The following is a 71,868-nucleotide window of genomic DNA, read 5'->3' on the forward strand; positions in this document are numbered from 1 at the left end:
GTTAAAAAAGTTTGAAATATCCAATAAATGTCGTTCCACTTCATGATTGTGTCCCACTTGTTGTTGATTCTTCACAAAAAAATACAGTTTTATATCTTTATGTTTGAAGCCTGAAATGTGGCAAAAGGTCGCAAAGTTCAAGGGGCCGAATACTTTCGCAAGGCACTGTAGGTATGGTTCCCAATCAGAGACAAAGATAGACAGGTGTCCCTGATTGAGAACCATTCCCGGCCAAAACATAGAGATAGAAATTCATAGAAACACAACACATAGAAATGCCCACCCCAACTCACGCCCTGACCAAACAAAAATAGAGACATAAAAAGGATCTCCAAGGTGAGGGCGTGACAGGTGTCTTGTTATAAGGATTCCAGAATACTCTTTAATGTTGCAGCAGTGCCATAATGTGCCTTAATTACTTTTGTTTTCCCGATCTGGAATACATCACCATCAAAAGTCGACCACATTAGCTGCCGAGAAAACTTTCTTTGGTTATTTTCCCCCCAAGCCGAACCAGCGACGGCTCACAAGGAACTACACTGGGCTTTGTGCAAACTGGAAATGGCATATCCTATTACGGCATTTATTGTTGCTAGGGACTTTAATAAAGGAAATCTGAGGATAATGCTCTTAAAATTCTACCAACACATCTCCTGTGCTACACACGGAGAGAACAAACTTGACCGTTGTTACTCTCCCTTCCGGGACAGCTATAAGGCCCTCCCCACCCTGCTTTCGGCAAATCAGATCATGCCACCATCTTGCTCCTACGCATGGATAGATGGCAGGATTCACAGCAAATAAAATGTGCAAACCACTGTATTTAACCACGGCAAGTTGACAGGGAACATGGACGGAAACAAACAGACTAGATTTGACCTCTGACCTCTGGCCAAGTCTGGCTGGAGGGTTTATGAACATACTCAATCTCCCCCTATCCCAGTCTGTTGTCCACACTTGCTTCAAGACGTCCACCATTGTTCTAGTACCAAAGATAGTGAAACTAAGTGATCTAAACTACTATCGCCTGGTAGAATTCACTTCTGACATCATGAAATGCTTTGAGAGGCTAGTTAAGGATCATATCACCTGCACCTTACCCGACACCCTAGACTCACAACAATGTGCATACCGCCCCAACAGATCCACAGACGTCGCAATGGCCATTCCACTGCACACTGCCCTATCCCACCTGGACAAGAGGAATACCTATGTAATACCTATGTAAGAATGCTGTTCATAGACTACAGCTCAGCCTTCAAAACCATAGTGCCGAAAGTCAGAAAAGCAATAAAATGAATCGCTTACTTTTGATGATCTTCGGATGTTTGCACTCACGAGACTCCCAGTTACACAATACATTTTCCTTTTGTTCCATAAAGATTATTTTTATATCCAAAATACCTCCATTTGTTTGGCGCGTTATGTTCAGAAATCCACAGGCTCGAGCGGTCACGACGGGGCAGACGAAAATTCCAAATAGTATCCGTAAAGTTCGTAGAAACATGTCAAACGTTTTTTATAATCAATCCTCAGGTTGTTTTTAAAATAAATAATCGATAATATTTAAACTGGACTGTAGCTTTTTCAATAGGAGAGAGAGAGAAAATGTCTGCTCCAAGCTGCTCGAGCATGCAAACCTCTGCTGGCACCCAGCCATCCACTGACCCAGCCTGCAATATCAGTTTTCGCCTGCAATATATTGACAGTTTTGGAAATGTTTGAGTGTTTTCTATCCTAATCTGACAATTATATGTATGTTCTAGTTTCTGGGCCTGAGAAATAGGCAGTTTCATTTGGGTACGTTTTTCATCCAAACATCAAAATACTGCCCCCTAGTATCAACAGGTTAACTGACTTGCCAGGTTAAACAAAAATATACTATATTGTAGTCATGGCTAATCCTATATAACTACTGCTGTACACACATGTTCTATTCACATACTGTTCATACTGTCTATACACACCGTTCACGTGAATATATATTTATATTCCGGACTCTGGTCTGGAAGCTGATTTCCTACAATTCTATCCATTTTGTCATGGGTTTTGTACTGTGAAATTAAATCAATTATTCTCAACATAGCTCGTTTTAATCTTTCTACTGCTGTACATAGCATTTTAGTTAGTGTTTATACTGTCGTGTCTTTACTATCATTAACTGAAGACTGATAGTTTTTATCAAAGATTCTCTGTAATTAGGATTACGTGATTAGACTGATTAATCATGTAACCGTAATTACTAGGAAGTCGGGGCACCAAGGAAAAATATTCTGATTACAAAGTTATCATTTCCTAAAATAACTTTTCAGATATTTTGTCTGATCAATTAGTCTTCAAATTAATGAATTATTTACTTTAGCTGACGTTAGTCTCATTCCAGATGTTGTAAATTGTTGGTTATCTGCACAAACCCAGTCTTCACTATGAGTCATCCATACATCAATTGTCTTAAATAATTTATTTATTACTAACTAAGTAATTCACAGAAATGCATAAACAAACAAACAAGGTAAATGTGGTTACATGAAATGATAGGAGAATGTGCCCTAGTGGGCTAAACCGGCATGGCGGCTTGTTAGACAAAAGGGGAAGTGGGGGTCGACTAAGAAGTCACTACGGAGTGATAATTACAACAATTGAAATGCTAATCCTTTTCACATGAACGCTCACTCATTCGGGAACAATTGCAATCAATATACTATATATATATTTACGCTCAGTGTGTCATCTTGATCGCTGGTGAAAAGGTTGTTTCTTTTGTAGAATTGTCCATCTCTCTCCCTCTCTCTCTCTGTCGTGATTATAGTGGCTGGTTCAGAGTGACATTCATTTGTTTCATTATAGAATGGATGTTTTGGCGGTTGTCGTTCTTCGCGTTCAATGATACCGAATTCCTAGCTGCAGACTAGTAATTAATATCAAAGACTTGTTCTTATTCTGTCAGTATCGATAGTCTAAGAGTTTAACCACGTGGTATGGTTAAAAGATTCAGCAATGGCCTACAACCTAGAGAAAAACATGATCTGCAACCTTTAGCCATCTCGTAATTGAGGTAAGCTCGGTCTGCTGATCGAAAACCCGAGTGGGGGTTTTATTCGGAATGGCAGAAAAGGGCTGTCCCAGGATGTCTGACCCTAACTGGGCTCAGGTGCGTCCTCTGATTTAGTTCAAATCCAATTCCCTTTTTGAGTTTTCCTTCATTAAACAGTCCAACATCATATTGTAAAATTGTGTAAACAGTATCATACTCACTCATTCATCTTATACAACAATTAGATGTAATATATATCTGGGGCTATTATAAAAACCACGTTATGGTAATGTGGCCACACAGCCTCCCATGACCTTCCCCAAGTTGTGACAAACGGACCAGTTGGTAGCTGGATTCTTCACCGATCTTTTATACTTTCTCTGGAACATGAAATTTGTTCATACCTCAAGTTCTGTGAGGTGAAAGGATTTCCTTTGTCCTCTATGAAAATCTACTATCTCTATACTGTGTGTCCATGATGAGATCCTCAGGAATTTATGAAGTCTCTCTGACCACAGCAACCTAGTTGAAGGAGGAAAAAGGGAGGCAGGGAGAGGGGGATGGGGCTTGCTATACCCAAAGAGGCCAACGTCAGGACAATACCAATGTGTACGCGACCAATAAACTTTTATTTGATGGTATTTAACACTCCCAGTAGTTATTAGCCCCCTGTTTTTAATTCCTTGGGGGGAGTAAATGAAAGTACACGTCATGAAGCAGGGTGAGACACAGAACTGGGCTCAGATTCTACCTCATGTCTATTTTATGTAGTGTAAAAAGACAAAAACCTCAAAGGAAAGTGTAATATGTCAAAGGTAGTCTAAAGTTATGGTAAAACCACTATTTTAGACAACAAGCTATGAGACATTCAGCAGACAAAGTTAAATTAAAGGCAAAGATGTCATCGCCATCTTGATGGTCTCCCATAGCAGCTAGCCAGATTTACAAACCAGATTAACATATTAAGAGGGCCAAATACCTATCTTTTTTTGTTGATAAGTTTAATGAAATAAAAACGTGTGTCTTTGAATACTTTGTGTTTTGTGTAGACATTTTGCATCATTACATAATGATTTAAGTAAATAAACGACAAAGAACAAGAGAAAACACTCATAAACCCTGTGGGGATCATTTACTTAGGGAGTAAGGTCAGGTGTATAATTATGTCACATGGGTATCAACAGTTATTATAAATTGGACACTGCAAGTGTCCATGTCAGACATCAGATTTGGTAAGCCCTGATTTACTTCCATGCAGATCTGGAGTTACATTGCATGTCTTAATCGCTCATGTTATGCATCTTCTTGATGTGTTTTCTGAATATATTTTGAATCTGAATGTGATGGAATATGTTCTCTAATCTTTAGATGACAACATTGGATATGTTTAGTCCATTATACAAGACTCCATTGAAAGGCTTACTGTGAGGTGCAGCTTTTGTATTGACATGCCCCACTATGGGGCGAAAATAGATTGTTCTCTGTGCGATTGCTGAATAACAGTCATTCATTATTTTTTTTATTATTCATTAAATGTCTTTATATCTTGAAATGAATATGTAGTGGGACATATAATGTGATCAATAATTTGGTATCATGTGTAATATCAATAAGATAATGTGATGTTAAAACATACCGGTGCGTTAGGAGAGATATGTACATTAACCTATATGATACATATTGCACTGATGTCCTGATACTTTCCCATGTAAAACGTTTAGTCTCAACAAGAGAAATGTATGAAGTTGTATGAATTGGTACAACCAATTGTTTTACTTAGTTTTTACCTAGTATTGTTAACCCAACTTGATTTTTTGAGCTGTGTTTTAAAAATGCAAGGCAACAGAGTAATTTAAGCTAACTAAAATCAAATTGAGATGACAAAACTTAACTTCTAGGTTTTCAGCTAACATATTCATTTGGATTTAAACAAAGTATTCAATAATTATTCTAATCTGTTACTTTCACAGGTTGCTGTCTCTACTAGACCATCATCATGTCAGTGAGGAATCACAGCTTTGTGACAGAGTTTGTCATCGTTGGTTTCCCTGGACTTCAGCCAGAGTTCTACGGTCTTGCCTCAGCTGTATTATTGATTGTTTATTGTTGCACTTTAATAGGAAATTTTGCTGTTCTTATCTTGTTTGCAACTCCTAACATTCTCCAGAAACCGATGTATATTATCATTTTGAATCTGGTCGTGTCAGACGTGCTATTCAGCACCACCACTTTACCAAAGATTATTGCCAGGTATTGGTTTCAGGCAGGGGCAATTTCTTTCATTGGTTGTTTTTTGCAAATGTACTTAGTTCACTATTTTGGATCCGTAACTAGCTTTCTCCTATTGATAATGGCTTTAGACAGATATGTAGCAATATGTTTCCCACTCAGATACCCAATGATTATCAAAAACTCCACTATTCATATACTCAATGCTACTGCATGGATTGTTGCAAAAGCCTGCCCATTGATGTTGGTAATTAGGGCCTATCCTCTTCCTTACTGTGACTCAAACACAATCTCGCAGTGCTTCTGTGATCATATTTCTATAACAAAGCTTGCATGCACTGATAGGGCCCCTTATAGTTTTCCTGCTTTTGTTACAGCAATGGTGGTATTACTGGGACCGCTAGTCTTTATTATATTCTCATATTGCTCTATTATTGTGGCAGTTCTTCAGATTGCGAGCCCCCAAGGCCGCCTCAAAACCCTTTCTACCTGCAGTGGTCAGCTGATCATCATTGCCCTGTATTATCTCCCCAGGTGTTTTATTTATCTGTCCAGTAATATCGGCATTAGATTCAGCACTGATTTACATATTGTTATTATCATGTCGTATAGCCTGCTCCCTCCTATGATCAATCCACTGATATACTGTTTCAAGACAAAAGATATGAAACAGACCTTGATGAAAAAATTCAAGAAGTCAACTGCTCCATAAAAAGAGAATGTCTTTGCTGTTCTGTTATTATGTTTAGAAATACTTGTCCCTACAAGAATACCAACTGAGTACCATATCCTAAATTGACATCCAAAATGGACATGTAAAGGGAAAGGAAAAGGGGGATACCTAGTCAGTTGCACAACTGAATGCCTTCAATTGAAATGTGTCTTCTGCATTTAACCCAACCCCTCTGAATCAGAGAGGTGCGGAGGGCTGCCTATATAAGGCCCTGCCTCTGTGTAGCAGTAGATAACTTCCTTGTTAGATTGGCACAGATATAGCATTTAGTGTTTATTGTTGGACAAAGATTATTATGTATTTAGTTATTTCAAATATAGTTGTTTCTGATATTGTCTTTAGTACAACCACATTACTCAAGATTATTGCCAGTTATAGCCAATGATTACATTTGTTTTGAATCAGTTTCTTTTATTCATTTCAGAAGTTCCTACAACAATATGAACTGATTACCAAATCTTACCTTGAAATTGAAAACTTACATTCAGTACCTTTAGAAAGTCTACACACCCCTTTACGTTTCCCACACTTTGTTGTGTTACAACCAGGGGGGGGGGGGGGTCACCGGCCTACACCATACCCCATAATGTCAAAGTGGACTTATGTTTTTTGAAATATGTACAATAAAAGCTGTAATGTCTTGAGTCAATAAGTATTCAAACCCTTTGTTATGTCAAGGCTAAAACAAGTTCAGGAGTGAACATGTGCTTAACGAGTCACTTAATAAGTCACATGGATTCACTCTGTGTGCAATAATAGTGTTGAGCATGATTTTTGATTGACTACCTCATCTCTGTACCCCACACATACAATTATCTGTAAGGTCCCTCTGTCAACACACAGATTCAACCCGAAAGTGCAGGGAGGTTTTCCAATGTGTTGCAAAGAAGTGCACCTATTGGTAGATGGGTAAAGAAAAGCTGACATTAAATATCCATTTGAGCATGGTGAAGTTATTAACTACACTTTGGATGGTTTATCAATACACCCAGTCACTACAAAGATACAGGCAACCTTCATAACTCAGTTGCCGGAGAGGAAGGAAATCGCTCAGGGATTTCACCATGAGGCCAATGGTGACTAAAACAGTTACAGGGTTTAGTGGTTGTGATAGGAGAAAACTGAGGATCGATCAACAGCATTGTAGTTACTCAACAATACTAGCCTAATTGACAGAGTGAAAAGAAGGAGGCATGTACATAATACAAATATTCCAAAACATGCATCCTGTTTGAAACAAGGCACTAAAGTAATACTGCAAAAAATGTGGCAAAGCAAATAACCTTTTGTCCTGAATACAAAGTGTTATGTTTGGGGCAAATCCACTAAGTACTACTCTCCCTATTTTCAAGCATAATGGTGGCTGCATCATGTTTTGGGCATGCTTGTTATCGTTAAGGACTGGAGAGTTTTTCAGGATAAAATAAATGTAATGGAACTAAGCACAGGCAAAATCCTAGAGGATAACTTGGTTCAGAATGCTTTCCACCAGACACTGGGAGATGAATTCACCATTCAGCAGGACAATAACCTAAAATACCAAGCTAAATTTACACTGGAGTTGCTTACCAAGAAAACAGAGAATGTTCCTGAATGGCCGAGTTACAGTTTTGGCTTAAAATTGATTGAGAATCTATGGCAAGACCTGAAAATGTTTGTCTCGCACTTGCTAGGTTTCCAATTGGTGAAAGAGTTGCATGTGAATACTCTTAAATCCGCATGAAAACGATCTGCACATTTTCCCACCAGAGATGTTTCTATGGCATAGTGCACATGAAAACGATCTGCACATTTTCCCACCAGAGATGTTTCTATGGCATAGTGCACATGAAAACGATCTGCACATTTTCCCACCAGAGATGTTTCAATGGCATAGTGCACATGAAAACGATCTGCACATTTTCCCACCAGAGATGTTTCTATGGCATAGTGCACATGAAAACGATCTGCACATTTTCCCACCAGAGATGTTTCTATGGCATAGTGCACATGAAAACGATCTGCACATTTTCCCACCAGAGATGTTTCTATGGCATAGTGCACATGAAAACGATCTGCACATTTTCCCACCAGAGATGTTTCTATGGCATAGTGCACATGAAAACGATATGCACATTTTCCCACCAGAGATGTTTCTATGACATAGTGCACATGAAAACGATCTGCACATTTTCCCACCAGAGATGTTTCTATGGCATAGTGCACATGAAAACGATCTGCACATTTTCCCACCAGAGATGTTTCTATGGCATAGTGCACATGAAAACGATCTGCACATTTTCCCACCAGAGATGTTTCTATGGCATAGTGCACATGAAAACGATCTGCACATTTTCCCACCAGAGATGTTTCTATGGCATAGTGCACATGAAAACGATCTGCACATTTTCCCACCAGAGATGTTTCTATGGCATAGTGCACATGAAAACGATCTGCACATTTTCCCACCAGAGATGTTTCTATGGCATAGTGCACATGAAAACGATCTGCACATTTTCCCACCAGAGATGTTTCTATGGCATAGTGCACATGAAAACGATCTGCACATTTTCCCACCAGAGATGTTTCTATGGCATAGTGCACATGAAAACGATCTGCACATTTTCCCACCAGAGATGTTTCTATGGCATAGTGCACATGAAAACGATCTGCACATTTTCCCACCAGAGATGTTTCTATGACATAGTGCACATGAAAACGATCTGCACATTTTCCCACCAGAGATGTTTCTATGACATAGTGCACATGAAAACGATCTGCACATTTTCCCACCAGAGATGTTTCTATGGCATAGTGCACATGAAAACGATCTGCACATTTTCCCACCAGAGATGTTTCTATGGCATAGTGCACATGAAAACGATCTGCACATTTTCCCACCAGAGATGTTTCTATGGCATAGTGCACATACAATACCCTTTGAGGTTAAATTCCCATCTACCAATCAAATAAATACAAGTTAAATGGGTTTCCATGGCATTTTCAACTCTTCAGATGATTTTGTTATATAGTGAGTGTGCTATACCAATCTGTGCACTTTTGGCTAGAGTGCACATACAGCCTACATGATGAGATTATTATTATGGACAAAAGAGCAAGATCATTTTTACTTGTCAAATGCCAGCTAAGCATCAATTATCATGTCACCAGAATAAGACCCTCAATATTTTTGGGAAAGGAGAATCAAGCTCCTCATCTTGCACTTTCACCTCCTTGTGAAGTTCATCATCATTTATTTAATCTGTAGCCTAATTGTCACGTTCGTCATAACGAGGAGACCAAGGCACAGCGTGATAAGAATACATACTTTTAATAAAGAAAGAACACAAAATAAACAACACAAAATGAGCCGCTATATAAACCAAGTGCTGACAGGCAACTACACACAGACAATAACCCACAAACCAAAATGGAAAATGACAACCTAATTAGGATCCCCAATCAGAGACAACGATAAACAGCTGCCTCTGATTGGGAACCAATTCAGGCCACCATAGACCTACATATACCTAGACATACAAACCCCTATAGATATACAAAAACCCTAGACAGGACAAAAACACCATGACAATACAAAAAATAAACCAACCACCCTTGTCACACCCTGACCTAACCAAAATATTAAAGAAAACAAAGATAACTAAGGTCAGGGTGACACTAATAAACTGCATGCTTTCCCGACTAGTCGCAGTGTGAGGTCCACACAACAAGTCATCATGTGACTCCAAGTTTACTTCGATATGATGGTTATTATAACAATATTTACGCATAAAAGCGTTTCCACAGACATTTCTCGCATAATTCATTTTACTGACTCAAAAGAATCTGACAAAAAATCCCACCCGTCTAGAGTACTTTGTTTTGTTGCATTTTGGAAAGTTTACCGAAAATTATTCCAGGCCTGTCATGTGTCAATATATTACTTATCTGACATGTACTTTACTTGCATAAGAATTTTGGATGGAAACATGGTTGAAGAATGAAGAATTTTGGATGGAAACATGGTTGAAGAATGAAGAATTTTGAATAGAACAATGGGCAAATGTTGCACAATCCAGGTGTGGAAAGCTCTTAGAGGTTTACCCAGAAGACTCACAGCTGTATTATCTGCCAAAGGTGCTTCTACAAAGTATTGACTCAGAGGTGTGAATAATAATGTAAATTAGATATATTTCTTTATTCCATTTTCAATATATATATATTTTTAAAAAGCTTTGTCATTATGGGGTGTTGTGTGTAGATGGCTGAGAAAAAAAAACTAAAATCAATTTTTAATTCAGGATGTAACACAAATAAATGTGGAATAAATCAAGTGGTATGAATCATTTCTGAAGGAACTGGACAGGGCCCTGATTCTGTGTAACCTGCTCACTTGGGAATACATGTAGTTATATTGAAACCGATACAGCATCTACAGTTTATTGTTGTAGAAAGAGTACTGTGTTAACTCAATAGGTAGTTTTTCCCCTTGTTGCTTTGCCCTCTACAGAACTTGTCAATGTTATCATAAATGATTCGGTCACTAAATAGATCAATTGTAAGCATACAGATCATTGGTATACGTCAAGTTAGGATTCGACACTACAGTACATGAACAATACTAGGTTTGATTTGGTATGACAAAAACCTGATAAAAATACTTCTGCTGCTGTAGGTTGTAATGATGGATCATTTAATGTTCATTTCTTCCAGTGTGTTGGTTCTAAGAGAACTCCACATCACCATTGTCTGAGGGAAATCACAGCTTTGTGAGAGAGTTTGTCATCGTTGGTTTCCCAGGACTTCAGCCAGAGTTCCACGGTCTTCCCTCTGCTGCATTATTCCTTGTTGATTGTTGAACTTTAATAGGAAATGTTCAAATCAAATCAAATTGTATTAGTCACATGTGCCGAATACAACAGTTGAAATGCTTACTTACGAGCCCCTAACCAACAATGCAGTTTCAAAAAATGCAGATAAGAATAAGACATAAAAGTAACAAGTAATTAAAGAGCAGCAGTGAAATAACAATAGCGAGACTATATACAGGGGGGTACCGATACAGAGTCAATGTGCAGGGGCACCAGTTAGTTAAGGTAGTATGTACTGGTGGTAGAGTTATTCAAGTGACTATGCATAGATGACAACAGTGAGTGGCAGTGGTGTAAAGGGAGGGGTGGGGGGGCATGGCAAATAGTCTGGGTAGCCATTTGACTAGATGTTCAGGAGTCTTATGGCTTGGAAGTAGAAGCTGTTTAGAAGAATCTTGGACCTAGACTTGGCACTCCGGTACAGTTTGCCGTGCTGTAGCAGAGAGAACAGTCTATGACTAGGGTAACAATTTTTAGGGCCTTCCTCTGACACCTCCAGGTATAGAGAAGCTTGGCAGGAAGCTTGGCCCAAGTGATGTACTGGGCCGTTCTCACTACCCTCTGTAGTGCCTTGCGGTCGGAGGCCGAGCAGTTGCCATACCAGGCAATGATGCAACCAGTCAGGGTGTTCTCGATGGTGCAGCTGTAGAATCTGTAGGATATGAGGACCCATGCCAAATATTTTCAGTCTCCTGAGGGGGAAAATGTTTAGTCGTGCCATCTTCACGACTGTCTTGGTGTGCTTGGACCATGTTAGTTTGTTGGTGATGTGTACACCAAGGAACTTGAAGCTCTCAACCTGCTCCACTACAGCCCCGTTGATGAGAATGGGGTATGCTCGGTCCTCTTTTTCCTGTGGTCCACAATCATCTCCTTTGTCTTGATCAAGTTGAGGGAGAGATTGTTGTCCTGGCACCACACGGCCAGGTCTCTGACCTCCTCCCAAAAGGCTGTCTCGTCGTTGTCGGTGATCATGGGCGAACAGGGAGACCAGGAGGGGACTGAGCACGCACCCCTGAGGGGCCCCCGTGTTGAGGATCAGCGTGGCGGATGTGTTGTTACCTACCCTTACCAACTGGAGGTGGCCTGTCAGGAAGTCCAGGATCCAGTTGCAGAGGGAGGTGTTTAGTCCCAGGGTCCTTAGCTTATTGATGAGCTTTGAGGGCACTATGGTGTTGAACGCTGAGCTGTAATCAATGAATCACATTCTCACATAGGTGTTCCTTTTGTCCAGGTGTGAAAGGGCAGTATGGAGTGCAATAGATATTGCATCATCTGTGGATCTGTTGGGGCAGTATGCAAATTGGAGTGGGTCTAGGGTTTCTGGGATGATGGTGTTAATGTGAGCCATGACCAGCCTTTCAAGGCAGGTTACCTTAGTGTTCTTCGGCACAGGGACTGTGGTGGTCTGCTTGAAACATGTTGGTGTGTGTGTCCATCCTAGTAGCACATATTAACTCCATCCTAGTAGCACATATTAACTCCATCCTAGTAGCACAGTGGACCAATTCTAATTCTACTCTCACTGATGCCGTGTCACAAGAAAATAAAAAATATTTTTCCATGATTAATGCCTAAGGAAATTAATTTCCATGTGTCCTATCTGTGACTTTTTAAAAAGTTAACCCACACAAAGCTAGAAGTGTTATTGAAAGTCATTAGAGCAGCCGAGGCACCAACACCACGGACAATCGGACAAGTTTTATTCAACATTTCAGCTTGTAGAGGACCATTTCCAGAATCGAACACTGTCACACGGCAGGTACTGGTAGCCTAGCAGTTAAGACCAGGAACCGACAGGTCGCTGGTTGGAGTCCCCGAGCCGACTAGGTGACGTGCCCTTGAGCATGGCATTTAACACTAAATGTTCATGTAAATTGCTTTCGATAAGAACATCTGCTGAATTACACAAAGTGTTCCAGGTGGTGTATTAGAAATTCACCGTCTGGTCCCCAGGCAACCAATCAACCAACTGTCAGTGGCTGTGCAGGTATGAGTCACTGGCTGATGGCTGTTGTTTAACTTGCTTGTCTTTCATTGCAGAAAGCCCTGAGGCACAGGAGAGTGAAGCATTATGGTTACTAGTTTCGCTACAACAAAACAACATTGTGGACAAAAACAAACCGTTACCTGGAGGTGTTTGTGTCTCTCAGTCCCTATGACCATGATTGCAGTGTTGGAATATACTCTCAGTGAATATACTCTCAATGTTTGTGGTCCTGTTCCCAGGTCTTCTCCAGGTGTGTGTCCCTGTGCTGGAGAAGTGTGTGAGGCACAGACACACAGACGTCATGCCAGACCAGCTGACTGTGAACCAGTACCATTCTGGACAAGTTGAGTGTAATCTCATCTCATCCAGCAGCTGTAGTACTCTCCTTAACCACACAGAGGCAGCAGAGCTCTGCATTCAGAAAGTAGAGGGCAGTAAAAGGCAGTATCAATGCTGTTGTGGAATCAAACTAGTGTGTTGAACTGGAAATGAACAGTTATTCAGAGGTCATTTACAAACCATTATACTTGTTGGTGTTTGGATAACTAATGTTAGTAGTGCTGATGTTTTAAGGTATACCATTAAGGCAATGGTTTATTTGTGTTCTTGTTGTCAGGTATTCCTCCTCATGTGGACATTCACACTGCCTTTGAAGACCTCTCCCTCAGCCTGGGGGCTATGGTACATCTACATTGTGTGTGTGTGTGTGTGTGTGTGTGTGTGTGTGTGTGTGTGTGTGTGTGTGTGTGTGTGTGTGTGTGTGTGTGTGTGTGTGTGTGTGTGTGTGTGTGTGTGTTGAGTGGACCGGGGGACAGGGACAGTGAGGGTAGAGTTGGTGATGGGGGATGGGGACTGTGAGTGTAGGGTAGATGATGGAGACGGGGGACAGGGGCAGTGAGGGTAGGGTAGATAATGGGGATAGTGGAAGGGGACAGTGAGGGTAGGGTAGATGATGAGGGTAGGTAGATGATGGGGACGGGAGGACGGGGACTGTGAGGGTAGAATAGATGATGGGGACGGGGGGGACAGGGGCTGTGAGGGCAGAGTAGATGATGGGGACGGGGGGACAGGGGCTGTGAGGGCAGAGTAGATGATGGGGACGGGGGGACAGGGGCTGTGAGGGCAGAGTAGATGATGGGGACGGGGGATGGGGGACGGGGACTGTGAGGGTAGGGTAGATAATGGGGAAGTGGAAGGGGACAGTGAGGGTATGGTAGATGATGGGGATGGGCGGACAGGGACAGTGAGGGTAGAGTAGATGATGGGGACAGGGGGACAGGGGCTGTGAGGGCAGAGTAGCTGATGGGGACGGGGGATGGGGGACGGGGACTGTGAGGGTAGGGTAGATAATGGGGATGGGGACTGTGAGGGTAGGGTACATGATGAGGATAGGGGGACGGAGACAGTGAGGGAGGGTAGATGATGAGGGTAGGGTCGATGATTGGGGCGGGGGTACGGGGACTGCGAGGGTAGGGTAGATGATGAGGACAGGGGAACTGGGACTGAGGGTAGGGTGGATGATGGGGACGGGGGACGGGGACTGTGAGGGTAGGTTGGATGATGGAAATGGGGGACGGGGACTCTGAGGGTAGGGTAGATGATGGGGACGGGGGACAGGGACAGTGAGTGTAGGGTATATGATGGGGATGGGGGACTGCAACAGTGAGGTAGGGTAGATGATGGGGATGGGGGACTGGGACATTGAGGGTAGGGTAGATGATGGGTATAGTGGAATGGGACAGTGAGGGTAGGGTAGATGATGGGGATGGGGGATGGGAACAGTGAGGGTAGGGTAGATGATGGGGACGGGGGGGACAGTGAGGGTAGGGTAGATGACGGGGACGGGGGGGACAGTGAGGGTAGGGAAGGGAGAGATGGGGGAAGGAGTGAGAGTGACGGTGGATGGAGAGAATGAGAGAGAGAAAGTTGGGGAGGGAAAGAGGGAGAGAGAGAGAGAGAGAGAGAGAGAGAGATGGGGCAGTAGCAAGATGAGGGATGGAGAGAGAGATCGGTGAAAGAGAGAGATGGGAAGGAAGGGAGAGAGAGAGATGGGGAGGGAGAGAGATGGGGAGGGAGAGAGAGAGAGAGAGAGAGCGAGAGAGAGAGAGAGAGAGAGATGGTGAGGGAAAGAGCAATGGGAAAGGGAGCGAGAGAGAGAGATGGGGAGGTAGAGAGATGGGGGGAGAGAGAGAGAGAGAGAGAGAGAGAGAGAGATGGTGAGGGAAAGAGCAATGGGAAAGGAAGCGAGAGAGAGAGGTGTGAGGGGGAGAGAAAGAGAGGTGGGGGGATAGAGAGATGAGGGATGGAGAGTGATGGGGACAGACAGCTGGGTGTGGGAGAGATGGGGAGGGAGAGAGAGTGATGAGGGATGGAGAGAGGGAGAGATGGGGGATGGAGAGAGAGCGATGGGATGAAGAACCCCTGGGAACCAGCCGCCATTCAATCGTACTCCCTGGAGAGCGCCAGACGCAGAGCACCGGATCCGGATGCTGGAGGAGGGGTAGGTGATGCTGGCAGAAGGGGAGCTGGGGGTGAGGTAGGGAGGCCACTCCTCTCCCATCGGTCCATCCTCTCCATCATCTGGTCCATTGCCGACCCAATACGGTGGAGAATGGCCGTATGGTGGAGGACTCACTCCTCCATAGATGGGAGAGGAGGTGCAGCTGCTCCTGCTGACTCCATTTGAATGGTGCAGGATTCTGTCACAATCGCCTGGAGTGGTGGGTGCAGAGTCAATTGCAGAGAGCAGAGGATACTGGGAAAAACCGTCTTTACTGGGATTCCCACACGAACGCCCAAAATCATAGGCGATAAACAGACTAACAGAAAATAATACCGCACGGACATAGGCGGGCCTAACATAAATCAAGAAAGGGACAGGTGCAACCAATAAGACCAAACGGACAGAAAAGGAAAAAGAGATCGTTGGCGGCTAGTAGACCGGCGACGACGACCGCCGAGCGCCGCCCGAACAGGCAGGGGAGACACCTTCGTCGTGACAATACATCTTGTGTCTGAGCCGTTGAATTGCGACTCCACTTTGTCCCTGTACCGGCATTTCACTTGGTTGATTGCCTTGCGGAGGGAATATCTACAATGTTTATATTCAGCCAATTCCCAGACCTCTTTCCATGGTTAAATGCAGTGGTTCCTGCTTTCAGTTTTGCGCAAATTCTGCCATCCATCCACAGTTTCTGGTTAGGGTAGGATTTAATAGTCACAGTGGGGTACAGCATCTCCAATGCACTTCTTTACAAACTCACTCACCGAGTCAGCGTATAGGTCGATGTTGTTCTCTGAGGCTGACTGGAACATATTCCGGTCCGTGTGATCAGAACATTCTTGAAGTGTGGATTCCGATTGGCCAGACCAGCATTAAATGGTACCACTGGTACATCTTGTTTGAGTTTCTGCCTATTAGACAGTAGGAGCAAGATGGCGTCGTGGTCGGATTTGCATTACGAAAGTTAGAGTAGCAGTGATCGAGTGTATTACCCCTGTGCATAGTGCAATCAATATGCTGATAGAAATTCCTTGTCCATAGACTGCTTACAGGGTAATGAAACCAATGGAATTTTGTAATTTCTGTGAACTATCCCTTAAAATGTGTGTTTTCTGTGGTTTTTACATTTGAGTAATTTAGCAGACACTCTTATGCAGAACGACTTCCAGTAGTAAGTGCATACATTTTCATATGTGTTAGTACTGTTCCCCCGTGGGAATTGAACCCACAACACTGGTGTTGCAAATGCCATGCTCTACCAACTAATAATGTCTCTGTGTGTACTGACTGACGCCTGCCATATGGAGGCGGAAATTGGTCACATGTACAAGGGGATCGCTGGTCCCTTCAGCATCACTCGACACTCCCCTTAGCCATGCGTGTGTCACTTCCTGTCTTCCATTGAACCAGAAACCATTCTCGCTGATGTGGGCTCTGGGAACGGAAACTACCTGGGCATCAACCCTGAAGTGATTGCGGTAAGGTGGTCTGTGAGGGTAGTTTATAAATACTAGCATCTTTAAACACTATCAATGGAGGAGAGTGAGTTCTGTTTATTGACCATGCGGCTCTCTCTCTTCTCTCAACTCAATTAGCCTACCATACAAGCTTTTCACAGACTCTCTTTTTTGCTAAATGTTCTCAGCTTTGCGAACCCTGATGAAGGCAATTTACAGTAATAAACGCTACACTATTTTTGTGAAAATGGATTAGGATACCTGCAGATACTCTTCTCCCCCTCAGCCACTCTTATAGTGATAACTTCACTACTTTGAATTGAATGTGAATGTTGACCTTTGTGTGTCTGTCTCTGTGTATAAGCAAGAGTGAATGTACATTTTTGGTGTGTGTGTGTGTGTGTGTGTGTGTGTGTGTGTGTGTGTGTGTGTGTGTGTGTATGTGTTTGTGTGTGTTTGTGTGTTTGCACTTGCGCATGATGAAAGAGACTATATGAAATTCTCCTCCAGCCCTGCCCCAGATCCCTCCTTATAGGCTAGAGCGAATTACTCATAGAGCTTAATTACATTTCTCCCCTGAACAAGAGTTTTATTGAAAAAATTATTACTGCTATCAATTTCCCCACTCTCTCCTCTCCTACTCTGCTGTGAGTTATTGTGGCTCGCTAATCTGACTGTAATTTGTCCACTGCTGGTTTTCATTATGTGGAGTAAATTGGATGGCTTTGATAAGGATGAAAATGTCTTCATGAATCTCTCGATGAGGCTTGTGTACAGGCAGGCCAGTAATGGGGAGCTTTATAATCAGTAGTTGTGTCCTTTCCTTTCATTATTTAATCTGAAAACTGTGTAAAAGGAGTAATTACTCCCAGCCCTACCCCCAGCCCCAGCCTTATTCCCAGCCCTACTAACAGCTCTACCCCAAGCTCTACCCTCAGCCCTGCTCCCAGCCCTAACCCAGCCCTACCCCAGCCCTTCTCCCAGCCCCAGCCCTACCCCCAATCTTGCTCCCCAGTTCCAGCCCACCCCCAGCCCCGCTCCCAGCCCTAACCCAGCCCTACCCCAGCCCTTCTCCCAGCCCCAGCCCTACCCCCAATCTTGCTCCCCAGTTCCAGCCCACCCCCAGCCCCGCTCCCAGCCCTAACCCAGCCCTACCCCAGCCCTTCTCCCAGCCCCAGCCCTACCCCCAATCTTGCTCCCCAGTTCCAGCCCACCCCCAGCCCCGCTCCCAGCCCTAACCCAGCCCACCCCCAGCCCTTCTCCCAGCCCCAGCCCTACCCCCAATCTTGCTCCCCAGTTCCAGCCCACCCCCAGCCCCGCTCCCAGCCCTAACCCAGCCCACCCCCAGCCCTTCTCCCAGCCCCAGCCCTACCCCCAATCTTGCTCCCCAGTTCCAGCCCACCCCCAGCCCCGCTCCCAGCCCTAACCCAGCCCACCCCCAGCCTTTCTCCCAGCCCCAGCCCTACCCCCAATCTTGCTCCCCAGTTCCAGCCATGCGCCCAGCCCTAACCCAGCCCTACCCCCAGCCCTACCCCAGCCCCAGCCCTGCTCCCAGCCTTACCCCCAGCCCTGCTCCCAGCCTTACCCCCAGCCCTGCTCCCAGCCCTACCCCAGCCCCGCTCCCAGCCTTACCCCCAGCCCTGCTCCCAGCCCTAACCCAGCCCACCCCCAGCCCTGCTCCCAGCCCTAACCCAGCCCACCCCCAGCCCTGCTCCCAGCCCCGTGTTTCACTGCTACTACCATGTGTTCCAGAAGGGGGAGCTAGAGCTGTTGTATTCGGCACATGTGACATATCAAAATGTGATTTGATTAGAGGAGCTCTGTGTCAGGTTTAGAAGGGTGACCATACAGAGCAGCTACCATGACCAGGTGTGTCATATTGGGGAAAACTGGAGACAGATAAACAAACAGTATCAAGGTTTGAATGAATTAGTTCCCTAAACTGAAAAACATTGAATTCAGAAATAAATTCGCTTTTCACCTCATCAGATAAAGGCAAGACAATTATACGAGGCAATGATGCGTTTTATTGTCTCTGATTATTGTAAATAATAAAGATTGAAAAACATAATGGCCTTCAAATTAATGAGGAAAGTGTCTGTTTGATTTCCTTCACTCCAAATGTATGTATTTAGTTTTAAGTGTTAGAAAAAGCCCCAGGATGTTGAAAGGGAATGGTAACCTTGAAATACACTACATGACCAAAAGTATGTGGACATCTTATTCCAAAATCATTGTCATTAATATGGAGTTGGTCCCCCTTTGCTGCTTGGGAAGGCTTTCCACTAGATGCTGGAACAGACTTGCTTCCATTCAGCCACAAGAGCATTAGTTCAGGCACTGATGTTGGTGGATTAGGCCTGGCTCGCAGTCGGCGTTCCAATTCATCCCACAGATGTTGGATGGGGTTGAGGTCACGGCTCTGTGCAGGCCAGTCAAGTTCTTCCACACCAATCTCGACAAACTATTTCTGTATGGACCTCACTTTGTGCATGGGGGCATTGTCATGCTGAAACAGGAAAGGTCCTTCCCCAAACTGTTGCCACAAAGTTGGAAGCACAGAATTGTCTAGAATGTCATTGTATACCTTCGCATTAAGATTTCCCTTCACTGGTACTAAGGGGCTTAGCCCGAACCATGAAAAACAGCCCCAGAACATTATTCCTCCTCCACCAAACTTTACAGTTGGCACTATACATTCGGGCAGGTAGCGTTCTCCTGGCATCTGCAAAACCCAGATTTGTTCGTCGGACTGACAGATGGTGAAGCGGGATTCATCACTCCAGAGAACGCGTTTCCACTGCTCCAGAGTCCAATGTCAGCAAGCTTGACACCTCTCCAGCCGACGCTTGGCGTGGGGCATTAAATATCTTAGGCTTGTGTGCTGCAGCTCAGCCATGGAAACGCATTTTATGAAGCCCTCGACGAACAGTTCTTATCCTGAGGTTGATTCTAGAGGCAGTTTGGAACTCGGTAGTGAGTGTTGCAACAGAGGACAGACGATTTTTACGCACTACACGCTTCAGCACTCGGCGGTCCCGTTCTGTGTGCTTGTGAGGCCTATCACTTCGCGACTGAGCCGTTGTTGCTCCTAGATGTTCCCACTTCACAATATCAGCTGTTACAGTTGACAGCTCTAGCAAGGCAGACTTTTGGTGAACTGACTGGTTGTAAAGGTGGTATCCTATGACGGTGCCACGTTGAAAGTCACTGAACACTTCAGTAAGGCCATTTTACTACCAATGTTTGTCTTTGGAGATTGCATGGCTGTGTGCTCGATTTTATACACCTGTCAGCAACGGTTGTGGCTGAAATAGCAGAATCCACTAATTTAAAGGGGTATAGTGTATTTGTGTCTTTGTAACATCTGAATAGTTCACTTTACAAAGGTTTCATACCTCCCTTAGACTGAAGAATTTGGTGTTATAGAAACTTTCGTTTTGGGGTAAACTATTCCTTAAGTACCCTTCATTGCCAAGCTGAGTCACTGTAAGTTCTGGTATTTTTAGTGCAGTGTGTTGGTCTGCTGCTGCTGCCATTGCTTCCCAATGCCAGACTAATTCATCTCAATGAGGGCGGTACCAGACAATCACAGAGAGAGGGGCCCCAAATGTCCAGCTCATCAAAAACTGTATGCTCCTCTCTCTCCTCTCTGTCTCTGTCTCTCTCTTGCTCGCTGTCTCCATCTCTCCTCTCCGTCCCTCCCCTTTCTGCTGTTTACTGGGATTGTCGTGGTCACTACACTGCCTCTCTATCACTTTTCTGTTCACTGTTCTATCACTGTTTACTGGGATCGTCGTGGTCACTACACTGCCTCTCTATCACTTTTCTTCCCTCTCCCATCCTCCTCTGTCTTGCTCCTTACTTCCCTCTCCCTCTCATTCCCCTATCACTCCCCTCCATATCTGCTACTGCATGGTCCCTGAGCAGCCTGAGTATCAGTATCAGGAACACATTTGTGCTGTCAGGGAGTCTGGCTCTCTGTAGACAGCACCTGAAATGGACATACGCACCCAACACACTCACACACCCCAATCATAATGAGATAAGGTCCAACAGACAAGTTAAATAGCTGAATGGATCTCGGGGTAATGGGCTCTTGTTCGTGGCAGTGACGGTATCTCAAAGCAGCCCCGTGATAATTGAGAAATGGCTCCCGGTAAATTACCTCTGGGACTGTCTGAGTCCACCGGGACTGAAAAAACAGTTATGTAGTTAAAAGGAGGCTGGAGTCTACCATACCTAGTGTTTTATCTGGCTATTGATTGTTGTGCTGCTGCTGTTGTCTGCCTCAGATAGGCACTTGACATTTTCAGAAAATTAAAGGTGGTTAGATGTCTGCCTGCCCACAGTGTATTGATCAAATAGATAGTGACATCAAGACAACATCATTGCAATACATTCCTATTCATTATAGGCCATTTTGCATTCCTTATTATGGTAAACATCTTGGCCTTGTCATAGGCAGGCCAATACTGTATAGTCCCTTTTCCTTTAGCCTACCCAGCATAACACACTGGAGCCACCACAGAACGAGAATTACATTTTAATTATATGAGAGCTACACTATATCCCATCTCTCAAGTAGTGCTCTGCAGACACAGTGAGATTGAGAACAGAGAAAACGTTAAATGAAGGCCTAAAAGAGGGGGGATTGAACCTTGCAGTTATTCGATGAGTGCACTGCCCTACTACCTGTCCAGGTAATCCAGGTTGGTTTTTATATCAGTTTGTTCACACGTTCACAAAATACAACTGTATTTCTATCTATTTAAAAAAACGTTTTATTTGTTTGTACGATCCAATGCAGTGGACTACATTAACCAGAAACAATGTATTTTCAGGTCTCGTAAATATTTTTGCGACAGTTGATGGAAGCACATTTAACGGCAGTGTTATGGCGACGCACGGAGGTAGTTTTGAAAGTGTTAACAGCATCGAAGTCCGAAAAGAATACAAACGTAAAGCCAGGGAGGAGGTTATTCAGAAGGTACATATGTGTGCTTTATAATTAGATACTAGTCTACATGCGCAATGTAAGATACGTTGATATAACGCCAGTACAAAAGCCAAGTGCATTGCTGCAACGACTAGTTGAATGCTAACAAATAGCTAGCCTGAAGGTCTGCCATACGACTTAGTTAGCTAGGTTTGTGATGCATTTTCTACAATATTTGCAATTGGTACATATACGTATGTTCAATATTATACAGTGATAATAAGTCGTTTGAATAATGCTATTACATACTAGCTAGTACAGCATATATGTGTAGCTAGCTATCTTAGCCAGTTCGCTAGCAAACATCAAAACAGTGAGAGGAAGTCACATGGTCCTTGCTAGTAGGGATCATTGGGACGTCTCCCCACCCCACTCACTGAAGTTGAACATTAAAATGGGTTAGGGACTTCCGAAGGAATCCGGATAGCACGAACCAGAGTCACATGGCTGGCTGGCTAGCTACTGTACCTATTTCGTCTTAGCTAAGCTAACTACCTTTAAACGTGTGTTAGAACTATACAGTCGAACACTGCTGACTTAAGTATTTGTAGAAACTAGTTAACATTACTTGCTTTCATTTTCAATTCCTTCCCAAGTACATTAACTTGTCCCCTTTCCCCCCCATGGTGGCTTTGCTACAGTACAATGCTGTTATTCTCTCTCTGGTGGTCAGTCAGGTGTGATGTGAATATGGCAAACACTAGGTGGCGAGGTTGTACATAACAGAGCTGGTGCATGCCTCTTTCTGCCTCTATCTACCCACCTCAGGTGATCAAATCAAATGTTATTGGTCACATATGTAACCGATGTGAAATGGCTAGCGTTTCAATCGGTGACGTCACTCGCTCTGAGACCTTGAAGTAATTGTTCCCCTTGCTCTGCTTCGAATGTGGCTGTTGTCGATGTGTGCAGAGGGTCCCTGGTAAGAGACCAGGAAGGGTGAGGAGAGGGACGGAAGCTATACTGTTACACATACACATATTTAGCAGATGTTATTGCTGGTGTAGTGAAATGCTTGTTCCTAGCTCCAACAGTGCAGTAATATCTAACAATTCACAACACTACACACAAATCTAAAAGTAAAGTAATGGAATTAAGAAATATATAAATATTAGGACGAGCAATGTTGGAGTGACATTGACTAAAATATAGTAGATTAGAATACATTATATACATATAAGATGAGTAAAGCAGTATGTTAACTTTATTAAAGTGTATAGTGTTACATTTTTAAAGTGGCCAGTGATTCAAAGACTATGTATATAGGGTAGCAGCCTCTAAGGTGCAGGATTGGGTAACCGGGTGGTAGTCGGCTAGTGATGGCTATTTAACAGTCTGGTGGCCTTGAGATAGAAGCTGTTTTTCAGTCTCTCAGTCCCAGCTTTGATGCACCTGTACTGACCTCATCTTCTGGATGGTAGTGGGGTGAACAGGTCATGGCTTGGGTGGTTGTTGTCCTTCATGAGCTTTTTGGCCTTCCTGTGACATCGGGTGCTGTAGGTGTCCTGGAGGGCAGGCAGTGTGCCCCTGGTGATGCGTTTGGCAGACCGCACCACCCTCTGGAGAGCCCTGTGGTTGCGGGCGGTGCAGTTGCCGTACCAGGCTGTGATCCAGCCCAACAGGATGCTCTCAATTGTGCGTAAAGGTTTGTGAGGGTCTTAGAGCCAAGCCACATTTCTTCAGCCTCCTGAGGTTGAAGAGGTGCTGTTGTGCCTTCTTCACCACACTGTATTTGTTACTTTTATTTCCTATATTTCTTAAAACTGCATTGTTGGTTAAGGGCTTGAAAGCAACTATTTCACTGTTGTATTTAGCGCATGTGACAAGTACAATTTGATTTGGTTTGTCTGTGTGGGTGGATCATTTCAGATCGTCAGTGATGTGTAGGCCGAGGAACATCAAGCTTTCCACCTTCTCCACTGCGGTCCCAGCAAAGTGGATAGGGGCGTGCTCACTCTGCTATTTCCTGAAGTCCACGATCAGCTCCTTCATTTTGTATGGTGTAAGGTGTTAAGATCACTTTTACAATAGATTACTAGGGAAAAATACAGAGCAAATGACGCTGTGCTCTCTGAGGACAGGAAGGAAATGACAAGGCGGGTGGAGGCTTGCATCAATGGAAGCAGATTGTTATTGTTTACAGTGGTGTGATTGATCGAGGCACACCATAGTGTGTGTGAATATGAGGTGTCGTCAGTCAGGTAATGGCGTCTGAAGGGGATGGCAGGACAAACACTGCTGCAGGGAGATAAGGGCTGTGACGCAACCACTCCGGATTCATTTTAACATGGTTAAATTCCTCTTTCAGAACACACATACAACCACTTAATAACACCTTACACCATACATATGCATGTCATGCACACAAAAACATCAACACAGAGTAGTGGGGTCCATGTTATCTCCTGAGCAGCTGTGTTGACTATATAAACACAGTGTGAGGTGTTTGAAATGGTGACACACCTGAACTCTCTCCATTTATTTCTCTTTCTCACCTCATCTCTCCCTTCTTCCTCCCCCTCTCTCACTTAATCTCCCCCTCCCTCCCTCAGGCTAAGCAGCAGTATGAGAAGGAGGAGAAAAGGAAGGAGCTGAAGAGACAGCGAGGAGAGGACACATGGATGCTCCCTGAAGTTGACCTCCGACTGCAGCAGCTAGAACAGGTCAGCAGGTCGTTGCGTTGGTAACCCCATGACCTTTTAAGGAGGTAGTTCGTGTGACCTCCCTATCCTCTGCATGGCCTAGTAGTATGGTTGACCCCGAAGTCAATATGTGGTTGTCATCCAGTAACAGTAGACCTAGAGCTGAGCTGTTTTTCATACTGTCATCTTTTTTGTAGCTCTAGCTTATTGATGTTTCCAAACCCTTTATCCTATCTATCACGTCTTCATACTGATCACTTCGTTTTGCATATTTTAATCAGGCCCACTCATTTCTGTCACCTTCAGGAGGTTTCAGGCAAGAAGAAGAAAGAGAAAAAGGCCAAGAAGATTAAGAAGAAGAGGAAGAAGGAGAAGAAGGAGAAGAAGAGAGCTGAAGGAGGAGATGGGTCCAGCTCAGAGGTAAGTGTCATTGGACTGGCATATCTTTGTATTGCACCCCCTACTGGCATATCTTTGTATTGCACCCCCTACTGGCATATCTTTGTATTGCACCCCCTACTGGCATATCTTTGTATTGCACCCCCTCCTTTCCTTTCACCTTTCTTTTCCTCTCACATTCCCTTTCATTCTGATTCCCTCTCTTGGGCTTCCTGTCCTCTGTCCTGAACATACAGTGCCTTCAGCAAGTATTCACACCCCTTGACTTTTTCCACATTTTGTTACAGCCTGAATTTAAAATGGATTAAATAGCGATTTAAAAAAACAACAATAATAATAATACTTTTTATCACTGGCCTGTACACAATACCCCGTAATGTCAAAGCTGAATAATGTTTACAAATTAATACAAAATTGAGAAGCTGAAATGTCTCAAGTCAATAAATATTCAACCCTTTTCTTATGGCAAGTCTAAATAAGTTCATTTGCTTAATAATTTGCATGGATTCACTTTGTGTGCAATAATAGTGTTTAATGTGATTTTTGTTTAATGACTACCTCTTTTCTATACCTCACACATACAATTATCTATAAGGTCTCTCAGTCAAGCAGTGAATTTCAAACACAAAGACCGGGGAGGTTTCCAATGCCTCACAAAGAAGGGCACCTATTGGTAGATGGGTAAAACAAAACAAAAGCAGACATTGAAAATCCCTTTGAACATGGTGAAGTTATTAATTACACTTTGGATGGTGTATTGATACACTCGGCCACTACAGAGATACAGGCGTCTTTCCTAACTCAGTTGCCGTAGAGGAAGGAAAACGTTCAAGGATTTCACCATAAGGCCAATGGTTACTTTAAAACAGTTACAGAGTTTAATGTCTGTGATAGGATAAAACTGAGGATGGATCAACAATATTGTAGTTACTCCTCAATACTAACCCAATTGACAGAGTGTAAAGGAAGCCTGTGCAGAATACAACTATTCCAAAACAATTCACTTTTTGTCCTGAATTCAAAGTTCTATTTGGGGAAAATCCAATACAGCGCTTTACTGAGTACCACTCTCCATATTTTCAAGCGTAGTGGTGGCTGCATCATGTTATGGGTATGCTTGTAGTTGTTAAGGACTGGGAAGTTTTCAGGATAAAATTAAACTGAATGGCACTAAGCACAGGCAACATTATAGAGGAAAACCTGGTTGTCTGCTTACCACCAGATACTGGGAGATGAATTCCCTTTTCAGCAGGACAGTAACTTAAAACACAATACCAAATCTATACTGGATGGCTTACCAAGAAGACAGTGAATGTTCCTGATTGGCCAAGTTAGTTTGGACTCAAATCTACTTGAAAATCAATGACAAGATCTGAAAATGATTAACAACCATTTGACAGAGCTTGAAGAATAATGGGCAAACATTTTACAATCCAGGTGTGTTAAGCTCTTAGACTTACCCAGAAAGACTCACAGCTGTAATCACTGCCAAAGGTGCTGCTTTTTATTCTTTTTATTTTATCCAATTGTCCCATCGCTGCAACTCCCTTATGGGCTCGGGAGAGGCGAAGGTCGAGAGCCGTGCCTCCTCCGAAACACAACCCAACCAAGCTGCACTGCTTCTTGACACAATGCCCACTTAACCCGGAAGCCAGCCACACCAATGTGTCGGAGGGAACACCGGTACACCTGGCGATCGTGTCAGCGTGCTTTGCGCCACAGGAGTCGCTAGGGTGTGACGGGACAAGAACATCCCTGCCACCCTCTCCTAACCCGGACAATTGTGCGCCGCCCCATGCGTCGTCCTGGTTTGCGGCCAGGCTGAGACAGAGCCTGGAGTCAAATCACTCGGGAGGCTGACAACGGTGCTTCTACAAAGTATTGATTATAGGGTGTGAATACTATGCAAATGACATTTTTTCTTTATTTAATTTTCAATGTTTTTGTAAACATTTTCAATTTGTCATTATGGGTTTTTGTAAGGCTTGATCCTAGGCCCCACGCTCAATTTACATCAACAACCAAGCTCAGGCAGTAGGAAGCTCTCCTATCCATGTATATGCAGATGATACAGTCTCGTACTCAGCTGGCCCCTCCCTGGATTTTGTGTTAAATGCTCTAGAACAAAGCTTTCTTAGTGTCCAACAAGCTTTCTCTACCCTTAACCTTGTTCTGAACACATCCAAAACAAAGGTCATGTGGTTTGGTAAGAAGAATGCCCCTCTCCCCACAGGTGTGATTACTACCTCTGAGGGTTTAGAGCTTGAGGTAGTCCCCTCATACAAGTACTTGGGAGTATGGCTAGACGGTATACTGTCCTTCTCTCAGCACATATCAAAGCTGCAGACTAAAGCTAAATCTAGACTTGGTTTCCTCTATTGTAATCACTCCTCTTTCACACCAGCTGCCAAACTAACCCTGATTCAGATGACCATTCTACCCATGCTAGATTACGGAGACATAATTTATAGATTGGCGGGTAAGGGTTCTCTAGAGTGGCTAGATGTTCTTTACCATTCGTCCATCAGCTTTACCTCCAATGCTCCTTATAAGACACATCATTGCACTCTATTCTCCTCTGTTAACTGGTCATCTCTGTATACCCGTCACAAGACCCACTGGTTGATGCTTATTTATAAAACCCTCTTAGGTCTCACTCCCCACTATCTGAGATACCTACTGCAGCCCTCATCTTCCACATACAACACCCATTCTGCCAGTCACATTCTGTTAAAGGTCCCCAAAGCACACACATCCTTGGGTCTCTCGTCTTTTCATTTCGCTGCAGCTAGTGACCGGAACGAGCTGCAACAAATACTCAAACTGGACAGTTTTATCTCAATGTCTTCATTCAAAGACTCAATCATGGACACTCTTACTGACAGTTGTGGCTGCTTTGTGTGATGTATTGTTGTCTCTACCATCAAAAAATCTAATCAAAGTTTGTCACGTGTGCCGAATATAATACTTACAGTGAAATGCTTACTTACAGGCTCTAACCAATAGTGCAAAAAAGGTATTATGTGAACAATAGGTAAGTAAAGAAATAAAACAGTAAAAATACATTTTCAGTGGAGGGGCTATATACAGTGGAGGGGCTATATACAGTGGAGGGGCTATATACAGTGTAGGGGCTATATACAGTGGAGGGGCTATATACAGACATCGGTTAGTCAGGCTGATTGAGGTAGTATGTACATGTAGATATGGTTAAAGTGACTATGCATATATGATAAACAGAGAGTAGCAGCAGTGTAAAAGAGGGGTTGAGGGGGCACACAATGCAGATAGTCTGGGTAGCCATTTGATTACCTGTTCAAATGTCTTATGGCTTGGGGGTAAAAACTGTTGAGAAGCCTTTTTGTCAGAGACTTGGCACTCCGGTACCGCTTGCTATGCGGTAGTAGAGAGAACAGTCTATGACTGGGGTGGCTGGGGTCTTTGACAATTTTTAGGGCCTTCCTCTGACACCGCCTGGTGTAGAGGTCCTCTGGTGTAGAGGTCCTGGATGGCAGGCAGCTTAGCCCCAGTGATGTACTGGCCCGTACGCATACCCTCTGTAGTGCCTTGCGGTTAGAGGCCGAGCAATTGCCATACCAGGCAGTGATTCAACCAGTCAGCATGCTCTCGATGTCGATTCTTGCCCTTTGTGCTGTTGTTTGTGTTATGTTTTGTGCTGCTACCATGTTGCTGTGTTGTCACCATGCTGTGTTATGTGTTGCTGCCTTGCTATGTTGTTATGTAGTGTTGTCTCGTTGTGATGAGTGTTTTGTCCTGTATTTATTTTTAATCCCCTTCCCCGCAGGAGGCCTTATGCCTTTTAGTAGGCCGTCATTGTAATTAAGAACAAATTCTTAACTGACTTTCCCAGTTAAAAAAAGGTTCAATTAATTAAAAACAAATATATATTGTGTGTAGATGGGTGAGGGGGAAAAAACCATTTGAATCCATGTTGAATTCATGCTCTAACACAACTAAATGTGGAATAAGTCGGTGTATGAATACTTGCTGTAAGCACTGTATTCATTTTTGCCCTCTTTTCTGGCTCTCCAGGGGACAGGAAATGAGTGGGTTGAGGCCCAGCCCCAGACAGAGAGCTCGGCTAAAGCCTGGAAGATTCCTGCCAAGTCCGAGGCCAAGCCCACAGACAACAGCCCTACCCCACCCGAGAACAACCAGGTAGCACCCCCATCTTTCCCCCCTCCACAGCACCGGTAAACCCTAAGACAGGGATCATCAACTGCATAGATTCAGCCGTGGGTAAAAACAATTCTTGAGCAGATGGTCAGTGGGTCAGAACATAAATCAAAAATGATTTGTGGACTGATATAATATTTAATTAAAGCATAATAATGTCAAACCTTGCTTACATTTGTAAACCGTTACCCATATACATGTCATTGTGCTAACACTAGTTAGCATTTGCTTGTAAAAGTACCTCCTAACTTCCTTCATACTGGACACAGAGAAATAAAATGGTATCCAGAAGTTCATCTGACTCTGGGGAAGTAAATAAAGGGCATCATTGTCAGAATCCCACAGTATCCCTTTAACCATTCCTGGGTGCTTTTTGATGCGTGTTTTGGGGTCATTGTCCTGCTGGAAGACCCAAGAACTTCAACAGAGACACAGTTTTTGGACACTGTGTTGAATATTGGACGACAAAACACCTGATAATCTTCTGATTTCACTAAGCCTCCCCCGCGGCATGATCAAACCTCCCCCGCGGCATGGTCAAACCTCCCCCGCGGCATGATCATACCTTCCCCGCGGCATGATCAAACCTCCCCCGCGGCATGATCAAACCTCCCGATCTTTCATTGATGCCCAAAGAGAACAAGTAGCTAGGCAAGTAGTCAAGATGGGGTTTGAGTTGGAGGGTTCTACGCTGCTCTTGGTTTGTATAGTGGTGTGGCTTTATTGAGCTCTATGGTCTAGGAAGTTTGTATGTATTTGTATTAAAGGTGCGGTGAAATGCTTGTGTGTGTGTTTCTAGGAGAAGGGTTCAATAGAGCCCCACTCTTAATGAAGTCTGATCGATGCACAGCCTGTGTCAACAACAAATAATAGCCAGGCTTTTCTAACAAGGTGATGTTGATGGGTAAGGCGGGATGGTCCGGAATGTTTTACTAATGCTGTCACACATCTTCCCTCATTAGATTTACCCCCACTGTGTGTGTGTGTGTGTGTGTGTGTGTGTGTGTGTGTGTGTATAACGGCCTGCTCAGTGAGAGATTTCCCAGGTTGTTTTTTTGGGGGGAGATACTTTTAGGATCCTATATTAGGGTTGTATTAGCGCTGAGGGTTGTATTAGCGCTGAGGGTTGTATTAGCGCTGAGGGTTGTATTAGCGCTGAGGGTTGTATTAGCGCTGAGGGTTGTATTAGCGCTGAGGGTTGTATTAGCGCTGAGGGTTGTATTAGCGCTGAGGGTTGTATTAGCGCTGAGGGTTGTATTAGCGCTGAGGGTTGTATTAGCGCTGAGGGTTGTATTAGCGCTGAGGGTTGTATTAGCGCTGAGGGTTGTATTAGCGCTGAGGGTCGTATTAGCGCTGAGGGTTATGAACCCATGTACCGTTTACATTAACCGACATGTACATAATGATTTTATGTTCTATATTGTCAAGTTTCATAACATGATTCATGTGTGTTGTCCGTTCCTCTCTCTCTATCCCTGTCGCCATCTGCTAGAGAGATGAGTGGATGACCTTTGACTTCTTGACAATGAGAACAACGTCAACAGCAGAGAAGAGGGCTGAGAAAGAAAGGTTGAAAGGGGAAGAGAAACAGAAGGCCTGGGTCATCGAGCAGGTGTGTACTCGCTATGTTTAAATGAAGGTTGATGGAAGTCCATTGCCTTATCTGTTGGTTACCTGGGCAACCAAAAGTGCCAAACTGAGCAGGGACAAGGGACTTGACAATTGTGTGTGTGTGTGTGTGTGTGTGGGGGGGTGCCGTAGGCTGGTCTGCACAAGCTGGAGTTGAATCCGTTCTGGAAGGACGGGGGGAGTGGCCTGCCCCCAGAAGAGAAGGCCAGGAATGTGCTTGTAAAAGGTAACTGAAACCCTTTACACAACTTCACTCTTATCAACCTTTTCTACTCTCATACTTATACCTAAAGTTTAATCATCAAACCCATGTATACAACTCTCTATATCAGCCCAGTCTTTGGTCAACCCCCTCCCCTCCCTCTGTCTGTGTTAGGACTCTCCCCTCCCTCTCTGGGCTAGGACTCTCCCCTCGCCGACCCTCTCTGGGCTAGGACTCTCCCCTCCCCTCCTTCTCTGGGCTAGGACTCTCCCCTTCTTCTCTGGGCTAGAATCCTCCCCTCCCTCTCTGGGCTAGGACTCTCCCCTCCCCTCCCTCTCTGGGCTAGGACCCTCCCCTCCCCTCCCTCTCTGGGCTAGGACCCTCCCCTCCCTCTCTGGGCTAGGACTCTCCCCTCCCCTCCCTCTCTGGGCTAGGACCCTCCCCTCCCCTCCCTCTCTGGGCTAGGACCCTCCCCTCCCTCTCTGGGCTAGGACCCTCCCCTCCCTCTCTGGGCTAGGACCCTCCCCTCCCCTCCCTCTCTGGGCTAGGACCCTCCCCTCCCCTCCCTCTCTGGGCTAGGACCCTCCCCTCCCTCTCTGGGCTAGGACCCTCCCCTCCCTCTCTGGGCTAGGACCCTCCCCTCCCTCTCTGGGCTAGGACTCTCCCCTCCCTCTCTGGGCTAGGACTCTCCCCTCCCTCTCTGGGCTAGGACTCTCCCCTCCCTCTCTGGGCTAGGACCCTCCCCTCCCCTCCCTCTCTGGGCTAGGACCCTCCCCTCCCTCTCTGGGCTAGGACTCTCCCCTCCCCTCCTTCTCTGGGCTAGGACTCTCCCCTCCTCTCCCTCTCTGGGCTAGGACCCTCCCCTCCCTCTCTGGGCTAGGACTCTCCCCTCCCCTCCCTCTCTGGGCTAGGACTCTCCCCTCCCCTCCCTCTCTGGGCTAGGACCCTCCCCTCCCTCTCTGGGCTAGGACCCTCCCCTCCCTCTCTGGGCTAGGACCATCCCCTCCCTCTCTGGGCTAGGACCCTCCCCTCCCTCTCTGGGCTAGGACCCTCCCCTCCCTCTCTGGGCTAGGACCCTCCCCTCCCTCTCTGGGCTAGGACCCTCCCCTCCCTCTCTGGGCTAGGACCCTCCCCTCCCTCTCTGGGCTAGGACCCTCCCCTCCCTCTCTGGGCTAGGACCCTCCCCTCCCTCTCTGGGCTAGGACCCTCCCCTCCCTCTCTGGGCTAGGACCCTCCCCTCCCTCTCTGGGCTAGGACTCTCCCCTCCCTCTCTGGGCTAGGACTCTCCCCTCCCTCTCTGGGCTAGGACTCTCCCCTCCCTCTCTGGGCTAGGACTCTCCCCTCCCTCTCTGGGCTAGGACCCTCCCCTCCCCTCCCTCTCTGGGCTAGGACCCTCCCCTCCCCTCCTTCTCTGGGCTAGGACACTCCCCTCCTCTCCCTCTCTGGGCTAGGACCCTCCCCTCCCCTCCCTCTCTGGGCTAGGACTCTCCCCTCCCCTCCCTCTCTGGGCTAGGACCCTCCCCTCCCCTCCCTCTCTGGGCTAGGACCCTCCCCTCCCCTCCCTCTCTGGGCTAGGACTCTCCCCTCCCCTCCTTCTCTGGGCTAGGACCCTCCCCTCCCCTCCCTCTCTGGGCTAGGACCCTCCCCTCCCCTCCCTCTCTGGGCTAGGACTCTCCCCTCCCCTCCTTCTCTGGGCTAGGACTCTCCCCTCCCCTCCCTCTCTGGGCTAGGACCCTCCCCTCCCCTCCCTCTCTGGGCTAGGACTCTCCCCTCCCCTCCCTCTCTGGGCTAGGACCCTCCCCTCCCCTCCCTCTCTGGGCTAGGACCCTCCCCTCCCCTCCCTCTCTGGGCTAGGACCCTCCCCTCCCCTCCCTCTCTGGGCTAGGACCCTCCCCTCCCTCTCTGGGCTAGGACCCTCCCCTCCCTCTCTGGGCTAGGACTCTCCCCTCCCTCTCCCTCTCTGGGCTAGGACCCTCCCCTCCCCTCCCTCTCTGGGCTAGGACCCTCCACTCCCCTCCCTCTCTGGGCTAGGACCCTCCCCTCCCTCTCTGGGCTAGGACCCTCCCCTCCCTCTCTGGGCTAGGACCCTCCCCTCCCTCTCTGGGCTAGGACTCTCCCCTCCCTCTCCGGGCTAGGACCCTCCCCTCCCTCTCTGGGCTAGGACTCTCCCCTCCCCTCCCTCTCTGGGCTAGGACCCTCCCCTCCCCTCCCTCTCTGGGCTAGGACCCTCCCCTCCCCTCCCTCTCTGGGCTAGGACCCTCCCCTCCCTCTCTGGGCTAGGACCCTCCCCTCCCTCTCTGGGCTAGGACTCTCCCCTCCCTCTCTGGGCTAGGACCCTCCCCTCCCTCTCTGGGCTAGGACTCTCCCCTCCCTCTCTGGGCTAGGACCCTCCCCTCCCCTCCCTCTCTGGGCTAGGACTCTCCCCTCCCCTCCCTCTCTGGGCTAGGACTCTCCCCTCCCCTCCCTCTCTGGGCTAGGACTCTCCCCTCCCCTCCCTCTCTGGGCTAGGACTCTCCCCTCCCCTCCCTCTCTGGGCTAGGACCCTCCCCTCCCCTCCCTCTCTGGGCTAGGACCCTCCCCTCCCCTCCCTCTCTGGGCTAGGACCCTCCCCTCCCCTCCCTCTCTGGGCTAGGACTCTCCCCTCCCCTCCCTCTCTGGGCTAGGACTTTCCCCTCCCTCTCTGTCTTGGCCTGGACCACTGCCCTGTCTTTCTCTGAGAGGAGAGGAATGAGTTGAGTTCACTGTATGTACAGTCACTGAGGGCCCAGACACCACTTAAATCACAGACAGACAGACAGAATGTGGGAGAAGGAGACACTGTCATGGCAAATCAGGTAAAGCATTTCTGGCACATGGAATGAGAATGACAAGAGGGTGGAGGCAGGCAGAGGGTGGAGGCAGGCAGAGGGTGGAGGCAGGCAGAGGGTGGAGGCAGGCAGAAAGGATTTGCTGGAGGCAGGGAGTATAGAGAGAGATGAGAGAAGAACATTTTTTAAAAGGAAGAGGTACAGAGAGAGGCGCTTGGTTCTGTTAAGCTGACTGTGTCATCTCCGCTCAGAAGGGTGCACTCTGCCATCTCCTAAGCTTCACTTTAACAGAGTGGCAGAATAAGCAGATTTAAAACACTCGTACAGACAGTGACGCACACTGTCACTTATGTATGCATACCAAACTCCTATATACAGACATTGACAGTACACACACACACACTCTTTTCTCTCTCTGAGCTGTGTGTGTCAGAAGGGAATGTTGTTTTCCTCATCCTTGGTTTGACTAAGAGGGTAATGAAGAGGTGTGTGTGTGAGAGGGAATGGGGGGAGGCTGTTAAACCTCACTTAACTTGGGCTTTTGACACATGTGCGCGCACATGGTGTGAGAGGAAAGAGATTGAGGGAGAGAAGGGGGTGACTTCTCTGGGGAAGGCAGATGTGAAATGTTCCCATTCTCTGTGCTGTGTTCCGGAGAAGAGGGTGAGGCCTAGCTGTTCTCTTGGGAAGTTGAATATGATGTTCTGATTTCCCACAGGTAAAAAGTTAACTCTAGTTATTCCCCTCCTACCTCTGGTCTTTGTCCACCTCTTGCTCACTCTCTCTCTCTCTCCTTTGCCATCTCCTCCTTTCCTCCCTTCTTACTGCCTTACACTGTCTCTCCTCACCATCTCTCCCTGTCTGTCTGTAGCTGCAACTGTAGATGATGGAGGACTAGGTTGGCTCAGGAAGTCTTACCAGAGGATGAGAGAGCAGGCGGAGCGAGAGCAACGCAGTCTGGAGGTCATAGTGGCAGAGCGATATGGGGTGAGAGTACATGCACACACAGGCCGGCAGACATAATCCACACAAAAACACCTGTATAAACAGTATTAACAGATCACTATGTAAACATTCTCACATGTACACAAATTCTCCAACGTGCATCCTTCCATACGCGTTCCTAATGCTGCCGCGTTCCTGCTGCTGCCGCGTTCCTGCTGCTGCCGCGCTCCTGCTGCTGCCGCGCTCCTGCTGCTGCCGTGCTCCTGCTGCTGACGCGTTCCTGCTGCTGAATCGTTCCTACTGTCAGACTCTTTCCCTATCTCCCTGGTTAATTCCTTCTATGCAGTGTCGGCGCTCCGTCTGTCAAAAGTTAGAAAACTCATGAACTGCACCTTGGGTACATTGAAATGCACCATGGGAACATCATATCACACCGCTCACCTGTGTGTATGTTTATTATTTGTGTTTGTTTCACATGCAGTCCATGGAGAAGTTTCAGAAGAGGATGTATGAGGCTGAGATTGCTGTGTATGGCTACAAGAGAGGAGAGGGGGAAGGGAGAGGAGAGGAAGAGGGGAGAGACCGACAAAGATGGAGGAGAGGACAGGAAGATGGAATGTGGAGGAAAGGAGAAGTGGGGATGGATAGAGAGAGGTGGAGACCAGACAAGGGTAGGGATTTACCTGGAGAGAAAGAGAGGGATGGAGAAAGAGGTAGTGAAAGAGATGGAGAGAGGGAAAGAGATCGTCACCGAGACAGAGATCGGGATAGGAACAGAGCTAGAGATGGAGACAGCGAACGGGATGGCGGTAGACCTAGTGACAGGGATAGAGAGAGGGATGGAGGTAGACCTAGTGACAAGGAAAGAGAGAGAGCTGGAGGCAGAGAGAGGGATGGAGGTAGACCTAGTGACCAGGAAAGAGAGAGGGCTGGAGGCAGAGAGAGGGATGGAGGTAGACCTAGTGACCAGGAAAGAGAGAGAGCTGGAGGCAGAGAGAGAGCTGGAGGTAGACCTAGTGACCAGGAAAGAGAGAGGGCTGGAGGCAGAGAGAGGGATGGAGGTAGACCTAGTGACCGGGATAGAGAGAGGGCTGGAGGCAGAGAGAGGGACAGACCCAGAGAGAGAGGTGGGGATGAGAGCCTTGGCCAGATTCAGCCTCCCCTGTCCCTCGGAGCTCTGAAAAGTCGCTTCCTCAAGCCTGCTGACGATGATGATGATGATGGTGAGTTGAGTGTAGTACCTCGTTCCACACACACATTCCGCGCGCACACACTCACTCTACTGATGAGTTTCTTTTCTAGGAGTGTCAGCCTCTGCTCCGGCCCGAGCTTCCATGGGTTTCCTGAAACCTGGGTCTGACATTGAGGAGTTGGATCGGAAGAGCAGCGGTCCGGCCTGGAGCAAGAGCAGCTCCGGACAGAGATCTGCTTCAGGAAATTTGGCGCAGGATAAAGAGAGGGAGTCTGGGAAAACCATGTCTACTCCTGACCAGGGTCATAGCAGCAACAGGCTTGCAGTGACATCATCCAGGTCAGAGGTCAAATACACAGTCGCCACAGCACTGTTCCAACTGTTTAGCAATTAATGTTGTCTTCCTCTCTCCCCTATACCAATCACTCATCTAACATGCTTGGATATTTAAGCAAGCGTTCCCCCCATTCATCAGACAGTCTGCACTGTCTGCACTCCATTCAGCAGTTATCACGTCACTCACCATAGAACTCACTGAATTAACCAGACCTTCTCTCCTTCATATTTACTCTCGCTCTTTTTCTCGCCCTCGCTCCCTCTATTCCCACCTCAACTCCCATCTCTCCCCATTCCTCTTACTCTTTCTTTCCTTTCTCTTTCTCTCTGTCCTTTTTGCTCTAATGCTCCCCCTTCTCTCTCTATCATTAGCTAAGTCATTAAGTTAAACCAGCACCCAGAAGCCCTTTAAACCTCTGCAGCGTGAAATGAAGGTGCCGTTTTAGAAGGGTAGGTAATCTGTGAGAGAGAAACAGTCTGGAGGGAACGAGACAGAAGAAGACTGTTTCTGAGACAAGACGGCCATCAGAAAGAACGTGGTAGAAAGAGAGGGGGGAGGGAGAGGTGGTTAGAGATGGATGGAGGGAGGGAGGGAGGGAGAGGTGGTTAGAGATGGATGGAGGGAGGGAGGGAGAGGTGGTTAGAGATGGATGGAGGGAGAGAGAGGTGGTTAGAGATGGAGGGAGAGAGAGGTGGTTAGAGATGGATGGAGGGAGGGAGGGATGGAGGGAGGGAGAGGTGGTTAGAGATGGATGGAGGGATGGAGGGAGGGAGAGGTGGTTAGAGATGGATGGAGGGTGAGGTCGTTAGAGATGGATGGAGGGAGAGGTGGTTAGAGATGGATGGAAGGAGAGAGGTGGTTAGAGATGGATGGCGGGAGAGAGAGGTGGTTAGAGATGGATGGCGGGAGAGAGAGGTGGTTAGAGATGGATGGCGGGAGAGAGAGGTGGTTAGAGATGGATGGAGGGAGGGAGTGAGGGAGAGGTGGTTAGAGATGGATGGAGGGTGAGGTGGTTAGAGATGGATGGAGGGAGAGAGAGGTGGTTAGAGATGGATGGAGGGAGAGAGAGGTGGTTAGAGATGGATGGAGGGAGAGAGAGTTGGTTAGAGATGGAGGGAGAGGTGGTTAGAGATGGAGGGAGGGAGGGAGAGGTGGTTAGAGATGGAGGGAGGGAGGGAGAGGTGGTTAGAGATGGATGGAGGGTGAAAGAGAGCAGGGAAATGGACCGGAAAGAGCGACGGGTGGAGATGGAGGGAGGGAGAGAGAGGTGGTTAGAGATGGCTGGAGGGAGAGAGAGGTGGTTAGAGATGGAGGGAGGGAGGGAGGGAGAGGTGGTTAGAGATGGATGGAGGGTGAAAGAGAGCAGGGAAATGGACCGGAAAGAGCGACGGGTGGAGATGGAGGGAGGGAGAGAGAGGTGGTTAGAGATGGATGGAGGGAGAGAGAGAGAGGTGGTTAGAGATGGAGGGAGGGAGGGAGAGGTGGTTAGAGATGGAGGGAGAGGTGGTTAGAGATGGATAGAGGGAGGGAAAGGTGGTTAGAGATGGATGGATGGAGGGAGGGAGGGAGGGATGGAGGGAGAGGTGGTTAGAGATGGATGGAGGGTGAGAGAGGTGGTTAGAGATGGATGGAGGGTGAGAGAGGTGGTTAGAGATGGATGGATGGAGGGAGAGAGAGGTGGTTAGAGATGGATGGAGGGAGAGAGAGGTGGTTAGAGATGGAGGGAGGGAGGGAGAGAGGTGGTTAGAGATGGAGGGAGGGAGAGAGAGGTGGTTAGAGATGGATGGAGGGTGAAAGAGAGCAGGGAAATGGACCGGAAAGAGCGACGGGTGGAGATGGAGGGAGGGAGAGAGCGAGCCATCGGTGGAGAAGAGAGCAGAACAAGCTGTTTATTTGTACGCAGTTGAGTGCTGGGACAGCTATAATGTCCTGATGGATCGGTGTGTCTATTCCCATGCTGCCAAGACTACATTTAGTAGAACCTCTTGGACATCCCTCTAACACACGCAGGTCTCTGATGTTTACAATGTGTTTGTCCTTGTTGTCTTTGCTTCATTTAACTTCTTCCCTGTGTCTTCAGATCTGACAGCAGTAGTGACAGTTTGAGTGAGGAGGAGGAAGAAGAGGTACCGATCCTCACAGATGAAGAGATGAACAAATTGGGGGCCAGACTGGTTAAGGCAGAGATTATGGGTAACACGGTGAGGTCATCCACATGATCACTGTGTTGCATCTCCTCATCCTACCTAGTCACACACAAAAAATACACCGATAATTACCCATTCTAAACGCGTTCCATACACCCCTGCCCATAGGCCATTCCCCTAGCATATCAGGTCCCTCGGCTCTCTCTCTCTCCTTGATAAAAGCAAACAATTCATTTTATACACTGCTCAACAAAATAAAGGGAACACTAAAATAACACATCCTGGATCTGAATTAATGAAATATTCTTATTAAATATTTTTTTCTTTACATAGTTGAATGTGCTGACAACAAAATCACACAAACATTATCAATGGAAATCAAATTTATCAACCCAACCAACCACATCAGCATATGGTCTCACAAGGGGTCTGAGGATCTCATCTCGGTACCTAATGGCAGTCAGGCTACCTCTGGCGAGCACATGGAGGGCTGTGCGGCCCCCCCCAAAGAAATGCCACCCCACACCATGACTGACCCACCGCCAAACCGGTCATGCTGGAGGATGTTGCAGGCAGCAGAACGTTCTCCACGGCGTCTCCAGACTCTGTCACATCTGTCACATGCTCAGTGTGAACCTGCATTCATCTGTGAAGAGCACAGGGCTCCAGTGGCGAATTTGCCAATCTTGGTGTTCTCTGGCAAATGCCAAATGTTGGGCTGTAAGCACAACCCCCATCTGTGGACGTCGGGCCCTCATACCACCCTCATGGAGTCTGTTTCTGACCGTTTGAGCAGACACATGCCCATTTGTGGCCTGCTGGAGGTCATTTTGCAGGGCTCTGGCAGTGCTCCTCATGCTCCTCCTTGCACAAAGGCGGAGGTAGCGGTCCTGCTGCTGGGTTGTTGCCCTCCTACGGCCTCCTCCACGTCTCCCGATGTACTGGCCTGTCTCCTGGTAGTGCCTCCATGCTCTGGACACTACGCTGACAGACACAGCAAACCTTCTTGCCACAGCTCGCATTGATGTGCCATCCTGGATGAAGTAGACTCCGTCTCATGCTACCACTAGAGTGAAAGCACCGCCAGCATTCAAAAGTGACCAAAACATCAGCCAGGAAATATAGGAACTGAGAAGTGGTCTGTGGTTATCACCAGCAGAACCACTCCTTTATTGGGGGTGTCTTGCTAATTGCCTAATTTCCACCTGTTGTCCATTCCATTTGCACAACAGCATGTGAAATTTATTGTCAATCAGTGTTGCTTCCTAAGTGGACAGTTTGATTTCACAGAAGTGTGATTGACTTGTAGTTACATTGTCTGTTTAAGTGTTCCCTTTATACTTTTGAGCAGTGTAGAAGTCACTCTGTCCACTCAACCCCCATCCATCTCTGTCAATCGATAAGGTTTTACTGGCCTCAGTACTATATACTACAGTTTAGCTGGCCTCATTACTACCGTATATACGACAGTTTGGCTGGCCTCAGTACTCTGTACGACAGTTTGGCTGGCTTCAGTACTCTGTACGACAGTTTGGCTGGCCTCGGTAATCTGTACGACAGTTTGGCTGGCCTCAGTACCCTGTATGACAGTTTGGCTGGCCTCATTACTACCGTATATACGACAGTTTGGCTGGCCTCGGTACTCTGTACGACAGTTTGGCTGGCCTCGGTACTCTGTACGACAGTTTGGCTGGCCTCGGTACTCTGTACGACAGTTTGGCTGGCCTCGGTACTCTGTACGACAGTTTGGCTGGCCTCGGTACTCTGTACGACAGTTTGGCTGGCCTCGGTACTCTGTACGACAGTTTGGCTGGCCTCGGTACTCTGTACGACAGCTTGGCTGGCCTCGGTACTCTGTACGACAGTTTGGCTGGCCTCGGTACTCTGTACGACAGTTTGGCGTACTGAGGCCAGCCAATCTGTAGTATATACAGTGCCTTGCGAAAGTATTCGGCCCCCTTGAACTTTGCGACCTTTTGCCACATTTCAGGCTTCAAACATAAAGATATAAAACTGTATTTTTTTGTGAAGAATCAACAACAAGTGGGACACGATCATGAAGTGGAACGACATTTATTGGATATTTCAAACTTTTTTAACAAATCAAAAACTGAGAAATTGGGCGTGCAAAATTATTCAGCCCCTTTACTTTCAGTGCAGCAAACTCTCTCCAGAAGTTCAGTGAGGATCTCTGAATGATCCAATGTTGACCTAAATGACTAATGATGATAAATACAATCCACCTGTGTGTAATCAAGTCTCCGTATAAATGCACCTGCACTGTGATAGTCTCAGAGGTCCGTTAAAAGCGCAGAGAGCATCATGAAGAACAAGGAACACACCAGGCAGGTCCGAGATACTGTTGTGAAGAAGTTTAAAGCCGGATTTGGATACAAAAAGATTTCCCAAGCTTTAAACATCCCAAGGAGCACTGTGCAAGCGATAATATTGAAATGGAAGGAGTATCAGACCACTGCAAATCTACCAAGACCTGGCCGTCCCTCTAAACTTTCAGCTCATACAAGGAGAAGACTGATCAGAGATGCAGCCAAGAGGCCCATGATCACTCTGGATGAACTGCAGAGATCTACAGCTGAGGTGGGAAACTCTGTCCATAGGACAACAATCAGTCGTATATTGCACAAATCTGGCCTTTATGGAAGAGTGGCAAGAAGAAAGCCATTTCTTAAAGATATCCATAAAAAGTGTTGTTTAAAGTTTGCCACAAGCCACCTGGGAGACACACCAAACATGTGGAAGAAGGTGCTCTGGTCAGATGAAACCAAAATGGAACTTTTTGGCAACAATGCAAAACGTTATGTTTGGCGTAAAAGCAACACAGCTGAACACACCATCCCCACTGTCAAACATGGTGGTGGCAGCATCATGGTTTGGGCCTGCTTTTCTTCAGCAGGGACAGGGAAGATGGTTAAAATTGATGGGAAGATGGATGGAGCCAAATACAGGACCATTCTGGAAGAAAACCTGATGGAGTCTGCAAAAGACCTGAGACTGGGACGGAGATTTGTCTTCCAACAAGACAATGATCCAAAACATAAATCAAAATCTACAATGGAATGGTTCAAAAATAAACATATCCAGGTGTTAGAATGGCCAAGTCAAAGTCCAGACCTGAATACAATCGAGAATCTGTGGAAAGAACTGAAAACTGCTGTTCACAAATGCTCTCCATCCAACCTCACTGAGCTCGAGCTGTTTTGCAAGGAGGAATGGGAAAAAATGTCAGTCTCTCGATGTGCAAAACTGAAAGAGACATACCCCAAGCGACTTACAGCTGTAATCGCAGCAAAAGGTGGCGCTACAAAATATTAACTTAAGGGCGCTGAATAATTTTGCACGACCAATTTTTCAGTTTTTGATTTGTTAAAAAAGTTTGAAATATCCAATAAATGTCGTTCCACTTCATGATTGTGTCCCAATTGTTGTTGATTCTTCAGAAAAAAATACAGTTTTATATCTTTATGTTTGAAGCCTGAAATGTGGCAAAAGGTCGCAAAGTTCAAGGGGGCCGAATACTTTCGCAAGGCACTGTAGTACTACAGCTTGCATGGGCATCTGTCACTATAGACAGGCTTCAGAGGACTGAGTGTGGATGTGACCACTACTTACCTGTATCCCCATCAGAGGACTGAGTGTGAATGTGTCCACTACTTATCTAGATCCCCATCAGAGGACTGAGTGTGGATGTGGCCACTACTTATCTAGATCCCCATCAGAGGACTGAGTGTGGATGTGGCCACTACTTATCTAGATCCCCATCACAATGTCTGCTCTGACAGTGTCCAGTCACAGCCAGCTCCTGTTAGTTGACAAGGGCCTGGTAGAGATGGGCCAGGCACATACTACTACTACTACTACACACACTCTTTGGCTTCCTCTGCTACTTTTCCACATTGTCCACATCCCTGTCATGAGACAGCGGGTTAGAAGGTGGGGAGAACCTCTGTTATTCAGTAGGCTGTAATATTTAGACTCATGGGAAGGGCAGCTGCGGTGAAGGACACCAGACTACTATGTTGTGTTCAATCAGTGATTCTACTATCAGCCTCTTGTAATGGTGGAACACAATCAGGAGAGGTTGTTAAATGTTATTATGTGTGACATAGATGGAGAAACAGCACTCTGTGTACGAGAAATCCACACATGCAACATCTGACATCATTAGTGTGGGTGGGGTGGGGTGCAGTCAAGGAACATGTGAAGTTTTTAAATGTGTGTCACCTTTAGGCTCTGATGGAGAAACTGAAGACCCAGCTGGAATCAGCCCGTAATGCCAAGGAGAATCGTGCCGCACAGCAACCTGGGAAATCGGACAGGGTGAGTGGAGGTGTATAGGGAGGGACAGGCATTACCCGTCAGGGAGCCAAGAGGATAAGGTAGTAGTAGCCTACTGTATGTATGTGCTACTCTTGTGGAGATGACCACTAGCACATTAGAACAGACTAAATCACTGTCAGCTGACTGACTGAGTGCTCAGTAGGTACAAGCCTGCAGGCTGATTGACTGCTTTAGCCCTGTTTGCCTGCCTGCCTTTCTCTCTGAATACCTGCTGTCTGAATGCCTGTATAGAAGTTTATATTCTCTCTGGTGTGCAGTAAGAGTTGTCTTTGACAATAACCCATTTTCTCACTCCTTCAGATTTATATACTCTAGTATTCTAGAGTATCTCCACTCCCAACACATCTACCTCCATCAGATTACATCCACCTTAGTCAAATACATTTAAACTCAGTTTTTCACAATTCCTGACATTTAATCAGAGTAAAAATCTAATGTTTTTGGTCAGTTAGGATCACCACTTTATTTTAAGAATGTAAAATGTCAGAATAATGGTGTTGAGAATGATTTATGTCAGCTTTTATTTCATCACATTCCCAGTGGGTCAGAAGTTTACATACACTCAATTAGTATTTGGTAGCATTGCCTTTTAAATAGTTTAACTTGGGTCAAATGTTTTGGGTAGCCTTCAACAAGCTTTCCACAATAAATTGGGTGAATTTTGGCCCATTTCTCCTGACAGAGCTGGTGTAACTGAGTCAGGTTTGTAGGCCTCCTTGCTCACACTCTCTTTTTCAGTTCTGCCCACACATTTTCTATAGGATTGAGGTCAGGGCTTTGTGATGGCCACTCCAGTACCATGACTTTGTTGTCCTTAAATGTCTTGACGCACCCATCCCGTTAGCGGGATCATTGTCATCAACATCCACTGAATTACTAAAAATATTTAATTTTCATGAAATCACAAGTGCAATATAGCAAAACACAGCTTAGCTTGTTGTTAATCCACCTGGCGTGTCAGATTTCAATAAAGCTTTTCGGCGAAAGCATACCAAGCGTTAATGTAAGAACATCTCTCTCAGTAGACAAAATATTACAAACAGCTAGCAGCCAAGTAGATTGGTCACAAAAGTCAGAAAAGCAATAAATTAAATTGCTTAGCTTTGATCTTCGGATGTTTGCACTCACGAGACTCCCAGTTACACAATAAATGTTCCTTTTGTTCCATAAAGATATTTTTTTTAGATACAAAATACCTCCATTTGTTTGGCGCGTTTATATTCAGAAATCCACAGGCTCGGTCAGGTCAGGACATCGCAGACGGAAATTCCAAATAGTGTCCGTAAAAGTCGTAGAAACATGTCAAACGTTTTTTCTAATCAATCGTCAGGTTGTTTTTACAATATATAATCGATAATATGTCAACCGGAATGTAGCTTCTTCCATAGGAGAGAGAGAGGAAATGGCTGTTGCGCATTTAAAAACTCTGCTGCACCCAGCCATCCACTGCCGCGATGGGTTCTTTCTCGCTCATTTTTCTAAATAAAAGTGTGAAACTATGTCTAAAGACTGTTCACACCTTGAGGAAGCCAAAGGAATAGGAATCTGGTTGATATCTCTTTAAATGGAGGCAAGGCATCCAATGGAACAGAGAGCTTTCAGGAAAAACAGCACTTCCAGGTTTTTGCCTGCAATATTAGTTCTGTTATACTCACAGACAATATTTTGACAGTTTTGAAACGTTATAGTGTTATCTATCATAATCTGACAATTATATGCAAATTCTAGTTTCTGGGCATGAGAAATAGGCAGTTTCAAATGGGTACTTTTTTTAGCCAAAAACTAATATACTGCCCCCTACACTCAACAAGTCATTTTGCCGCAACTTTGGAAGTATGCTTGGAGTCATTGTCCATTTGGAAGACCCATTTGCGACCAAGCTTTAACTTCCTGACTGATGTCTTGAGATGTTGCTTCAATATATCCAAATAACTGTCCTTCCTCATGACGCCATCTATTTTGTGAAGTTCACCAGTCCCTCCTGCAGCAAAGCACCCCCACAACATGATGCTGCCACCCCCTTGCTTCACGGTTGGGATGGTGTTCTTCGGCTTGCAAGCCTCCCCCTTTTCCACCAAACATAACGATGGTCATTACAGCCAAACAGTTCTATTTTTGTTTCATCAGACCAGAGGACATTTCTCCAAAAAGTACGATCTTTGTCCCCATGTGCAGTTGCAAACCGTAGTCTGACATTTTTATGGCGGTTTTGGAGCAGTGGCTTCTTCCTTGCTGAGCGGCCTTTCAGGTTATGTTGATATAGGACTCGTTTTACTGTGGATATAGATACTTTTGTACCTGTTTCCTCCAGCATCTTCACAAGGTCCTTTGCTGTTGTTCTGGGATTGATTTGCACTTTTTGCACCAAAGTACGTGCATCTCTAGGAGACAGAACGCGTCTCCTTCCTGAGCAGTATGACGGCTGCGTGGTCCCATGATGTTTATACCTGCGTACTATTGTTTGCACAGATGAACGTGGTACATTCAGGCGTTTGGAAATTGCTCCCAAGGATGAACCAGATTTGTGGATGTCTACAATTTCTTTTCTGAGGTCGACTGATTTCTTTTGATTTTCCCATGATGTCAAGCAAAGAGGCGCTGAGTTTGAGGTAGGCCTTCAAATATATCCACAGGTACACCTCCAATTGACTCAAATGATATCAATTAGCCTGCACACACCTATCAGAAGCTTCTAAAGCCATAACATTTTCTGGATTTTTCCAAGCTGTTTAAAGGCACAGTCAACTTCTGACCCACTGGAATTGTGATACAGATTATTTCACTTATAATTCACTGTATGTAAACAATTGGTGGGAAAATGACTCGTGTCATGCATAAAGTAGATGTCCTATCCGACCTGTTAACAAACTATAGTTTTGGGTAGAAATTTGTGGATTGGTATTTGTGGATTAGTATTCTGGAGTATCTCCACTTCTAACACATCTACCCCCATCAGATGTATATACTCTAGTGGTCTCTTCTGCCCAGGTATGGGTTTATCCTAACAGAGAGCTCATATCTCCACTAATAATACAGTGGCTAAAATTTACCACTGTTATTGCATCATCCATCTTCCACCAGGTGTGAGGAATCTTACACACTCAAAGCTGAGGAACCTTCAAAACAACCATCTTGGCAGCCTAACGCTGCACTGCACACGCCGTCTTTGCAGCCTAACGCTGCACTGCACACGTTGTCTTGGCAGCCTAACGCTGCACTGCACACGCCGTCTTGGCAGCCTAACGCTGCACTGCACACGCCGTCTTGGCAGCCTAACGCTGCACTGCACACGCCGTCTTGGCAGCCTAACGCTGAACTGCACACGCCGTCTTGGCAGCCTAACGCTGCACTGCACACGCCGTCTTGGCAGCCTAACGCTGCACTGCACACGCCGTCTTGGCAGCCTAACGCTGCACTGCACACGCCGTCTTGGCAGCCTAACGCTGCACTGCACACGCCCTCTTGGCAGCCTAACGCTGAACTGCACACGCCGTCTTGGCAGCCTAACGCTGCACTGCACACGCCGTCTTGGCAGGCTAGTGCTCACTACATGGTCATAATGTCCCACAACCACTTATAAACACAACCACATGTTTATTCAGCTGCTGGGTGAAGTATTACACACCTAATTTGTGGTTTGTTTACAACTCTGTGAATTTATTGTAGGAGTTGTTTTTAGTTTGTAATGACAGAGGGGTTATGGGTGGTTTTCAATGATCAGACCTTCAGTGAAACGCTTGACTTGCCTATGTGTTTTTTTTGGAAAGGTCATGGCCCATGTCTGTTGTTAGCGGTGTCAATCAAAGCTGTCGATCTCTCTTTAGCTTCTCTCGCTCGCCTTGAATGTCCTCTCCTATTCCCCCCTCTCTCTTTCCTCGCTCCCCTTTCTGTCATATCAGCTTTGAATGAAACCCTTTAGTGCAGGGATCACAAACTGGATTCAGCTGGGCCCGCTGGGAACCCTACTCTAGTGAGCTGTCTGATTTTGAACCCTCCCCTCCACCTCCCCTCAGTTTAGGTTTTTCTGTGTTGCTTCTATTTTCGCAAGTGAGGAATACGTATATGGATAAGTAGGCTAATGTATTACTGTTCCTCTCTTGGTGAGATCTGCTATAATCTCTTAAGACTCCTCAGTGAGAGCGGTGCTGTTGGTGTTTTTTCCACACTCTTCATTGTCTCCCACGATGAAATCAGGGAGGGGAATGTGGATCGGTCACCATCTGTACGTTAGTCACACGCACTGGCCTGATTTTGACACAACTTGGGTGAATGATGCATCTTGCCATAGAGATCTGACATTTACAAAATGACACCGATTGGCTAGATGGTGGCGCTAAAATGCAGACTTTGAAAGGTGCGTAACCTTTCACCCTTTGCAATTTCAATGTCATATAGCTTATTCCCTTATATACTTATACACTTCCCTTATATACTTATTCCCCTCACCCCGTTTGACCTAAAGTCATGAAATTCAGTACATAAGTCCATCTCCTCACACATGCCTCAGGAGACCCATAGTCTGACATGACGGATTTCCCCAAAAAGTTCACCTTCTGGCACCTAATGACCGATCTGCACAAAATTTGAAATGTGGCATCGATGGACAAAGGTCTCTCAATGCAATATTTTCAGACTAGTACCTAAAAAAACATGGCCACTATTGACCAATAAACATTCACGTGGGCGTGGTCTGGCACAAATGCATATACATTAGTCAAGGATTTTCGTATTGGAACACAATTTGGTACACATGTTGCAAACACTGCCAAGACGCAAAATATGAAAGAACATTCATATACCACGCGGTGGTATATAAACAGGCACATGTTTATCTCTTGATCTGTTTGACTCAGTGCTGAAATTTGGCACATGCGTCTTGCCATAGAGATAGGATATTTACAAAATGTCACTGATTATCCCAAGGGGGGCACAGCATCATTCATGGGGGACTGCATGTTTACTGTTGACTTTTTTTGTGATCATGGTTAGTGATACACCCAGCAGTCATACGAGACAATTTACTTACCGCGCTCTCTCTCTTTCAAGACTGATTGGAGAGGTCGTGTGGAGGGCTCTGTCCTTTTTCTTCTGCTTATTTATACTTTCACCATGGAGGGCTTAAACAACATTATTGTTCCCCACGATGAAATCGGAGGGGGAACTATGCATCTGTCGCCATCTTTTAGTACGTTAGTCACATTCAATATCTCACACTACTGGCCTGATTTTGACGAAACTTGGGTGAATGATGCATCTTGCCGTATAGATCTGGCATTTACAAAATGACACTGCTAGGCCCTAGGGGGCACTGTAGTATTCAACTGAAATTCCCAACTTTGAACAAGCATATCCCTGTCCTGTTTGAGCTCGAATTGTTGTCAATAATTGGCCCGGGTGGGCTGCGTCATTCGTGGGGGACAACATGTATATTGTTTTCTTGTTTGTGTAAGTTAGGGTATTATCAGTGTGCCGTTATTCTGTGTGTAAGGTCAGTGTTCCTCTAGGCCTACCCAGCTATGAAATAACTGCCTTGTCCTCTGTCGTGTTCCCCTTACAAATAATACTGGATTCTTTATTTTACTGTAGAATATGAATGCACTGCTTCTATAATGTCTGCTATGTGATGAATCGTGTTTGCATATGTTTTTCTGTTCTATGTTCGTCTCCATAACCCTCTCCCTCTATTTGTTCAGGCTCCAGGTCAAACAGAGGAGGACCAGGAAGTACTTCTCTTCAGAACAGACCAATCGGGTCGTGCCTGGCCGGTTAATGCCTCTTCGGAACCCCAGGAGCCCAGAGGAAGACGTAGGAAAAAGAAGGCGGTGAGCAGTGTGTGTTATGATAGGTTGTGAGAGATGAGGTTACGGTGTCTAGACTTGCCTAGGAGTAAAGAGGGGGCAAAATCAATTTGGGATACACATCAACAATGCAAACACAGTCTCCTTCTCAGATGAACTGTGCTTATGTAAACAGTTCTGAAGTATATTCTCTATTGGTTACACAAGGTGGATGGGGAAAGAGTGATATTTTCAGTGTTCTAATGGTGTCTCTCTCCCCTGGTCAGATTGAGACCCACAGGGATGGGGAGCGTATGAGATACTTCCAGGATGATGACAGTGTGGGTCTTCATGAGATGGTCCGCAGGGAGAAGATGAGCTCTGCAGAGGACCAGAACTCCCTCTACGCACGCATGGCTGGCAAGGTACGCTGCATTCGCTACAAACAACCTGTCCTGTCTGTAAAATGTAAATGTGCTCATCCAATACACCAATATGGCAACCTAGAACACCATAGAGTTTTGGACCACTTAATTTTTTTGGTCTTAATCTGCGGTTTATTTGAGGTCATTTAGAGTCCATACTGCAGAACCACTAGCAGGGTAGAGTTTGTTTCCCTATCAAGACTGGCATTGCTTTGTCAGTGACCATTTCCAGGTTTTCTGGATTAAGTAATCATCGGTTACAGCAGAACACCATAGTAGGTGGGACGAGGAGGGAACTACTCGTTATCCTCGCATCTGTAAAAGAATTACACAGTTTTATACATTTCTTGTATATATTGTTTTTAAACCTTCCCCCTCTCTCTGGAATTTAAACAATAAGATGTAGAATTCCAGTTAGGCAGCAGTGAGCTCCCTTCTCCTACGTTGTAGGGCAGCCTCAGTGTCCATCTGCAGGGTGAGGAAACGTTGTCAGGAGGATGTCAGGACTGGGTGCAGGGATCACTGAGGTCCAGCTGTTGTCAAGTTAAACGTCGTCCTCAAGCAGTGTCCTCCTATGTGATAGAACTGGATGACATCAAGTCTTCTGAGTACTGACCAGCACCGAGACCTCTATCCAGGCCACAGGATGTTGGTGACAGCTTAATTGGGGAGGATGTATTCGTTGTAATGGCTAGAGCTGAAAAAGTGCAATGGTATCAAATACATCAAACGCATGGTTTCCAGGTGTTTAATTCCATTAGCTCCATTCCGGCATTATTATGAGCCTTCCTCCAGTCAGCAGCCTCCTGTGATTCAGGCACTGTGTTGTTGGCCTCCTGACTACCCACGTAGAACGATTTGAACTGTCAGCAATAGACACCCACTTCCCCAGATACTCATTGAGGTTGCGCAGCTTCAGTGGTCTCAGGAGATCCTCACAGGTTAAAGGGACTGCCTGGGAGCCCCCCCCACTGAGAGACCGCCAGCATCACTATAACTCCTCAATATGTCCTCCCTGTGTTTCTGTACAGTAAGTCTCACAGTAAGTCAATGTGCAGGGGCACCGGTTACTCGAGGTAATTGAGGTAATATATACATGTGGGTGGAGTTATTAAAGTGACTTATGCATATATAATAAGAGTAGCAGCAGTGTAAAAAATAGGGGGTGGGGGCAGGGTAGTCTGGGTAGCCATTTGATTAGATATTCAGTAGTCTTATGGCTTGGGGGTAGAAGCTGTTCAGAAGCCTCTTGGACTTAGACATGGCACTCCGGTACCACTTGCCGTGCGTTATCAGAGAAAACAGTCAGACTAGGGTGGCTGGAGTCTTTGACAATTTTTTTGGGGCCTTCCTCTGACACCGCCTGGTATAGAGGTCTTGGATTGCAGGAAGCTTGGCCTCAGTGATGTACTGGGCTGTACACACTACCCTCTGTAGTGCCTTGCGGTCAGAGGCCGAGCAGTTGCCATACCAGGCAGTGATGCAACCAGTCACAATGCTCTCGATGGTGCAGCTGTAGAACCTTTTGAGGATCTGAGGACCCATGACAAATCTTTTCAGTCTCCTGAGGGGGAACAGGTTTTGTTGTGCCCACTTCACAGCTGTCTTGGTGTGCTTGTACCATGTTAGTTTGTTGGAGATATGGTCACAGAGGCACTTGAAGCCCCTATTAACCTGCTCCACTACAGCCCCGGCGATGACAATGGAGGCGTGCTCGATCCTCCATTTCCTGTAGTCCACAATCATCTCCTTGGTCATGTTGAGGGAGAGGTTGTTGTCATGGCACCACACTGACAGGTTTCTGACCTCCCTATAGGCTGTCTTGTCATTGTTGGTGATCAGGCCTACCACTGTTGTGTCATCGGCAAACTAAATGATGGTGTTGGAGTCGTGCCTGGCCGTGCAGTCTTGAGTGAATATGGACTACAGGAGAGGACTGAGCACGCAACCCTGAGGGGCCCCCGTGTTAAGGATCAGCATGGCGGATGTATTGTTACCTACCCTCACCACCTGGGGGCGGCCCATCAGGAAGTCCAGGATCCAGTTGCAGAGGGTGGTGTTTAGTCCCAGGGACCTTAACTTAGTGATGAGCTTTGAGGGCACTATGGTGTTGAACGCTGAGCTGTTGTCAATGAATAGCAGTCTCACATAGGTGTTCCTTTTGTCCAGGTGGGAAACGGCCGTGTGGAGTGCAATTGTGAATGCATCATCTGTGGATCTGTTAAGGAGGTATGCAAGTTGGAGTGGGTCTATGGTTTCTGGGATGATGGTGTTGATGTGAGCCATGACCAGCCTTTCAAAGCACTTACAGAGACATAAGTGCTACTGCTCGGTAGTCATTTAGGTATGCTACCTTAGTGTTTTTGGGCACAGGCACTATGGTTGTCTGCTTGAAACATGTTGGTATTACAGACTCGGACAGGGAGAGGTTGAAACTGTTGAAACTGTCAGTGAAGAAACTTGCCAGTTGGTCAGCGCATGCTCGTAGTACATGTCCTGGTAATCCGTCTGGCCCAGCGGCGTTGTGAATGTTGACCTGTTTTCAAGGCCTTACTCACATCGGCTTCGGAGAGCGTGATCAGAAAGTCATCCTGGAACAGCTGGTGCTCTCATGCATGTTTCGGTGTTACTTTCTTCGGAGCGAGTATAGTTCGCTCATCTGGTAGGCTCGTGTCACTGGGCAAATCTCGGCTGTGCTTCCCTTTCGTGGTCTAATAGTTTGCCACATCAGATGAGCATCGGAGCCGGTGTAGTACGATCGATCTGAGTCCTCTAGTGACGCTTTGCCTGTTTGATTGTTCGTCCGAGGGCATGGCGGAATTTCTTATAAGCTCCTTGAAAGTGGCAGCTCTACCCTTCAGCTCAGTGCGGATGTTGCCTGTAATCCATGGCTTCTGGTTGGGCTATGTACGTTTGGTCACCGTGGGGATGAAGTCATCAATGCACTTATTGATGAAGCCCAGTGACTGTGGTGTACTCAATGCCATCGGAAGAATCCCAGAACATATTCCAGTCTGTGATAGCAAAACAGTCCTGTAGCTTAGCATCTGTTTCATCTGACTATTTCTTTATTGACAGAGTCACTGGTGCTACCTACCTTAGTTTTTGCTTCTAAGCAGGAATCAGGAGGATGGAATTATGGTCAGTTTTGCCAAATGGAGGGTGAGGGAGAGTTTTGTATGCGTTTCTGTGTGTGGCATAAAGGTCCTCTGGAGTTTTTTTCTATCAGCATTTAACCACTGAATCTAAACAAGGCAGACCCATTCAGAGCAGGGTACCATTTGGATTTACTAAAATCCCCTCCTTTATCGTGATAAAGTGAACATGTGTCTGTTAGTTTTGGACTATTAGGACAGTCAAGGCCATTGTAAAACCGTATCCCAGTAGTTGTATCTTACTCATACCAGATTTCGTATTCCAATTAACAGATGGAGCGGGTGGAAGGGATAGAGGGATGGAGAGAGGCGAGATGTGGATGGAGAGGGGGAGGCGGGGATGGGGAGAGGTGGGATGTGGATGGAGAGAGGTGAGATGTGGATGGAGGGGGAGATGGAGGATGGGGGAGATGGAGGATGGGGAGGTGAAAAGGGGGAAGGAGAGATGGAGGATGGTGGGGGGAAAAGGGGGAAGATTGATGGATGGAGAGAGGCAATGTGGATGGATGGAGGGAGGGAGGGATGGATGGAGGGGGAGAGATGAGAGGGGGATGGGGAGAGATGGAGGGGGGATGGGGAGAGATGGATAGGGAGAGATGGAGGGGGATGGAGAAAGGGGGAGATGGAGGGGGATGGAGAGAGGGGGAGATGGAGAGGGGGATGGGTAGAGGGAGAGATTGATGGGGATGGGGAGGGAGAGAGGGGGATATGGATGGGGATGGAGATTGGGGGATGGAGAGAGATGAGGTTGGGATGGAGAGAGGGCTGAGGGGGCATATGGAGAGGGGAGGATGGGGAGAGGGAGCATTATTAATAAACTCTTGGAGACATCGGAGTTGCCATGGCGATTCAAAATGAAAGCGACAAAGTTGCACCTTTTTAGCTCTCTCTCTGTGGGCTGTATCATTAACGCCACACATACTCTCCTTTAGCAGGGACTAGACTCTATAAATACAACTACAGTTACCATGACATAGAGACTATACATACTACATCTAATAATTGTTATATTTATAATGTGCATGGAGAGAAAGTCATCGTCTCAACACCACTACCCTGGTCCTCATGGTTTTAACACTGGCCCTGTTTACTCTTCATCCACCACCCTGGTCCTCATGGTTTTAACACTGGCCCTGTTTACTCCTCATCCACCACCCTGGTCCTCATGGCTTTAACACTGGCCCTGTTTACTCCTCATCCACCACCCTGGTCCTCATGGCTTTAACACTGGCCCTGTTTACTCCTCATCCACCACCCTGGTCCTCATGGTTTTAACACTGGCCCTGTTTACTCCTCATCCACCACCCTGGTCCTCATGGCTTTAACACTGGCCCTGTTTACTCCTCATCCACCACCCTGGTCCTCATGGTTTTAACACTGGCCCTGTTTACTCCTTATCCACCACCCTGGTCCTCATGGTTTTAACACTAGCCCTGTTTTACTCCTCAACCACCACCCTGGTCCTCATGGCTTTAACACTGGCCCTGTTTACTCCTCATCCACCACCCTGGTCCTCATGGCTTTAACACTAGCCCTGTTTTACTCCTCAACCACCCCCAAAATCTAATTTTTGATTTCTTCAGTCAAGATGGTCTGATAACCAGTTAATAGCTCTATGGTCTTAAAATGTTGTACATCTGTCTCCTGTATCAACGTTTGTCTGGGTTTAGTTTTCCCTTACCACATGCAAATATATATTTTCAGCAGCTGGATGCATCTACACTATGCCTAAATCCTAGACCTGGTATTTCTGTTGATGTTTCAATGGTGCCAGGGTAGGATAGCTAGTCTTTAATGGGGCCAGGGTAGGATAGCTAGTCATTAATGGTGCCCGGGTAGGCTAGCTAGTCATTAATGGTGCCCAGGTAGGCTAGCTAGTTGTTAATGGAGCCAGGGTAGGATAGCTAGTCGTTAATGGGGCCAGCGTAGGATAGCTAGTCTTTAATGGGGCCAGCGTAGTATAGCTAGTTGTTAATGGAGCCAGGGTAGGATAGCTAGTCGTTAATGGGGCCAGGGTAGGATAGCTTGTCGTTAATGGGGCCAGGGTAGGATAGCTTGTCGTTAATGGGGCCAGGGTAGGATAGCTTGTCGTTAATGGAGCCAGGGAGGATAGCTTGTCGTTAATGGAGCCAGGGAGGATAGCTAGTCGTTAATGACTTCCGGCGCCGACAGAGATGGCCGCCTCGCTTCGCGTTCCTAGGAAACTATGCAGTTTTTTGTTTTTTTACGTGTTATTTCTTACATTAGTACCCCAGGTCATCGTAGGTTTCATTACATACAGTCGAGAAGAACTACTGAATATAAGATCAGCGTCAACTCACCATCAGTACGACCAAGAATATGTTTTTCGCGACGCGGATCCTGTGTTCTGCCTTACAAACAGGACAACGGAGTGGATCCCATGCAGCGACCCAAAAAAACGACTCTGAAAAAGAGGGAAACGAGGCGGTCTTCTGGTCAGACTCCGGAGACGGGCACACCGTGCACCACTCCCTAGCATTCTTCTTGCCAATGTCCAGTCTCTTGACAACAAGGTTGATGAAATCCGAGCAAGGGTAGCATTCCAGAGGGACATCAGAGACTGTAACGTTCTTTGCTTCACGGAAACGTGGCTCACTGGAGAGACGCTATCCGAGGCGGTGCAGCCAACGGGTTTCTCCACGCATCGCGCCGACAGAAACAAACATCTTTCTGGTAAGAAGAGGGGCGGGGGCGTATGCCTTATGGCTAACGTGACATGGTGTGATGAAAGAAACATACAGGAACTCAAATCCTTCTGTTCACCTGATTTTAGAATTCCTCACAATCAAATGTAGACCGCATTATCTACCAAGAGAATTCTCTTCGATTATAATCACAGCCGTATATATCCCCCCCCCCAAGCAGACACATCGATGGCTCTGAACGAACTTTATTTAACTCTTTGCAAACTGGAAACCATTTATCCGGAGGCTGCATTCATTGTAGCTGGGGATTTTAACAAGGCTAATCTGAAAACAAGACTCCCTAAATTTTATCAGCATATCGATTGCGCAACCAGGGGTGGAAAGACCTTGGATCATTGTTACTCTAACAATTCCGCAACGCATATAAGGCCCTGCCCCGCCCCCCTTTCGGAAAAGCTGACCACGACTCCATTTTGTTGATCCCTGCCTACAGACAGAAACTAAAACGAGGCTCCCACGCTGAGGTCTGTCCAACGCTGGTCCGACCAAGCTGACTCCACACTCCAAGACTGCTTCCATCACGTGGACTGGGACATGTTTCGTATTGCGTCAGACAACAACATTGACGAATACGCTGATTCGGTGTGCGAGTTCATTAGAACGTGCGTTGAAGATGTCGTTCCCATAGCAACGATTAAAACATTCCCTAACCAGAAACCGTGGATTGATGGCAGCATTCGCGTGAAACTGAAAGCGCGAACCACTGCTTTTAATCAGGGCAAGGTGTCTGGTAACATGACCGAATACAAACAGTGCAGCTATTCCCTCCGCAAGGCTATCAAACAAGCTAAGCGTCAGTACAGAGACAAAGTAGAATCTCAATTCAACGGCTCAGACACAAGAGGCATGTGGCAGGGTCTACAGTCAATCACGGACTACAGGAAGAAATCCAGCCCAGTCACGGACCAGGATGTCCTGCTCCCAGGCAGACTAAATAACTTTTTTGCCCGCTTTGAGGACAATACAGTGCCACTGACATGGCCTGCAACGAAAACATGCGGTCTCTCCTTCACTGCAGCCGAGGTGAGTAAGACATTTAAACGTGTTAACCCTCGCAAGGCTGCTGGCCCAGACGGCATCCCCAGCCGCGCCCTCAGAGCATGCGCAGACCAGCTGGCCGGTGTGTTTACGGACATATTCAATCAATCCCTATACCAGTCTGCTGTTCCCACATGCTTCAAGAGGGCCACCATTGTTCCTGTTCCCAAGAAAGCTAAGGTAACTGAGCTAAACGACTACCGCCCCGTAGCACTCACTTCCTTCATCATGAAGTGCTTTGAGAGACTAGTCAAGGACCATATCACCTCCACCCTACCTGACACCCTAGACCCACTCCAATTTGCTTACCGCCCAAATAGGTCCACAGACGATGCAATCTCAACCACACTGCACACTGCCCTAACCCATCTGGACAAGAGGAATACCTATGTGAGAATGCTGTTCATCGACTACAGCTCGGCATTCAACACCATAGTACCCTCCAAGCTCGTCATCAAGCTCGAGACCCTGGGTCTCGACCCCGCCCTGTGCAACTGGGTACTGGACGGACTTCCTGACGGGCCGCCCCCAGGTGGTGAGTGTAGGCAACAACATCTCCTCCCCGCTGATCCTCAACACTGGGGCCCCACAAGGGTGCGTTCTGAGCCCTCTCCTGTACTCCCTGTTCACCCACGACTGCGTGGCCACGCACGCCTCCAACTCAATCATCAAGTTTGCGGACGACACAACAGTGGTAGGCTTGATTACCAACAACGACGAGACGGCCTACAGGGAGGAGGTGAGGGCCCTCGGAGTGTGGTGTCAGGAAAATAACACTCAACGTCAACAAAACTAAGGAGATGATTGTGGACTTCAGGAAACAGCAGAGGGAACACCCCCCTATCCACATCGATGGAACAGTAGTGGAGAGGGTAGCAAGTTTTAAGTTCCTCGGCATACACATCACAGACAAACTGAATTGGTCCACTCACACAGACAGCATTGTGAAGAAGGCGCAGCAGCGCCTCTTCAACCTCAGGAGGCTGAAGAAATTCGGCTTGTCACCAAAAGCACTCACAAACTTCTACAGATGCACAATCGAGAGCATCCTGGCGGGCTGTATCACCGCCTGGTACGGCAACTGCTCCGCCCTCAACCGTAAGGCTCTCCAAAGGGTAGTGAGGTCTGCACAACGCATCACCGGGGGCAAACCTGCCCTCCAGGACACCTACACCACCCGATGTTACAGGAAGGCCATAAAGATCATCAAGGACATCAACCACCCGAGCCACTGCCTGTTCACCCCGCTATCATCCAGAAGGCGAGGTCAGTACAGATGCATCAAAGCTGGGACCGAGAGACTGAAAAACAGCTTCTATCTCAAGGACATCAGACTGTTAAACAGCCACCACTAACATTGAGTGGCTGCTGCCAACACACTGACACTGACTCAACTCCAGCCACTTTAATAATGGGAATTGATGGGAAATGATGTAAATATATCACTAGCCACTTTAAACAATGCTACCTTATATAATGTTACTTAACCTACATTATTCATCTCATATGCATACGTATATACTGTACTCTATATCGACTGTATCCTTATGTAATACATGTATCACTAGCCACTTTAACTATGCCACTTTGTTTACATACTCATCTCATATGTATATACTGTACTCGATACCATCTACTGTATCTTGCCTATGCTGCTCTGTACCATCACTCATTCATATATCCTTATGTACATATTCTTTATCCCCTTACACTGTGTATAAGACAGTAGTTTTGGAATTGTTAGTTAGATTACTTGTTGGTTATTACTGCATTGTCGGAACTAGAAGCACAAGCATTTCGCTACACTCGCATTAACATCTGCTAACCATGTGTATGTGACAAATAAAATTTGATTTGATTTGATTTAATGGGGCCAGGGTAGGATAGCTAGTCTTTTATACACTACTGTATTTTCTTCCCTATACCTTCTATATTGTAACTGTTCTGATTCCAGAAGCATTTGCTGTTTGCACTTTCTTGGTTCCCTGTTCCACCATTGTTGCCCAATCTAAACAAGGCAAAGTCCCATTCAGGGAGTAGGGTACATGTGTGCGTGTGGCCCAGGTAGATGTTGTCTAGAATTCCAGCATTGAGGTGTGGCAATTAACCACAGGTCTGTGTGTGTGTAATTGATTCATTATCAATCGAAGGCTGGCAATATAAGCCCCACACTGGCCCAGCACACATAGTCAAACATGCACTTATCACATCTCTGCCTTAGTATCCGTAAGCGGCTTTAGCTAAAGCGAGTGTCTCCCCTTTGCTCTGTCTGAGAGAGAAAGAGGAAATTAGTTCTGGAATTGGAGTAGAGCAATTGTATCTAATATTAGATCAGCCTTTTGTTCCTGTTCTAGAGTCTTCTCCCCTGAAGGGAGGCACTGGTAGAGGTGTGGTATGGGTGATGCAGTTCTGACTACCCAATGAGGTGTTGGGTTTTCATGGGTGATAAGGTGATGGACTGCACACACCATGCTCACACACATACAATAGACTAGATGGACATGTTGTACACACACCTAGGCCTGCTTTCACACAGACCCAGACCTGTCAATCAGTCAGGGCAGTGTGGGGAGACACGACATCCCAACGGCTCACCCTGTGTCCATGGAGACGCCTCTCTGTCACTGCCATAAAAAGAAAATCCTAGAAGCAACACTTAGTTGTGACAACTGAACCAACACAAACAACTTTTCAAAGCACCCTATTATCTTGTTTCTGTGTGCGATGTGAATAGTGGGAATATTCGCCCGGTGTTCGACGCTCTCTAGTGTGATGTTTATTCAGCTACAGCAATGATGTCTGTTAACTGACCCGGCTACAGCAATATGGATTTGTATTGATAGACTTTGGGTCTCTCGCTGTGTGTGTGTGTGCGCGTGTGTTGAAAACGTAACTCAAGGCCATGCACCGACTCATGGGGAAATCAAAATGATATGTAAATAATCACACTTTAGGCAAACAAACACATTTCTCTCTCTCTCTCAGATGATGGGGAAGACAGACGATGACAACTACACCCTGGATGACATGTTTGTTTCCAGCGTGGCTCAGAGAGAGGGCGAGGGGCGGGACGAGGAGAGGATGAGGAGCAGAGCCATAGCGGAGCACAGGCGACTGGCCGTTACCATGGAGAAATGCCATCACTGCTTCAGCAACCCCGAGCTCCAGAAACACCTGCTCATCGCCATAGGAACCAAGGTGAGAAAGTAGGGAAGGAGAGTTTGGCCCATTGGGATTTGTGGTGTCAGATCGGGGTGTCTGTTTTTTGACTGGGTGTGTGTTTTTTGACTGGTGTGTGTGTCTCCGCAGGTGTATCTGAGCCTGCCTGGGGGTGTGTCTCTGACAGAGGGTCACTGTCTGATCACTCCATTGCAACACCACTGCTCTGCCACTGGATTGGATGAGGACGTGTGGACCGAGATCCAGGTCAGCCAATCAAAAACTCTACTACAGCCTAGACATGCCCTCCCACCTTTCCGACTTTCACTGATTGGTCTAGAAGGCAGAGATTGGGAGTTTGTGTGACGTTGTGTGTTTGTCCTGTGTGCAGGTGTTCCGCAGGGCGCTGGTGCAGATGTTTGAGTCTCAGGATCAGGACTGTGTGTTTATGGAGACCCACATGAACCCAAAGAGACGCCAGCACATGGTCCTGGAGTGTATCCCTCTACCCAGAGAACTGGGAGACATGGCTCCTATCTACTTTAAGGTGTGTATGTGTGTCTTCCTATAGAAACCATCTATAGAATAGAAGAGCTGTCTGGGTTAATACTGCGTGTGTCCTACAGAAAGCCATCATGGAATGTGATGAGGAGTGGGCAATGAATAAGAAGGTAGTGGATCTCTCCTCCAAAGACATCCGCCACGCTGTGAGTTATACCTCCATCTTCTCGTTCCTTCTTCCTCACTCCTGAAATGTTTTTCATCCCCCCCCCCCGTCTGTTCCTCCCTTCCTGCATGCCTCCCTCCCTCTACCAAGCTCCAGGACCAGGTGCCTGTCCCAGCCCCTGAGAGAGGGTTTCTAGAGGCGTGTATTCTGTGAGTGTGTTTGACGGTGTGTTCTCTCTGTGCCAGGTGCCGCGGGGTCTTCCATATTTCTCAGTAGACTTTGGTCTTCAGGGGGGCTTTGCTCACGTCATTGAAAACGAACACAAGTTCCCCCACTACTTTGGCAAGGTCAGTGAACTACAACCTCTATGGGGTGCTTTTACTCTCCACTGTGTCACTCTAAACCTTCTCCCTCCTTTCCCCATCCTTCTCCTCTTCCCTCCTCTCCTTCTCTCCCGCTCCTCCTCTCCCCTCTTCAGGAGATTGTTGGGGGGATGTTGGACGTGGAGCCGAGGATATGGAGGAAGTCCATCAGAGAGAACTTTGACGACCAGCGGAAGAAAGTCCTTGAGTTCTCCCAGTGGTGGAAACCCTTCGACTGCACCAAGACGGACAGCTGAACCAACCAACCAACACATCTCAATAAACCCCTAGCCCCTGAAAATATATAGTAGATGTAACTGCAAGCCATATGGCGTTAGCCCCCTTCTGCGTTAGAGTCATAGTCTCAGAAGACAAGGGGCTGTCTGCTTTATAATCCTCTGATCCTGTCAACACATTGTTTTACTCTGAGATTATTCTGATGAAATACGTGCAGAAGGCCATAAAATAACTATTTTAAAAGCTGATGTACAATTGTTGTGTATGTTGGGATACGTTGTTTTACTATCTTAAAAATAAATGAATATGATGCTTTCTGTTCTTTTACTTTTGTCTTTTAGCAGACACTCTTATAAAGAGACACTTAAAATTAGTGTATTCATCTTCAAATATCTATCAATTAGTGTATTCATCTTCAAATATCTATCAATTAGTGTATTCATCTTCAAATATCTATCAATTAGTGCATTCACCTTCAAATATCTATCAATTAGTGCATTCACCTTCAAATATCTGTCAATTAGTGCATTCATCTTCAAATATCTGTCAATTAGTGCATTCACCATCAAATATCTGTCAATTAGTGTATTCATCTTCAAATATCTGTCAATTAGTGCATTCACCATCATATCTATCAATTAGTGTATTCATCTTCAAATATCTGTCAATTAGTGCATTCATCTTCAAATATCTAGGGGAGACAACCATATATCACAATCGTAGCAAGTACATTTTCCCCTCAAAGTACAGTAGTTATCAACCAAGTCAGTTTTAGTAGAACAAGTGTAGGTTCATTTTAATTTACTGCTTTGTCATTAGGTAACTTGTAAACACCTAAAACAGCCCCACACACAGACTTTTACTCGTGGCTAAACAGCAAACCTGAACCAGCAGCTGCTTTCATCATTCAGACACTAGATTGTTCCTGACATGAGTTAACCACTACAATGGCTCTTATTACTGTCCCCTGGAAGACCTCTCTCCTCCCTATCCTGTTATTTAAGTTATTTAACTCTCTCTCCTCTCTCCATCTTTCTCTTATCACTCATCTCCACTCCTGTGTGTATCAGTGGTATGTCTCTGTCTGTGTGTGTTCTAGACAGTAAATGGTCATCAGTAATGGTGTTATAGTGGTGATGAGTGATCTGTGATTATGTCCACTTAGATGGACCTGGGACAGATTCACAGCCAAGCTCCACTCTACTGTCCTCTTCCTGCTGACGCATTCTATCTGTCTCCCTCACACCCAGCCATCCACACACCGTCAGCCAATATCCCGTGACTAACCCTACCACTTCTGATTAACTGTGTCGTTTATCACAGTATGGTTCAGACAAGTGCTCTACTTGGTTTTACAGTTTTACACACAGGGTAGAGCAGACTGTTAGTCCTACAGGGTCTGTATGGCTGCGTTTAGACAGACAGCCCAATTCTGATATTTTATTCATGAATTGGCCCTTTTTTTACCAATCAGATCTTAAAAAGATCATTTAGACCAGTTAGTGGGGGGAAAAATCAAATGGGCTGCCTGTCTAAATGCAGCCTACGTTTTGTTTGGATATACAAGCCTACAGTCAGTTGGAACTAGATCAGACAAGGGGGAGGTGAGTGTATCTCTGAATGACTTGAGGCACCTGTGTGACTCAACGGTAGGCACCTCGGAGCCACTTCATGCACCATCTCTGCTAGCGCTGCTAATTTCATGTGACTGACCGATTTATGTTACCTTTGGGTGTGTGAGTGTCTCTGACTGACATTAACATCGTTTGTGTTTTATTCTGTCTGTGGTATTTAGGTGCATTGTGATGTCTGGGCAGTCTCTTGCTCAACAGCTCTAGAAAAAGCATACCCTAAGGCAATTACAACAATTACCTTCTGAAGATTCAGTTTGTCGAAATGGGCTTTTATGGATAACATGGATAACACACACAACGCAATCTAAATAATGGCTTTCAAATTGAAGCTGGGTTTTCGGTAATGTCAACTGAAGGGACGAGGCTTCATACTGTAGGCTATGTTGCCTTTCAGTAATAACAAGCATTGCGTAAGCACTATTGTTGTCTTTGTGTAACATTTAATTATAATCTTCAATAAACCTAATGATTTGTTAAAGGTATTATACAATCGACCCATCTTCGGAGCGCACACACAGCCAAGGATTTCCCTTGCTTTTAATCTCCAGAGAGTTATGGTTAAATTGTTGCTGCAGATTTATTAAATATCCTTCTGGCAGAGTTATTGATTTATCGTCTTATGGTGATTGAGGTTGTGTAGCTAGATAAGTGAGTGGGGATGGGGAGGGACTGAACATACACTACATGAACAAAACTATGTGGACACCTGCTCGTAAAAAAATCTCATTACAAAATCATTCATTAATCAAATTTTATTTGTCACAAACACATGGTTAGCAGATGTTAATGCGAGTGTAGCAAAATGCTTATGCTTCTAGTTCCGACAATGCAGTAATAACCAACGAGTAATCTAACCTAACAATTTCACAACTACTACCTTATACACACAAGTGTAAAGGGATGAAGAATATGTACGTAAAAATATATGAATGAGTGATGGTACAGAACGGCATAGGCAAGATACAGTAGATGGTATAGAGTACAGTATATACATAAGAGATGAGTAATCTAGGGTACTGTATATAAACAGAAAGTGGCATAGTTTTAAAGTGGCTAGTGATACATGTATTACTAGCCATATGGAGTCTGTCCCTCCTTTGCTGCTTTAACAGCCTCCACTCTTCTGAGGAGGCTTTCCACTAGATGTTGGAACATTGCTGCGAGGACTTGCTTCCATTTAGCCATGAGAGCAGTAGTGAGGTTGGGCACTGATGTTGGGTGATTAGGCCTGGCTCGCAGTCGGCGGTTCAATTCATCCCAAAGGTTTTGCATGGGGTTGAGGTCAGGGCTCTGTGCAGGCCAGTCAAGTTCTTCCCCACAGATCTCGACAAACCATTTCTGTATGGACCTCGCTTTGTGCACAGGGGCATAGTCATGCTGAAAAAGGAAAGGGCCTTCTCCAAACTGTTGCCACAAAGTTGGAAGCAGAGAATCGTCTACAATGATATTGTATGCTGTAGCATGAAGATTTCCCTTCACTGGAACAAAGCTCCTAGCCCAGACCATGAAAAACAGCCCCAGATGATTATTCTGTCTCCACCAAACTTTACAGTTGGCACTATGCATTCGGGCAGGTAGTGTTTTCCTGGTATCTTTCAAACCCAGATTTGTCCGTTGGATTGCCAGATGGTGAAGCGTGATTCATCACTCCAGAGAACACGTTTCCACTGCTCCAGAGTCCAATGGCGGCGAGCTTTACACCACTCCAGCTAACGCTTGGCATTGTGCAAGCTTGGCCATGTAAACCCATTTCATAAAGCTCCTGACGAACAGTTCTTGTCGTGACTTTGTTTCCAAATGTAGTTTGGAACTTGGCGGTGAGTGTTGCAACTGAGGACAGACGATTTTCACATGTTAGACGCTGCGGCACTCGGCGGTCCCATTCTGTGAGCTTGTGATTCACAATAACAGCACTTACAGCTGACCGGGGCAGCTCTAGCAGGGCAGACAGGTGGCATCCTATGACGGTGTCACATTGAAAGTCACAGCTCTTCAGTAAGACCATTCTACTGCTAATGTTTGTCTATGGAGATCACATGGCCGTGTGCTCAATGTTATATACCTGTCAGCAACGGGTGTGACTGAAATAGCCAAATCCACTCATTTGATGGGGTTGCCACAAACTTTTGTATATATAGTGTATTTCAATGTAAACTATTTGTGTCAGGGCACACTGCTTTGGCAAAGAAAAAACTATTAAGAATCTGTCACGTCCTGACCATAGAGAGTCCTTATTTTCCATGGTGGAGTAGGTCAGGGCGTGACTGGGGGGTTAGTCTAGTTTATTTCAATGTGGGTGTTCTAGTTTTCATGTTTCTATGTTGATTTGTATGATTCCCAATTAGAGGCAGCTGGTAATCGTTGTCTGTAATTGGGGATCATATTTAAGTAGTGTTTGTTCCCACCTGTGTTTGTGGGATATTGTATTTTGAGTAAGTGTATGTAGCACCTCTGTATAGTCACGGTTCGTTGTTCGTTTATTGTTTTTGTTAAGTTTCATTATTAATAAATGATGTGGAACTCAACATTCGCCGCGCCTTGGTCCGTTTCAACAAACGAACGTGACAGAATCGCACATCCAGGAAAATGACCGCTGTGCATGTAAAGATGTTTTGCATCCTATGGTTGTCTGTGCCTCTCTCTCTCTCTGTGTCTGTCTGTCTGACATGTGCATGATGTATGTCTGTCTATGTGTATGCAGTGTGTGTTTATCCAGGGCGTATGTATGCACAATCCTGGTAGTGTGTTTTCTTCTGTTTTTGTGTCTCAGGCCGCAGGCTGGGGGTCAGGCACGTGGGCAGAGAAGAGGTCAAGGTCACTGAAGCGATAAATGATCGACATGAATGCTGCCCTGTTGTCCGCTGTAGCTCGCCGATTGGAATTAGCCTAATAACTTCAGTTCCATTCATCATGTGTTTACTATTGTGACAGAGAGCTGGTTCTTATAGGAGGGGAGGCTGTATGACTCTAGTGGTGTACTATATCATAGTCTAGCCGACTAGAACCAAGTCTACCTTAAGTTGTTTTATCTCAATTACCTTGAGTAAAGTAAGAAGTACATGATTTACAACTGTCAGTATTCAGTTGATTATGGCAAATTGGTCTAGGATACAAACACACAGAATATGTTCTGCTGGCATTGCACAGTGGGGCCAGATGGTTTAGTGTGTGGCATGTAAAAAATAACGGATAAAATCACATGCAAACACTCAGCCTATTTGATTTGTAGGTTATGTCTTGGTGTCTCATGCAGTTGCTTGTAGTAGTCTAGTGTCTCCTCCGTCAGTATCTGCGACATACATTAGCATAGCTCTAGACTAAAGTCTCCCTCTCATATGGATGGTAGGAGGGGCAGGGTTAAATCTGATTGGCTGTGGCGGATGGAGGTAGTGTAGAATAGTGATGCTGTAGAGCTTGAGCAGAGTGGACAGATATAACTCCACCAGGCAGCGGATCGAGCTGATGTTTGACTGCGCGAGCATCTCTCGGTATCTTCCGATCCTCAGTTCCGAACCTGGACACACCGTTTCCCGCCCACCGGAGAGGAATACAGCCAGCCAACTGCAGGGATGAAAGGATGAGCAGTTCACACAGACAGAGTCAGAAAGCCGTGAAGCCGCAAATGACTTGATAGTAGAGGTGCGCAGCAGGCAAAATACTTCCACCGTGGATTTCAAAGGGAAAACAAAAAGGACAACCGTTAAAACCGTTAGACATGAGATTCAGCTGGTGAACCTAGTCCCTATCTGGACGTCGCGATATTTGTTTGTTCTCTAAATGCTCGCGTGCCGTTAGTGTCGCTCTTAACCGGCGCGCGCGCCTCCCAATCTTTCCCACGCAAGTGAATCTGATGAGTCCCCGTAGCCGCGTGTTGTTTCGTCGCCGCACGCGTACGCGCCCGGACTTCTCGCGCTTAGCAGCAGAAGCATGTCCTCGCGCAAGATCTCGTCGGAGTCGTTCAGCTCGATGGGCTCGGAGTGCCTGGAGAGCCCTGGAGATGATGGCGACTCCTGCCCATTTTCACGCATCTGGAACGGCAAGAGCCCCGTGGAGAAGCTCGCGTGCCCGTTCGAGGACGCACAGGGACCCAAACGGGCGACAAGACGGAAGCGCGTGAACCTGGACTCGCTCGGGGAGAGCTTGAGGAGGTTAACGTCGCCCACGGTAGGATTCAGTAACAAAAACAGCAGATTTTCTCCGGTATTTCTCTCTCCCCTCGGCATGCATCACCTGCGTGATTACACAAGGGCCAGCACCCTAGAGATGACTGTTAGAATAACGAGAGAGAGAATAATGGGTAGTAGGTATGCCTATTCTATATCACTCCTTACTGGGTGATGAGGTTGTTCTGGTGAGTGTACTGAAGGCAGACTGTTTACAGTGTGTAGTTTAGCTGATTCCCTCAAGCCTCCTCTCCCCCATCTGCACTGACATGAAAGAAGTGGACAGGTGAAATAAATGACCTGGTAGGGAGGGCTCCAGCTTACTGCATCATTAACCTGTGTTTTCAGAACAGTGTAGGTTAAGGAATAGAAACTAGGAAAGAAGCTACATTGTCATGTCCCACCATTTGATGATTGTTGTGATAAAGATATCCTGGTCTAATACAAGACTCCTTTTTTATTCCCTTGGTCCAAGGGAAGTGCTTAACTTGCTACTCCCTGGCCAAAAGCAGAGCGACCAGAGCCTGCTTTGAAATGAAAAGCTTTATGATACCTGATTCTGTCAGAATCCCCCCCCCCCCACACACACACACTGCAATCATGGTGACCCAATCGTACAAGAGCAAGGCAAGGAGTGGACCCCTCCTTAGCGACCAGTCAGCCATGACCGGGAGAACAGAGCATGTACTTGGTGTTCGCTTCACGGTCCTGATACTATCAACCAGGCCAGTCACGGTGACCCAGAACAGAGGACACACACACAGCGTCTTCACACACAGATGGGCATACCCTCCCCCTGTCTCCACACATTATACTGCTTGAGGAGAGATGAGAACTGCTTGAGGAGAGAGAAAGAGGAGAGATGAGAACTGCTTGAGGAGAGAGGAGGAGAGAGAACTGCTTGAGGAGAGAGAAAGAGGAGAGATGAGAACTGCTTGAGGAGAGAGGAGGAGAGAGAACTGCTTGAGGAGAGAGGAGGAGAGAGAACTGCTTGAGGAGAGAGAAAGAGGAGAGATGAGAACTGCTTGAGGAGAGAGGAGGAGAGAGAACTGCTTGAGGAGAGAGGAGGAGAGAGAACTGCTTGAGGAGAGAGGAGGAGAGAGAACTGCTTGAGGAGAGAGGAGGAGAGAGAACTGCTTGAGGAGAGAGAAAGAGGAGAGATGAGAACTGCTTGAGGAGAGAGGAGGGGAGAGAAGAACTGCTTGAAGAGGTAGGATACAGGAGAAAGGCATATGAAGGATACATATGATGGAGGGAGGGGAGAGAGGAAAGGAGGGCAGAGGAAGGATACAGATGAGGGGAGAGAGAAAAGGAGGGCAGAGGGAGGATACAGATGAGGGGAGAGAGGAAAGGAGGGCAGAGGAAGGATACAGATGAGGGGAGAGAGGAAAGGAGGGGAGAGGAAGGATACAGATGAGGGGAGAGAGGAAGGGAGGGCATATGAAGGATACAGATGAGGGGAGAGAGGAAAGGAGGGCAGAGGAAGGATACAGATGAGGGGAGAGAGGAAAAGAGGGCATATGAAGGATACAGATGAGGGGAAAGAGGAAAGGAGGGCAGAGGAAGGATACAGATTATGGAGGGGAGAGAGGAAAGGAGGGCAGAGGAAGTATACAGATGAGGGGAGAGAGGAAAGGAGGGCATGTGAAGGATACAGATGAGGGGAAAGAGGAAAGGAGGGCAGAGGAAGGATACAGATGAGGGGAGAGAGGAAAGGAGGGCAGAGGAAGGATACAGATTATGGAGGGGAGAGAGGAAAGGAGGGCAGAGGAAGGATACAGATGAGGGAGGGAGGGGAGAGAGGAAAGAAGGGCAGAGGAAGGATGCAGATGAGGGAGGGAGGGAGGGGAGAGGGAGGTTACAGATGAGGGGAGAGAGGAAAGGAGGGCAGAGGAAGGATACAGATTATGGAGGGAGGGGAGAGAGGAAAGGAGGGCAGAGGAAGGATACAGATGATAGAGGGAGGAAAGGAGGGCAGAGGAAGGATACAGATTATGGAGGGAGGAAAGGAGGGCAGAGGAAGGATACAGATGATAGGGGGAGGAAAGGAGGGCAGAGGAAGGATACAGATGAGGGGAGAGAGAAAAGGAGGGCAGAGGGAGGATACAGATGAGGGGAGAGAGGAAAGGAGGGCAGAGGAAGGATACAGATGAGGGGAGAGAGGAAAGGAGGGGAGAGGAAGGATACAGATGAGGGGAGAGAGGAAGGGAGGGCATATGAAGGATACAGATGAGGGGAGAGAGGAAAGGAGGGCAGAGGAAGGATACAGATGAGGGGAGAGAGGAAAAGAGGGCATATGAAGGATACAGATGAGGGGAAAGAGGAAAGGAGGGCAGAGGAAGGATACAGATTATGGAGGGGAGAGAGGAAAGGAGGGCAGAGGAAGTATACAGATGAGGGGAGAGAGGAAAGGAGGGCATGTGAAGGATACAGATGAGGGGAAAGAGGAAAGGAGGGCAGAGGAAGGATACAGATGAGGGGAGAGAGGAAAGGAGGGCAGAGGAAGGATACAGATTATGGAGGGGAGAGAGGAAAGGAGGGCAGAGGAAGGATACAGATGAGGGAGGGAGGGGAGAGAGGAAAGAAGGGCAGAGGAAGGATGCAGATGAGGGAGGGAGGGAGGGGAGAGGGAGGTTACAGATGAGGGGAGAGAGGAAAGGAGGGCAGAGGAAGGATACAGATTATGGAGGGAGGGGAGAGAGGAAAGGAGGGCAGAGGAAGGATACAGATGATAGAGGGAGGAAAGGAGGGCAGAGGAAGGATACAGATTATGGAGGGAGGAAAGGAGGGCAGAGGAAGGATACAGATGATAGGGGGAGGAAAGGAGGGCAGAGGAAAGATACAGATTATGGAGGGAGGAAAGGAGGGCAGAGGAAGGATACAGATTATGGAGGGAGGAAAGGAGGGCAGAGGAAGGATACAGATTATGGAGGGAGGAAAGGAGGGCAGAGGAAGGATACAGATGAGGGAGGGAGGAAAGGAGGGCAGAGGAAGGATACAGATGAGGGAGGGAGGAAAGGAGGGCAGAGGAAGGATACAGAAAATGGAGGGAGGAAAGGAGGGCAGAGGAAGGATACAGATGAGGGAGAGAGGAAAGGAGGGCAGAGGAAGGATACAGATGATGGAGGGGGGAGAGAAGAAAGGAGAGAGTAAAACTAATAACACAAATTAACACATTTTTCATTGTGTGTGTGTCAGTGTGTGTTTGTATGGATCAGCCAGCTGATCCACTGTGTGTTAACAAGCCAACCCACCTTTTCATTGTGTATGTGTGTGGGTGTATGGATTAATGTACAAGACTTTGGGATGTGAATGTTTGCTAGTGAAATGTGATAAAAGATGTGTGCTTGTCATTGTGTTTACTGGTTTTCTGCTGGTTATGTGTGGAGAGAGTGAGTGTGTGTCGATGACGTATGTTCTGTGAATGAATGGCTAAAACAAGGACATTCTCACAGGACACACACACACTATGCCTGTATGTATAACGTTAGATGAGCCAGATGCCGGTCTCCTGTACACCAGGTTTCAGCAGAGGCCGTTAGATGAGCCAGATGCCGGTCTCCTGTACACCAGGTTTCAGCAGAGGCCGTTAGATGAGCCAGATGCCGGTCTCCTGTACACCAGGTTTCAGCAGAGGCCGTTAGATGAGCCAGATGCCGGTCTCCTGTACACCAGGTTTCAGCAGAGGCCGTTAGATGAGCCAGATGCCGGTCTCCTGTACACCAGGTTTCAGCAGAGGCCGTTAGATGAGCCAGATGCCGGTCTCCTGTACACCAGGTTTCAGCAGAGGCCGTTAGATGAGCCAGATGCCGGTCTCCTGTACACCAGGTTTCAGCAGAGGCCGTTAGATGAGCCAGATGCCGGTCTCCTGTACACCAGGTTTCAGCAGAGACCGTTGGATGACCCCAGGCTGACACAGTGTTCTTTTACCATTGCTACAGGATTGTATTAATGTTCATCATATTAAGCCTTCTCCCTCTGGCTCAGTCTCTCTCTCTCCCTCTCTCTCTCTCTCTCTCTCTCTCTCTCTCTCTCTCTCTCTCTCTCTCTCTCTCTCTCTCTCTCTCTCTCTCTCTCTGTCTCTCTCACGCTCTCTCTCTGTCTCTGTCTCTGTCTCTCTCTACTCTCGCTCTCTTTCTCTGTCTCTCTATCTCTCTCTGTCTCTGTGTGTCTGTCTGTCTCTCTCTCTATCTCGCACTCTCACACATGCATGCACACACACACACTCCGTCTGTCAGAGCCTCTCAGTCAGAGGATAGTGTTTTTGTCGTTGTTGATAGGAAAGGATAGTGTTTTTGTCGATGTTGATAGGAAACAAAGGTGTTTTTGTCGTTGTCGATAGAAAAGGATAGTGTTTTTGTCATAGAAAAGGATAGTGTTTTTGTCATTGTCGATAGGAAAAGATAGTGTTTTTGTCGTGGTTGATAGGAGAGGATAGTGTTTTTGTCGTGGTTGATAGGAGAGGATAGTGTTTTTGTCGTGGTTGATAGGAGAGGATAGTGTTTTTGTCATTGTCGATAGAAAAGGATAGTGTTTTTGTCATTGTCGATAGAAAAGGATAGTGTTTTTGTCATTGTCGATAGGAGAGGATAGTGTTTTTGTCGTGGTTGATAGGAGAGGATAGTGTTTTTGTCGTGGTTGATAGGAGAGGATAGTGTTTTTGTCGTGGTTGATAGGAGAGGATAGTGTTTTTGTCATTGTCGATAGAAAAGGATAGTGTTTTTGTCATAGAAAAGGATAGTGTTTTTGTCATAGAAAAGGATAGTGTTTTTGTCATTGTTGATAGAAGAGGATAGTGGTTTTGTCGTTGTTGATAGGAGAGGATAGTGTTTTTGTCGTGGTTGATAGGAGAGGATAGTGTTTTTGTCATAGAAAAGGATAGTGTTTTTGTCGTTGTTGATAGGAGAGGATAGTGTTTTTGTCGTGGTTCATAGGAGAGGATAGTGTTTTTGTCGTGGTTGATAGGAGAGGATAGTGTTTTTGTCGTGGTTGATAGGAGAGGATAGTGTTTTTGTCGTGGTTGATAGAAAAGGATAGTGTTTTTGTCATTGTTGATAGAAGAGGATAGTGTTTTTGTCGTTGTTGATAGGAGAGGATAGTGTTTTTGTCGTGGTTGATAGGAGAGGATAGTGTTTTTGTCATAGAAAAGGATAGTGTTTTTGTCGTTGTTGATAGGAGAGGATAGTGTTTTTGTCGTGGTTCATAGGAGAGGATAGTGTTTTTGTCGTGGTTGATAGGAGAGGATAGTGTTTTTGTCGTGGTTGATAGGAGAGGATAGTGTTTTTGTCGTGGTTGATAGAAGAGGATAGTGTTTTTGTCGTGGTTGATAGGAGAGGATAGTGTTTTTGTCGTGGTTGATAGGAGAGGATAGTGTTTTTGTCGTGGTTCATAGGAGAGGATAGTGTTTTTGTCGTGGTTCATAGGATAGTGTTTTTGTCGTGGTTCATAGGAGAGGATAGTGTTTTTGTCGTGGTTGATAGAAGAGGATAGTGTTTTTGTCGTGGTTGATAGGAGAGGATAGTGTTTTTGTCGTGGTTGATAGGAGAGGATAGTGTTTTTGTCGTGGTTCATAGGAGAGGATAGTGTTTTTGTCGTGGTTCATAGGAGAGGATAGTGTTTTTGTCGTGGTTCATAGGAGAGGATAGTGTTTTTGTCGTGGTTCATAGGAGAGGATAGTGTTTTTGTCGTGGTTCATAGGAGAGGATAGTGTTTTTGTCGTGGTTCATAGGAGAGGATAGTGTTTTTGTCGTGGTTGATAGGAGAGGATAGTGTTTTTGTCGTGGTTGATAGGAGAGGATAGTGTTTTTGTCGTGGTTGATAGGAGAGGATAGTGTTTTTGTCGTGGTTCATAGGAGAGGATAGTGTTTTTCTGTG

The 71,868-nt window shown here is 46.4% G+C and overlaps 3 protein-coding genes across 5 annotated transcripts in view; all 3 read left to right on the top strand.

Moving 5' to 3' along the window:
- The first annotated feature begins 5,007 nt into the window (after positions 1-5,007).
- On the top strand, positions 5,008-5,995 carry rtor1 (odorant receptor-like). Its single transcript, NM_001124239.2, is given in 1 exon segment — positions 5,008-5,995. A coding segment is annotated over 1 exon segment (945 nt). The 5' UTR covers positions 5,008-5,030; the 3' UTR covers positions 5,976-5,995.
- Positions 5,996-21,658: 15,663 nt separating this feature from the next.
- On the top strand, positions 21,659-60,518 carry cwf19l2 (CWF19 like cell cycle control factor 2). 3 transcript variants are annotated; one of them, XM_036965014.2, is made up of 19 exons: positions 21,659-21,786; positions 24,348-24,458; positions 24,744-24,857; positions 28,890-29,015; positions 30,526-30,645; positions 30,795-30,888; positions 34,543-34,658; positions 35,098-35,839; positions 35,919-36,147; positions 38,226-38,346; positions 42,541-42,630; positions 48,345-48,473; positions 48,716-48,853; positions 58,758-58,970; positions 59,082-59,198; positions 59,323-59,478; positions 59,558-59,638; positions 59,844-59,945; positions 60,077-60,518. In XM_036965014.2, the coding sequence occupies exons 1-19, from the start codon at positions 21,694-21,696 to the stop codon at positions 60,215-60,217; spliced, it is 3,033 nt and encodes a 1,010-aa protein (XP_036820909.2). In that variant the 5' UTR covers positions 21,659-21,693; the 3' UTR covers positions 60,218-60,518. The 3 variants fall into 3 exon arrangements, with proteins under 3 accessions (XP_036820909.2, XP_090080049.1, XP_090080050.1); XM_090223923.1 differs by having other exon boundaries at positions 35,922-36,147; XM_090223924.1 differs by having other exon boundaries at positions 21,688-23,430; positions 23,665-24,458.
- Positions 60,519-65,229: 4,711 nt separating this feature from the next.
- gucy1a2 (guanylate cyclase 1 soluble subunit alpha 2) overlaps positions 65,230-71,868 on the top strand; it is a 105,290-nt gene continuing 98,651 nt past the window's right edge. The window contains exon 1 of the mRNA XM_036965275.2: positions 65,230-65,995. Within this exon, the coding sequence (XP_036821170.1) occupies positions 65,759-65,995 (237 nt within the window). The 5' untranslated portion in view covers positions 65,230-65,758. The remainder of the gene's footprint in view (positions 65,996-71,868) is intronic.

Source organism: Oncorhynchus mykiss, chromosome 27 (genome assembly GCF_057628025.1).
Source record: "Oncorhynchus mykiss isolate SJ-2025 chromosome 27, ASM5762802v1, whole genome shotgun sequence".
Taxonomy (NCBI): domain Eukaryota; kingdom Metazoa; phylum Chordata; class Actinopteri; order Salmoniformes; family Salmonidae; genus Oncorhynchus; species Oncorhynchus mykiss.

Excerpts from the sequence above, each read along its gene's own strand:
- cwf19l2 (XM_036965014.2), top strand. The coding sequence starts at position 21,694 with ATGGCGACGCACGGAGGTAGTTTTGAAAGTGTTAACAGCATCGAAGTC. Across the intron at positions 36,148-38,225 it reads CTTGCAGTGACATCATCCAG|ATCTGACAGCAGTAGTGACA; the intron begins GTCAGAGGTCAA and ends CTGTGTCTTCAG. Across the intron at positions 42,631-48,344 it reads AACCTGGGAAATCGGACAGG|GCTCCAGGTCAAACAGAGGA; the intron begins GTGAGTGGAGGT and ends CTATTTGTTCAG.